The sequence below is a fragment of the Fundulus heteroclitus genome, chromosome 15 (assembly GCF_011125445.2).
Source record: "Fundulus heteroclitus isolate FHET01 chromosome 15, MU-UCD_Fhet_4.1, whole genome shotgun sequence".
NCBI lineage: Eukaryota > Metazoa > Chordata > Actinopteri > Cyprinodontiformes > Fundulidae > Fundulus > Fundulus heteroclitus.
This window is the reverse complement of record NC_046375.1, coordinates 25,154,411-25,223,549: the sequence shown is the minus strand read 5'-3', so window position 1 is coordinate 25,223,549 and position 69,139 is coordinate 25,154,411. Positions and strand designations below refer to the sequence as shown.

The 69,139-nt window shown below is 42.2% G+C and overlaps 7 protein-coding genes and 1 non-coding gene across 10 annotated transcripts in view; 2 read left to right on the top strand and 6 right to left on the bottom strand.

Annotated features, from left to right (window-relative positions):
* Positions 1-17,904: 17,904 nt before the first annotated feature.
* LOC105936996 (alpha-1-antitrypsin homolog) lies at positions 17,905-20,390 on the bottom strand. Of its 2 annotated transcripts, XM_012878095.2 has the most exons (5): positions 20,288-20,390; positions 19,458-20,069; positions 18,886-19,156; positions 18,597-18,744; positions 17,911-18,512 (listed from the first exon to the last, which is right to left on the bottom strand). In XM_012878095.2, exons 2-5 carry the CDS (start codon positions 20,059-20,061, stop codon positions 18,321-18,323), a joined length of 1,215 nt encoding a protein of 404 aa, XP_012733549.1. In that variant the 5' UTR covers positions 20,062-20,069; positions 20,288-20,390; the 3' UTR covers positions 17,911-18,320. The 2 variants fall into 2 exon arrangements, with proteins under 2 accessions (XP_036002967.1, XP_012733549.1); XM_036147074.1 differs by lacking the exon at positions 20,288-20,390 and having other exon boundaries at positions 17,905-18,512.
* A 4,017-nt stretch (positions 20,391-24,407) lies between these two features.
* Positions 24,408-31,466, bottom strand: LOC105936995 (serine protease inhibitor A3N). The gene is made up of 4 exons (XM_012878093.3): positions 30,557-31,466; positions 28,877-29,144; positions 25,748-25,895; positions 24,408-25,636 (listed from the first exon to the last, which is right to left on the bottom strand). The coding sequence occupies exons 1-4, from the start codon at positions 31,317-31,319 to the stop codon at positions 25,448-25,450; spliced, it is 1,368 nt and encodes a 455-aa protein (XP_012733547.2). The 5' UTR covers positions 31,320-31,466; the 3' UTR covers positions 24,408-25,447.
* Positions 31,467-34,327: 2,861 nt separating this feature from the next.
* On the bottom strand, positions 34,328-44,205 carry zgc:100997 (calmin). The gene is made up of 10 exons (XM_012878080.3): positions 42,741-44,205; positions 42,417-42,478; positions 42,229-42,324; positions 41,624-41,707; positions 41,451-41,543; positions 41,118-41,344; positions 40,821-41,014; positions 40,664-40,740; positions 35,648-37,035; positions 34,328-34,975 (listed from the first exon to the last, which is right to left on the bottom strand). Exons 1-10 carry the CDS (start codon positions 42,802-42,804, stop codon positions 34,846-34,848), a joined length of 2,415 nt encoding a protein of 804 aa, XP_012733534.2. The 5' UTR covers positions 42,805-44,205; the 3' UTR covers positions 34,328-34,845.
* A 3,234-nt stretch (positions 44,206-47,439) lies between these two features.
* On the bottom strand, positions 47,440-49,076 carry prkrip1 (PRKR interacting protein 1). The gene is made up of 2 exons (XM_012878107.3): positions 48,338-49,076; positions 47,440-47,782 (listed from the first exon to the last, which is right to left on the bottom strand). The coding sequence occupies exon 1, from the start codon at positions 49,022-49,024 to the stop codon at positions 48,437-48,439; it is 588 nt and encodes a 195-aa protein (XP_012733561.2). The 5' UTR covers positions 49,025-49,076; the 3' UTR covers positions 47,440-47,782; positions 48,338-48,436.
* Positions 47,514-47,789, bottom strand: LOC118566253. The gene has a single exon (XR_004932897.1).
* A 171-nt stretch (positions 49,077-49,247) lies between the features above and the next one.
* On the top strand, positions 49,248-51,844 carry glrx5 (glutaredoxin 5 homolog (S. cerevisiae)). The gene is made up of 2 exons (XM_012878108.3): positions 49,248-49,757; positions 50,729-51,844. Exons 1-2 carry the CDS (start codon positions 49,460-49,462, stop codon positions 50,899-50,901), a joined length of 471 nt encoding a protein of 156 aa, XP_012733562.2. The 5' UTR covers positions 49,248-49,459; the 3' UTR covers positions 50,902-51,844.
* Positions 51,845-53,988: 2,144 nt separating this feature from the next.
* ints9 (integrator complex subunit 9) lies at positions 53,989-68,061 on the bottom strand. Its single transcript, XM_012878112.3, has 17 exons — positions 67,931-68,061; positions 67,404-67,531; positions 67,219-67,279; positions 65,428-65,490; positions 65,077-65,216; positions 64,611-64,697; positions 63,929-64,049; positions 63,238-63,372; positions 62,753-62,864; positions 62,482-62,662; positions 62,321-62,381; positions 60,295-60,466; positions 56,372-56,496; positions 54,801-54,968; positions 54,564-54,662; positions 54,351-54,488; positions 53,989-54,240 (listed from the first exon to the last, which is right to left on the bottom strand). The coding sequence occupies exons 1-17, from the start codon at positions 67,937-67,939 to the stop codon at positions 54,064-54,066; spliced, it is 1,977 nt and encodes a 658-aa protein (XP_012733566.2). The 5' UTR covers positions 67,940-68,061; the 3' UTR covers positions 53,989-54,063.
* Positions 68,062-68,788: 727 nt separating this feature from the next.
* pla2g7 (phospholipase A2, group VII (platelet-activating factor acetylhydrolase, plasma)) overlaps positions 68,789-69,139 on the top strand; it is a 12,904-nt gene continuing 12,553 nt past the window's right edge. The window contains exon 1 of one of the 2 annotated variants that reach the window (XM_036147073.1): positions 68,789-68,972. Coding sequence is in view for 1 of the 2 variants with exons in the window: in XM_036147072.1 (XP_036002965.1) it covers positions 68,944-69,139 (196 nt within the window). In the remaining variant the exon portion in view is untranslated. The other variant, XM_036147072.1, reaches the window with a different exon arrangement.

Here is a 69,139-nt window from a genome sequence, read left to right as displayed (position 1 = left end):
TGACATTCGTTGTGAAAAAACTGAATTGAATTGAATAATTGTGTAATTTTGACTAGAGCTTTGTTGTCTGAGACTATAAAATAACTTACCAAGCAATTGTTTTAATCCAGCTCGTAAACAACCAGTAACCAGACATCTGTGCTCCTCGGCTTTAACTGAACTAGAAATTTAAAAAGAAGCCAAGTATTAACCACAGACATATTTTTCTGTCATTTGAGTCTGCTTAATAAATATTTCATCAGGTAACTATCAATTATAAATTCTATAACATAGTAAAATTTATAGTATGACATGATTTTTTCAATCATTTGTAATACAAACTAAGGGCTAATTAATTGCATCATCACACATAGAGCATCTTTCTATCAATATTCAAATCCATATGGCATGCTAGTTGCTCTGCATAATGAAGGGCAGTTTTACAGCTGGCACTTTACCCCATATCCTGACACAATGTGAGTACTGTTTTTATTAATTATCCTGTTTAGCCTTGAATTAGATGATATGTAATATTTGTGAGGTAATTCCAGAGTATATCCCAGTGAACTGGAAATGTTTGCCACTTTAGATATGAATAAATTTTGTCTTAATATAATGATACATCAGTAAGAAATAAAAAATCCAGCCCTGTCATTACACAGTTTGCTAAGTTTATATGCTGAGTCAGGAAATGTTTTCACTCCAACCTAAACTTTGTTTTGTTGCAAGTTGGAAAACCGAAGTTTATTGATTGTTGTGCTCAGTGGGAAGGCTAACAGCTCTTAGCAACAAACCATATCAAAGTATTTCTCAGCAATTTAGACAAACAAGTTCATTGCCAAAAACTGTTGCGCGCCATTTTTTTTTTGAATTTTGTTATCATTTTATTTTATTGTTTGTTTTGTTATGCTAGAGGCTGTAAGACAGGCAGCACAGGGCCCAAGCTCAGAAATCAAACGTTAGATTGTCACGTCGAAAATTTGCAGCCTCCATTTATGGAGCACCGCCACCACACCATGCAGCACTCCAAGAGCTGCAATTTCCAAAAGAGTTAACAGGATACAAACTATTAAAAGTAGGGGGGGGAAGCATTAATTCAGCCATCACTATAGCATTTTTACAGATTGTTCCAGCTTTGAGCTTAAAAATGTAAAATGTCTAATTGGAAAGACTCCACTGACAGCTACCAGGATAGACAGGCTGCTAATTGTGGCACTGGACGCAAAGCTCTGACTCCGGCTATGATTTGTCAAAGATTAATTAAACAAAATGTGAAATAATATATTTTATTTTTAAATACATAGCAGCCATATTGGATTTTGAAGGCTGGTGAGGAATCTCACAATTTCCAAAATGCAATGCAGAAATCCGGGACCATTTCCCATAGACAGAGAGATGATGTTATAGTTTGAAGGACAAGTAGTCTGACAACTAATCGGCCGCCGATGATTAAACAAAGATGCCAAAAAAACAGCGGGTCAATAGAGGAAGACAAGAAGTCCGAGTAGTAGAGCAATCATGGCTCCGCGCTAAAAGACAGAACAGGCCTCTGAAGGCGTCCTCTTGGCAGAGCTCTATCCAACGGCAGCATTTTCATTCCTGCATGACTTGCTTAAAGATGCACACAGCAACACTCCAGGGAGAAAAAGTTTGTTTGTCGACACCTGCAGAGCTTCTCAAGATGATTCCGCGTGTTGTTACTGATTACCTCAATCAGACAGGCTGTAGGAGGAGGAATACAGATATAAATACAGGCGGTGTGTGTGTGTTGTCTGTTGTGTGTGTGTGTTGTGTGTGTGTGTGCACATGTCTGTGTCAGGCCAGCAGCAATTTCATCATGCATTAAATGTGATGGATGAGCCGCACAGTGCCGCACACCTCTGAGCTGATGGTGTTAAGGAAAATACAGTAAACACTTGTTTGAAGGCTCGGCAGGTCTGATGCGTTGTGACGGAGAGGCACTAATGAAATGCAGCTGTTGTCTTCTCACTGACCTGAATTGATACAGTACAAAGTGAGACATTCAGTCAGTCGATCCCAAAAGCACGGCGGCTTTTTCTGCTCCGGCTCGCAGCGTCTAATCTCATTTGTCAGCAGCGACGACGGACTCAGATTTTAGGGTCACGGCGTCGAGCGGCGCGTTGAAACGCTTCTCCGAGGCAGCCGCCGCCGCCTCTCGGCGTGGCTCGGCGAGCATAAACAGGGTGATTCAGTCAGTGAGTGATGTGCTTTAGACTGTCAGCGTAATGAGGCATCAGAACCGCATAGAAAAGCCGCCGGCTTCTGTGAGTTTGCCCCGTCTCTGCCACGGAGGCCTCCGCATTAAAAGGTGGCGGATCTCTCTGTTCCCGCTCGGCGTCAGGATGTAGGCGCAAGCGATAAACATGATCGGTCTTCTTCTTTTGTCTGTCTTCGATGCGGTCTGACACCTCTTCCTGGCTGGCTTTGATTCCTGCTTAATAAGGTGAAGCCCGTTCGTTGGGCGTGTTAAGTGGAATGCCGCTCCGCTGTTTGCTGAGTGGATTTCATCATTGACTCCCCGCGTGTTGTTGGCGCCACTGGGCTCCGCGTTTGCTCGCCAGTGTAATCCAGGCTAATTACGATGCAAAACCATATGTCTGGTAGCATTTTTGCTCTTTGTTCCTGCCGTGAATCTTATTGAGATTAACACCTTTCAAAGCAGGATTTAATCTCCCCTGTTATAAGAGATTGTCACGTTTTTTTTTTTTTTTTGTGAAACATGACATTAGCTCGCCATTTGTCCGGCACTGCTGTGGTTTGTACTGCCCTGGGGGTGGGGGGAATGAAACCTTCTTTTTGGGGGGTAGATACTCACCCCCCCCCCCCCCCCCTCTTTCTTTCAATGTGTTTTCCCTGGCAGAGAGTGGCGCGCAGATAGCACACACAGATGAGAACAGATGATAGCAAAGCGAGCCTTGCCATGACCTTCCGAGCATTCAGCTCGTTTGACTTTGATGTGTAAAGTAGACCACTGAATGGAGGAGCAGCTTTGCTTTAATTTTGGTCTGAATTACAAACTCGGATGAGAGCAGCATTGAGTGAACAATGGCAAGGTGGCGAGGGATGGAAACATGCGCTCTTCCTGTGACGCAACAGTGCCCCCTACTGGTTTTCCGCTATTAAAGCAGAGTCCTTTAACTGTTGCCTCAGTTTGTGCACAGAGCCCTTTACCCTCAGAATGGGTAATAAGCCTTGAAAGAAAATCTATCTCACTATCAAAATGTCAGGAAATGCCCCATTTAATTTGACTGTGCTTATTCAATGAAAAGGGGAGTTCATAATAAGAAAATAAAATATATTTTAAGAAAGTCCCCAGTGAAAGTCCCCCAGTCCCATCATTATTATAGGGCCACCCCAGAAATTGTTATAATATCATGAAGCGTTATTTGTATCTATACTTAGCTTTTATGAGTTGATCTGAGCATATAAGAAGTTTATGTTAGTCTTTCATTACCCTTTGTTTCTTAGTGATATACAGCGTAAAGTCCTTGGTAAAAATGTTTTCCACTTTATGACGTTTCAACTACATCGTAATTTTTCCTGTGTTTTGGAATTATATTACAATATAAGAATATGAAAGTTGTTCACGTTACAAATTTGCACTATTTTGTGTTGGTCATTCTGAATAAAACACACTGAAGTTTGTAGGTACAGCATGACAAAATGGGAAAAAAGGTTTATGGGATTACATAAACACACACACACACACACACACACACACACACACACACCTTTACATTTGTTGCTTTTTATTCACGGATGCCAAAAGCACAAACCTCTCCTCTCTGCCTCTTAACAGGCTGATGTTGTTTCGGGCATTATGATGAGGATGGCTCCCCCTCTATTCAACCCACTGCCCTCTTGTTTTTCATCTTGTTTTTCATCAAAATGATGCACCAAAATCGTGCGATATGCAACATTTCATCACAGCCTAAAAGGCAAGATCAAGCCAACTAACCAAAAAAAATTATTTCACGTCAGGAAATATCGTCGTCTCCTGGTACCACGGCTAATTTGGAAAGTAATTTAAAAAGAGATGCTGTCCTCTCATTGATTCTCCGCACTGGCCTTAAAATCTCCACATCTATGTAAATGTTAATTTTATGATCATTCTTTCTCCCTGAAGTCACACAACAGATGTTAAGCTACGATGTTTTCTATTTGCTTTTCCGTTCCTTGGTGAACTAAAATGTTACATCATTAATTCAAATAAACAGTGCTGTGAAAAGGGGTTTGCACTCTTGCAGATTTTTTTCTGTTTTTTTCTTTTATTTTTTTGTCTCTCCTAAACATTTCGTACCATCAAATAAATGTATAATATCAGAAACAGGTGATCTGAGGAAATGTCCAAATGCAGATTTAAAATGGTGATTTAGAGGTTAAAGTTAGGGTTGTTTTAGTTGTTTAAGGTCAAGGTAAAGCATCTCAGTTTGACTGAAGTCTGGACCTTTGCTAAATGACTCCAAAAACCTTTCCTCTGATCTGTGGGAGACATTCAGAAAGAAATAACCAAAGTGAACTTAAACTGAGGGTCATGGTTATCTAAGATTTTTGCTGGCAATATTCATGGTTTTCCTCAGTTACACGAATTCGTTCAGGAACCTGAAGAAGCAAAGTAGCCTCAAACTGTGTGATTTATTTCTGGAATGCCGTTAGTTTTACACTAGATCCAGCAGGTTGTTTACATTCCCATAAGTTCTAGTTCAAGTTCTTTTTTTTCTCCTCAGCCCACAGAAAATTTTTTTCCCCAAAATGGTGTTGGGGCTCAAAGACCCAAAGGTAGCGCTCCAACTACAGCTCGCTCAACTGCGAGCCGCCAGATGTGACAAAGACTCCTGGATAGATGCTGAAACGTTATCAGAAAAAACTGAGCCAAAGTCCGCTTGCCTCCGATTTAAACCTGTTTGTGGTTGCCGTGACACGGATAGCTGAAAATATGCACAGGCAGGATCATTATTGTGTTTAAAGGTACATGGGAGATGGACCTTGGTGTTTTATTTTTCACCTTGAAACTTTCTCGTGGATGTGATTTATTGCCTAGTCTCTCTCTTATTATTGATTAATGTCCAATGCCTTTAAGGCCCGAACATAAGAGTTTTAGAAGTTGCTCCCTGTCCTTGTGTGACCTGATGGATGAATAGCTGACAGGAGGCTGACCACTCCTTGGAATGTTTGCCACTGTTCAATGTTTTCTCCATTTGTGGATAAGGACCCTCACTATGGTTTGCTGGAATCCCAAAGGCTCAGTAATAACTTTTTAAGCCTTATCTGTCTCATATCCTGGCAGTCCTGGACCCCTCATTCTCCCCTTTCTTTCTTTCATTCTTTCTTTCTTTCTTTCTTTCTTAAAACTTTCCTTTTTGACAAAGTTTATAGTTAGAGTGGCTCATGTTACCCTGAGCTACCTCTATAGTTATGCTGCTATAGGCTTAGGCTGCTGGAGGACATCAGGGTCTATTTCTCTCACTCTGCTGATTTCTACTGTTCTCCAATTTGCAATGTTTGTTGTTTTTTTAAACTTTTAACTTTTTGTTCTGTAATTTTATTTCCTCATAGTTGGTACACCTGGAGGCTGCACAGTGGTGGAGTGGTTAGCGCTGGGTTCTGGGTCCTGGGTTCAAGTCCTGCCCTTGCCCTGGGTCTGTCTGCATGGTCTCCCTGTGCGTGTTTGGGTTCTCTCCAGGTACACCACAGTCCAAAAAACATGACTGTTAGGTGTGACTGTGGGTGTGTGCCCATTGACAGCTGGAGATAGACACCACCACCCCTCGCAACCCCACAAGGGATAGACGTGTTAGAAAATGGATGGATGGAGGTAGCTGTGACATCATCCGCTATTACCATATAACATAGAAAGGATTGTTGGATCAATGCATGCTTCTGTGTCTCTGCTCTGTCTTCTCTAACTCCCAGTTGGTCGAGTCAGATGACCGTTCATACTGAGCCTGATTGTGCTGGAGGAACTGTCGCTGCAAAACCCAGATTGTATGAGAGATTGCTGCAAAACCCATTGACAATGCAGACGACTCTCCCTGTGGCTCTACACTCTTTCAGGAGGAGTAAATGCTGCTTCTCAAGACTTGATGCAATCTGTATGATTTGATTGCTCCCTCCAGCAGTTCCACCTGTGTTCTTGTCTATATATATATATATATATATATATATAGATAGATATATATATATATATATATAGATAGATAGATAGATAGATAGATAGATAGATAGATAGATAGATAGATAGATAGATAATAAACTAGTCCAACGACTCCAAAGTACTTTACACTCAATTATTCACCCAGTCACACCATGATGGTAGTGGGCTGTTAGTAGCATACATCAGCACCACCAGGCCCTCAGACCACCAACAGGCCATGTGGGTGAAGTGTCTTACCCAAGACAGAACGACTAAGACGGTCAGAGTGGGGGACCGAACCTGCAACCCACCAAATGCAGGACGAACTCTGTAACTCCTGCACCACTGTTGCCATATACCTTCCTCCCTCAGCCAGTCTCTGCCAGATTGTTGCAAGCCACCATGTGAATAAGATCCAGCAGTCAGCTCTACCTGCCTGCCAGGTTTTTGACCTGGAGATCTTTCTGGATTTGCCTGTTCTCGTCTTGACCTTGTCAGGTTCTTCAGTTGGCTTTTGATTATTCTGGACATTTGACCTGGACTCATCTTGACCACGAACCTTGCCAACATGTCTGCTACAGCGTCACGCATCCTGCCCAGCTGCCACCACCAAGTGCCTGCCCAGAGCTGTGGAGAACTTCTCACTTGATTCACCTGTGATCGTGTGCTCACTGTGGTCACCACCTTGCCAGCTATAGGGCTTGCTTTTTCTTTAAATAAACCTTTTATACTCAATTTCTGTGTCTGTCTCAAACATTGGGTTCTCTACATAGCACCACATTACAAAAGGTTACGAAAAAAAGTCTGACAGAAAGAATTACAGCCATTTACTCACAGCTGTTGCGACACCTTAGCTTTTAGGTGTTCAAACCGCTATTAGGCGTCTCTCTGCCTATAACTCATTCATACTGCGTTGCAGCAATTCACATTTTACCGTTCTTTGTCCTCTAAAGTGGGTTGTGAAATACCAAGTAAGAATAAATTACTCCAAATCTCACCAAAGAGAGGGTTCTGAGTTAATCTATTATTAGAAGTATAAGAAGAAGTGAAGCTCTTTAAGTATCAATAGATATGTGGGGGGGGGGGGGGGGGGGGCAGTCTGTGGCAGTGACATTCAGCTCGGTTCTGTGAAAACAAATACTTTTTCTTCATCTCCCAGTGTTGATAAGAATCAGTGTCCAAACAGGCACAACGTAGTTCCTCCACTAATCCAGGTGACAATGTCCTGATAATTCCTGCTAACAGCTGATTAAATCACCAACATTTACTGCTTCTTCCTCTGTGTGACTGTGTAATGATGGAAAATCAGCACGACGGTTTGTGGGGCTGGCAGAAGGGAAATGAGCAGTTATTTAGCCGAGGGTTTTTTGAATGCACGGCGGTGGAAATTTAGCAGGAGAGTTTATTGATGTCTCAGTAAATTCAGCCCAAGCTCCACTACACGGAGAAGCTTACGGGGAATCATTAAAACCCTCCAAGTCAAACTGTTAAACAACAGGCTCAGGTTAACATTCTCAAGACGGACGTTGCTGATCCTCAAAGAGCTTATTAAAAATAAAGTCAACTGAATAGCCTGGGCATGGAAATATTAGTTATATTTCATTTAGTTAATCATCTCCACTTCTCCATCTTCTGTCCCGAATTATGTGACGGGTTCAGAAACTTTGGATATCTTAGTTTTGCTCTCGTGCTTTTTTTTTTAGCATACAGCATTCTGTAAATGGGATTTATTTTATTTTTTTGGCTTTCTGTGCCCTCCACAGATTTTCCCACCTGAGACATGGATCTTTGCAGCTCCTCCAGAGGCAGCATGGGCCTCCTTTCACCGCTTGTCAGTTTAAGTGGCCGGTGGTTCTGCCGTAGTGTTTTCCATTCTTTGATGGTGGATTGAAACGAATTCTGCGAGTTGCTCAGATCTTCGGATATTCTTTCATTAGCTATTCCTTTCTAAGCTTCATAATGTGATTTATAATGTCTGCTACTGTGTTGGTCTATAACAAAAAAATCCCAATCAAAACAGTTGAAGTTTCTGGCTGTAACGAGGAAAAAGAGGAGCGTGAATACTTTCCCATGATGTTTTAATTAAAATTATATGGAACACCTGACGCTGGGTTAAACTGAAGGCTTTATGCACTCATAACAATAGTATAAACCACTGTAATCATTGTGTAATATGTAACAATCAGCCTTATTGTTTAGCATCACCTCATGCTAACCTGCAATTGCTCAGATGGACATTATGCTTTTGTGTGGCTGTAATTAGACCACTGTTTGAATGCCTATAATGGCAACCAGTGTTGTTAAAAGAAACAGTCCATTAGCATGACTTTGTTTAATAGAACCGCTCTTGATTAAACCAATGCAGATGGAAATTACGCGGGACTGCTTAATTGCCACTGAAGAAATACTGGCTATAGCAACTCTTACATACAGGCTTGGCAGACCATAGAGATGTGCCGCTCTGACTCAGTTTTTTCTGACCCGCATGCAAAGAAGACTCAGAGAGCAGATCATTTTAGAAGGTTCATTGCAGCAGAAACTGGGAGGCTCTGTCTTTGTAGGCGAAAGCTGATTGAGGTGAGAAAGGTTCTGTCCAGGCTGGAGATGATGTGCTTGGCGTCCTTTAGAGGATGAGGGCTCCAGGAAGTACTGGTGGTCAGTTGGAGAGGGGCCTGTACTGGAGTTGAGCAGGGCGACCAAGAGGGCTGATGGAGGGTCCAGAGGAGCTTAAACAGAGTGAGGGTCTTGCTTGAAAGAGGAAACTGGTAACTGGAGTAGCTGGTAAGGCAATCCCTCAAGGAAGTTTGGTCAGGTAAGTGTTTGCCCTGATCAGTATTGGTTGACCATCAGGCACGAAGAGTTGTCAGAGAGTTCCTTAAAGGTAGAGTCAGCGATTTTTCTGACCCCCTCCCCTCCGACAGAGAAGAGGCCATTAGATACATAGAAACCCCTCATCTTAAAGGCATACTATGCAACATTTTTCAGTTAATTAATGTGTTCCATACCGTTTTGGACGATTAAATTGAGTCATTTCAGGTCGAACAAAGGTTTTCTTGGATGCCCTGGTGGTCTGTAGGGGAAATACCGTACTTGCAATTGCAGGAGCCCTCGGCCCGCACCCACAGGCTCAGAAGTCTGGTGCATCACGAGAGTCGGTCTTGCTTTACGGCGAGAACTGCTACACGCCCCCAGTGAAAGGCATGCTCGTTGCTAGCGCCGTGGTGATATTTGTGCAGTTATCATGGCGGAACCAGCGAGAAAACAGCAAACGCCCATGTCGGAGCAGGCAAGAAAGAGGAAAAGGGCTCTGGACAGAGAGAGGAGTCGTACACAGGTGAACATCGGGCAAGCTTTTTCTGAATGGCGAGAGCTTAAAGCGTTTCTGCTGATGCGATTGTAAGTAACATTGGAATGGTTTCTCTCTCTCTGTGTGCATGTTCATACTTTCACTGTGTTAGTCATTGTTTGTACTGCCGTTTTTTCAACTTTTCGTTGCGTTCGCCTGTCTGCTAAGCTCAAAACAACCGCGCCTGGTTTGACGGAGAAACCAGAACAGCTGAGCATCTTTATGACAGTGCACTTTTACTTTCGCCCTCTGGGGGGAGCCTCGCTGGAAAATCAACACCGGTTGCATAGTATACCTTTAAGGCAGGGGTCACCAACATGGGGCCCGCGGGCACCAAGTAGCCCTCGAGGACCACATGTGGTGCCCACCAGCCTGTTCTAAAAAACAACACAATCTACCACAAAAACGTTATTTTATTCCGTTAGTCTCCTTGTTTAATCACACATGCATTTATATAGATTTAAAAATGACAGTATATATATATATATATATATATATATATATATATATATATATATATATATATATATATATATAAAACAAAGCATGTGTTTATTTTACATAAAGTTAAAGTGAACTTTGACTCTTCTAGTTCAAACGTCAGTATTGCTAGCCCTTCGCATGACACAACACCAAGGAAGTAGCTCTCCGTTTTAAAAAGGTCGATGACCCCTGCTTTAAGGTTTTATTCTACCACATCCCCACCCCCCACCAGCCCCAACTCCCAGTTTGGCACTACTTTGTGTTGGTCTATCTAAATTAATCTCAGTGAAATAAATCATTTTGGCTGTGCTGTTCTCTGCTCCCTTAGAACTAGCTGCCTGGGTGAACTTTATCAGAGAAGTAAAACAAACTGACACAAGATTGCATAACATAAAAGGCACTAAATGCAGCTCTCCGGGGAGGGAGAGTTGTGTCTGTGTCACAAGTCGTTTTCCAAAGTTTGGACACGTCTCTGGAACTTTGCTGATGTGAGCTAACAGAATTGATGAAGTTGTATTCTACCCCCTTAGATCACAGCTGTCGGCATCTGTTCTGACAGTCACACATGCGCTGAACACCAGAATACACAATGGGTGATGGCAAGAACCTGGCTTATCCCATCACTGCGTACTTTTGTGCTCTTTTTTCACTTTATTTCAGTCTTTTGTTGCTTCTCTTTTAACTTTCTTCAAACATAGTGACAATACGTTTAAAATGCAATGACATTCATGGGCTCCAAGCTTCCGCTGCTGTGTTTGAGCTCATTTTAATTACATGTAAGATTTAGATGAGGTGAGAATTATTTATTTGGCCATTTTCAGTAAAGTAGTGGAGAGAAATCATGGAATCTGATCCTCAGAATGACTGCAGCAACCTTCTTCCATCCAATTCCTTCTTCCATCTGCAGATGATTATAGTTTGTTGCAGAGTAGAAAAAAAGGATATATATTTAACACATGGGAAAAACATACAGTATGTGTGATGGTAGCATATGGTGTGGGATCAAACAGAATGTATTTTTTTTTCATTCCTCTTTCTTTAGATCACAGCGGCATCTGTCACGAGTGTTGGATGCTGGAATGCTTAATGTACGATGACAAAAAGCGGAGTTACCTCATAGGTTTATGCTTTTGTTGTCTTTTTTCGTGGCCCCATCTGTCAGTCAGTCTCACTGCAGCGAGGTGCTCACCCACCCACCGTCGCTTCCCACTGTCACTTACCGCAGGACGAGCAGCCGTGCGAGAGCAGCGGGTGGAAATAACAGGCGTTAAGGGCTCCCGCGTCCCAAAAACAACGGGGAATGCATTATAGATGCCCACTTCACCACGTGTCACACCCTGTCTTCATTTGCACGCCTTCCACGCATTTGATCTTCCACGTGCATTAATAACAACCAAAGCTCAGAAGATCTGAGAGATATTCAGCGACACAAGGAGGAGAGCCGCAGCGCTCGGAGTTAATGAAGGTGTTTTTCCTCAGAAAGAATGTTGAGTTTGTGAAGTTTAATACACGCTGGAAGGAATGAACTTTGCCTGTACATATGAACTGAGAGCATCGCTTTGCCATTACAAAGTTCCCCCTACAGATTGCATGTTAAAAAATGGGCACAAGAAGGGCATCTATAACACTATTTGACTGTGGCTGACAAAACATTGGGCACTTTGTCACATTTGGTCACATTACAACCCCAGACTGTGTGTATTTTACAAGTTAGATTAACACAAACAAGGGCATTAATGTGAAGTAGAAGTAAAGTAATGGAGTTTAACCATTACCATTATTTAATAAAGAAAAAAATTAAAATCGATAAGCTCGTATTTGGCCCCCTTGATTCTAATACCCCCTAAATAGAATCCTGGGTAACTTGTTGTTTTTTCAATGCACTTCATTAGTAAATAGAATCCATCTGCATAGGGCTGAACAACATTAGGGCAACTGCAACACTTTTGCTGAACATTGCAAAGACAATATTGATCACAATCAGCCCACATTTTCTTACCTCCTTTATCACAATGTCCCACTTTACCCACTTTCCCACTCTTTGTCAACAGCTAAACGTATGTGGATGTGTGGATGTCCAGGGCAGGGAAAGTCTAAAATGAAACGGCAAAAATATTATAGTCATGCAAAATAGTCATGCCTGGCACTTGGAATACTTCACAAAATCATAAGATGTCTTGGATAGGTACCAAAAAAATGGATGCAAGCAGTTGCAGTTACAATATGTCAAAGATGATGCTGGTCTCATCATTCACTCCACACACCTGCCCAGCTCCACCCCTTCTGCAATCAGCTCTCATCAGATCCACTTGTTCCCACCACTATATATTCAGTCTTTAGACCAGTCATCAGTGCCAGATTATCTCCAACACTTGAGGTTAGTGATCTTCCTTCTCTGCTCATTGTAGCACTAGCGTTTCTAAGATCACTAACCTGCTGTCTCTGTCTCCAGGGGTTCCTGTCCTAAGCGCAGACGATAGCCCTGTGAGTCGCTGTGTTCATGTTTCTTAATAAACAGCTTTCAAACGTCACTGACCTGTCTTGGTTGGATTCTTGGTCCAGCCTCTGTTCATTACAGAAATTCACCAAAATAGAAAATTTATATTTTCAGGCCAGTCTTCGCAATCAATTTGACATAGTAGAATTGGGTAAATGATCCGTCTTTAAATGTGCAGAACAGGCAGAAACATACCTGTAAATACTTACATCTGCAATTGCGATTAAAGGTTGTCCCACAAAGTATTCACTGTGCTGTGGTCTAACACATAAAACCCCAATAAGTTTGTGACTGTAACTGGCCAAAATGTGGAGAAGTTCGAGGGCCTGAATACTTTTACAAGACACTGTATAAATTACTCTACAAAACAGCAATACAGCAAGCTGATGTGCTTTGAAGCATTTCAAAGCTTAAAGAGTAGCTAACCCCAAATCAACAGGTTTTTTTTTTTTTTTTTACAAATAAACTTCATAAATTGAGCCTCAGGGGTACAATCTTTTTGATACTCTGCAAAGTTTGGCATTTTTGTGTAAGCTTGTTTCATTCTGCAATATTTGGCCCAAAGTCATCAATGGTGCATTCACACCGAACGCGAATGACACAACCGGAGTTGTTCTTTTGCGTTATCCCTATGTAGAGGTCGGTTCAACAGCGAAGGACACCTGATGTGAACTGGATGATTGGGGCGAATACAGTAAAGCGAGAGCAAAGGGAAACCCATGATGAATTTTGCAGGAGTTCAAACATCTGAACCTTTTTGTCAATTTGCGTAGCAGCAACCAATCAGGGACTGATTGTTGTTGTGACATACAGTAAGGGAGGACAGCGGAGAAAAACCTCTGGAGGATCCGGTGGGCCCAGCGAGTGGAGCCTTACCCCTGCTGATCACACAAATTTCTGGCTAAATGTCGAACAAGGGGCAGTACATGAACCAGGCGACGATTTCACTGGAATCGTGGGAATGCACCATTAGTGCTGACATCTTTGGGTTGGATAGTGGCCACTGCAGTTCATTCTTCCTGTTGGTTAAAAATGGCACAGCTTGATCGATGTCTACGTCACAGTCCTGGTTTCGGGTATGAAACCATCTCTCTCAGACACAACTGTGATAAGTCAGGAGTTGGAATAGTGAGCATTGCAAGCATTGATCAACAGCATTTTTCAGGTTAGCATTTTGTTTTGCTTAATTTGTTACTGTTTTAAACCTTAACCCATGTTAGCAATGATGCTGCAAACATCACTTTACCGCTCAAAAACTGGAGGACCCATCTTGTCCTCCACTGCCTCAGCAGCACCAGCTTTAGGCATTGCTGAATCAGAGGTTTGAGCCAAGAGCTCAAACTGATAATGCTCAGCCCTGCTGGGCTCTACAAAGCCTCTCTTAACCTCCAGTGATAACGGGATGAAAAATTCCTCCACCCCAAAAGACCAATGCATAACATAACTACCTGCACTACTCTGCTCACTCCCCCCCCCCCCCCCCCCCCCCCCACCACCACCCCCCCTTGACCCCCATCACCACTTAGGATCTTTTGCACCATCCACTTTGATTGAAAACATTTGTCTGGGGTGGCATTATGCTTCTTATACTGGGGTTAGTTTCAGGGATCTGAATGTAAATATATTAAATTTCATATACTTTCGTTTATATGAATGATGTGAATTCCAGAAAACAGGAAGATTTCCAAATTCATAAAGCAAAAAAAAAAACAAAAAAAACAAATGCAAGCCACCCTTCAGAAAGAATTGGTCTGTTTGTACAATGGAGATTGCTTCACCTACAACAGCTTTCTCTTTGGCTGAAAACTTAAAAATAGTTCAATGATCAAGGTGCGGTTAGTGAAAGAAAACTCCTGTGGAATAAAGTAAAGCAGTTCGGCGTACTGGCTTTTTGCTACAGTCGCGTCAGCAGGTTTTATTACAAATCCTACACTTGGCTGTTTCACAATCCTAAAGCATTTTGTATATGGGTCATACCATGATTGGATGCTTACTGAATTCCAAATTTCACGTTTTCCCTATTGAAAAAATCTAAATCTAAAATATAATGAAATTCAAAATGACAAAAAAAATCACTCTGATTCAGATACATCTTACTCATGGTTTTTGCAGAAGTCAGTTAGTGTGTGCACCCTAACAAGGAAATCAAAGTGTATGTGTAAAGAGCCTGCAGTAGCCCCTCTATTGACAGGTCAAAGGGCGAAGAGTCAGTTGAGGCTGATGGCCATCAGGTTACGCACACTGTCTCTGCTATAACTCCAGTGAAAATCGCTTACTCAACCAGTAAAGTAAAGTGATTGGTCATTTCTTTGAAAAATGGAAAGATTTAAAATGGAAAAATACTGAACGTATCCTGGGAAAGGGCCAAATCCATTCTTTTACTTAGGAGCAAACTGAAAAAGTTTATCTAAATATAGTTAAAGGCTTGGGTGGATATTATTAAAGGGGACATATGCAAAATCCACAGTTTTTAGCCAGTAAATAATTGTTTTGAGTACCTCTCCAGGTGATACGTAGATATCATCTTGATATATTCTTTTGGGGTTATATTTTTCAAGAAGTTCATATTTCTCTGCTCTCTATTCCGTTTTTTGAACAATTACGTCACAGTATTTGCTGCGGAGCTGCTAAAGAAGGTCATGGACTTTTAGATTACCAGTCTTGCAAATCTGGCATTTTTATTTCTTAAAGCAATTTTGTTGTCCAAGTTGAAGGATGCTGAAGCTAAAAGTCGTCGGCTGTTCATTACACAGTCCCCCTGCAAACTTAAAAAACGGCCAAACAAGTTGAAGTTGAATGCTCTGCAGCCTGGACCCCCTCCAGGTCGCTGGTCGCGGAGGGTGAAGTGCCTTCTTTAAAATTAAAGAGACAGCACCAAAACGAGTTGCTCTCAGACGAACCTCAGCACAGGGGTAAAAAGGGGGAATATGGGGGTAAATTAACAAGGAATTCAGACCAAAGCATTGCAGCTCCACTTTATATAGACCACAACTGAATGATTTAAATGTAAAAAAAAAAGAAGAACTGGAAAGCATAATATATCCCCTTCAAATCATTAATTATATACATAATGACATCTTTCACAAAGTGTAATAAAAACCCAGTAATTATGCATGTATATATTTTGTTCTCTTTCCACAAAAGGAACCATCGTCAACTCAAACGGTTCTTCAAGAAATGTATCTTTCAATGGGTTTTCCTCAAACAGACATCAACTTCAGTGTCAGTGGCAGGAGTGAAGAACTATTAGTTGTAATTGTAATTAAAAGGCTAATTCCTTGTCTACGATTCTAGAAATGGCTGTTAATTATGCCTTGACTTAGGATGCTTCCACTGGGTTTCACCATAATAGCAAACTAAGCAGGGCCCATTAAGCCTTTTCAGTTCTGATTACCTATAATCTGGGTTTCAAACTAGAGTTCTACCTCAGTTTTCCACTTCATCTTTGGTTATATTTAGTTGATCCAAATGGTTAAAAGCCGACGTCCATCATAGAGAGCTTGGTGTCACATCTTATTTGTAATGGATGATTGTTCCAGTCACATTATGAGGAGGCAGTTTTGCTGGAAGTAGGATGCAAAGAGATTCCCACAAAATGTTAAATATAAATATATATATATTCTCGCCCATTGACAGCTGGAGATATATAGATAGATAGATAGATAGATAGATAGATAGATAGATAGATAGATAGATAGATAGATAGATAGATAGATAGATAGATAGATAGATAGATAGATAGATAGATAGATAGATAGATATTATGTCACCTGTGCCACAATTGGTGACATTCCTATTTATTCCTGTAAAGCAAGCGTAACTGAAGCACTTTTCAAAAATGTTATTTGTCCTGATGGAATACCAGCCATTTTTGGGTGGATGGCTTGAAAAATTGCAGCGTACAACATTTAATTCATTTAATGATTCTGGGTTTCTTTTTTTATCAAATCTACATCTTTTTCAATGATTTGACTGTGAAAAAGAGACTACGCTGTCTGTTGCAGCGTTTCCACCTGCCCCAGGTGAACAACACAGGGAGCAGCTGAAACTTTAGATACTAATCTTCATGGCGTTCAAAGCAAAGCACTGACTTCATGTAGCTTGTTTTGTTGGGTTTGTTTGCATACGATTAACTCGAAATATGTTATGAGTCAAACTTGCAAGTCATGTCCAAACATACATGTTAGTCTGATATTATCCCAGCCCTAAATCAAACTACTTCATTGTCTGCAGAAACAAGACAGCAGTTTTTTTTTATTGTATGTCCCAAGTCAGACTGATGTTCAGGAACAAATAGTAAAACTATGCCTGATGCATTGTCAGAACAGTACAGAGGCATATCAAAGCTGACTCGGACAAAGCATGGTTGGGAGAAAATGCCTCACAGTCAATAAGCTCTAATAAGAAAGACTGCAGTGTCATGAAAGTAAATGATGAGTTAAGTGCTACACAGTCACAATACTAATTGGCAAAATCTATATTCTTAAATGACTTGGATTGCTATCAGGGAAAAAATACTGATCAGAACATCCCTAATTTACACGTTACTTTCTTAAATTGATGAGTGTCGAGGATCATTTAATTAGTAATACACCACTTCCCGTTTCCTTGAGGTAAAAAAATATTACATTAGTCAGAGGCCAATTTCTCATAGCCACTCATGAAAATGGGAAAAACCAGAGAGCATGCCATTCAAGACGTGTGTTGATCTTCTTAGGCCCAAAAATGCTACAACAACATGGCAATGTCTAATATACATGTTAAAGAAATCTGCAATTTAAGGAATAATTGACTAGCAAGGACCGCACCACAAAGATGTGAGATTAAAGATATTAATGAAGGAAGGGATCAAGGAGATAAATGGATGGGAGGAGAGGATTGGATCATATGGGGAGACTGGCCTGAAGACTTGGGAGGATAAGACTTAGTGTGGAGGTGCAGTCTAAAGGAAATGGCTAATTCCGGATTTTTTTATTTTTTTGTTTCAGTTTGAGATTTGCCCATTGTAATAAAAACCTCATTTGATTTATCGTATTTACACATAAGATAGGCGAAGTCTGCCTATCAGACCGTTTTTAAAAACACGCAAACAGTTTGTGAGCACACCAGCTTGTCTATGGAAGGGAAAAGTCATTAGAAAGCAATGCCACGTGGGCAATCAATGTCCACACATTTTTCAGCCACGTTTGTTTATCGGACAACATCAGCACTCTGGTTGATGGAGTGGTGGATAAAGAGGAAGTCAATAAATCTTTCTCCACACTCAGATCCTTTGCATTAAAAAAAAAAAAAAAAAAAGTTCGGACCCTGGCCACAGTGGAACTTAGTCTCTGCTCTGTTTTGTTCCCTAGGACAAATCCTGTTTCCTTCCATTCCCATTTATTTTTGAAATACTTTCAATTTAAATCGCACAATGCTTAAGTAATAAGGCTGAAAAACATAAAATTCAGGTTGTTTAAAACGTCTCTTTATTTTCACTTCACAGTCTTGTTGAAACAGCAATAGGGCAATGACAAGTTGCTTTAATGTGTTAGTGGATGCTGCAGATGTTGTATTGACAGATGGTTCAGTCATTAATTCATCACTTGAAACAGTCAATGGGAGAATAATCTATCCTGATGGGTAAAGATATTAATCAACCAAGACAGATGACAAATGGTACCAAACATTTTACGGTGACAAGCGGATTAATGGAACCACGTTTCTGTTACTTGTAGATCGTCTCATTCACATCCCATCTAATTGCCATTTATTCAAATCCACACAGTATCGCCGTCATCACTGTTACGGATGATGGATAAATGTCCTGAAACCGCTGGAATTCACTGAGCCTGTGACAGGTCTACACATCACACGCGTCCTTAAGCAGCTGTTGGGTTGCTGATTTTGCCCGCGAAGATGATGCTCTTCGTCGAGTGCTCAGTGATGAAGACCAGGAACGGCCGGTTGAGCATCACGTCGACGGGCAAGCTCATGGGCATGATTTCCATGGTGGTGGCAGCGGCTGCTTCCGTGCCCGTTTCGTCTACGCTCAACACTGCCTGGTGCGAGACCTGCAGCCGAAAAAAGGAAAATGGTCAGATTTACAGATTTATTTATTTATTTTTATTGTTAATCCTGTATGGTGGGTGACCTACCTTTGAGACTTTAAGCTTAATCTCATCGGACATGCCCGAGAAATCAGCCAGATCACTGTAAGCCTCTGTTACTCCCATTTCCTTCAGAGTCTCATCCAGCGGGGTGGCAACCGAGATGGCGAATTTTGGCATGAAAAGGTTCAGGTTGCTGTGGAACAAAACACCGTGAATTAAGCAACGTCAGCTGTTTGATACGTCCGCTGTAAAAGGGGCAAACTCTGCGTTGACTTTCCTCGCCGCCGCGGTTCCTGTTTCTAAGAAAAACAGAAGATACGGATTTTGCTCTTACTTCTTGTAGAGCTTGTCGTGCCAGTTCCTCAAGTAGTCCTTGTTAATGAAACCCTCAACCACCTCCATCTTGTTTTCATCAGGTAAGACGATCATCATGGAGGTGTTGCCCTTGTAGGGCAGGCAGACGATGGTGGAGTGGTTGTCATTGTCCTGGTAGTAATCAAAGCGTCCCATCTTCTTCATCATGTCCACCTCAACTTTTGTGTTTCCATCCACATGGAAATCTGCCTTTGCTGTTAGGTTTTTGTCAAAGGGCCTCTCCCACTGTCCTGTGTGACGCAACAAAGGAAAGGGAGAGCAACGTAAAAAATAAATACGTAAAACACTCTTATGTGTTTGTACTTCTAATTGCTCTCAGGTATATGTGTGTGCATCGTAGTTCGCCCTGTGTATCTTTCTGTGAGGAACTGGCAACCTGTCCAGGGTGTACCCTGCCTCCTGCCCAATGGCTGGTGGTGAGAGGCACCAGCCCCGATGTGACCCTTCAAAGATTAACGGGTGTATTGAATGGCTGGTTGGATCGTCTCTTATGTCATACTTGACATAAGAGACTCTGTTCTGGAGACTTACCTCTAAAGTAGACAAAGTTGATCAGCACCATAGCAAGTGCAGGATCCAAGTCCTTCACCATGTCCTTGATCTTGTCCTGGGTTTTTGCAGCAATGTGTCTGTTGATCTGAGCCACCGCCTCGGAAGGGTTGGAGAAGTCAACGTTGAAGACCTCACCATTGTAGTACTTCTGAAGGTCACCCAGGTACGTCGGCAGAGGACTGAAGCCAGTGCGCACAGCAACAGAGCTCCCAAGGTCCAGCTTCTGTTCCTGCTGGCTCTGGCCGAGCATTTGGAAAAGATGGCCATAGGCTTCGTTGACCCGAGCCTGGTCCATTTCGCTGTATCCCAGGGTGGAGAACAGCTGGCTGTGGGTCTTGCCGCGGGCCCCCGTGGACAGCATGGACAGAGCGGCGGAGACGCCCAGAGGTGACATGAAGATGTTCTTTCCAGGACCGGTTCTGCGATTCACGTTTTTGTAGAGGGCAAAGGCAAAGTCGGCATTGAGAGGGGAAAGAACGTGGCAGCTCATGTTGCCCTCATGGTTGTGGTGCATGTGGTGATCGGCTTGGGCCACAGCCAGCAGCAGGGCTGCCAGAGCACAACTAGCAAAGATACTACGCATCTCGGAGCCTGGCAGAGAAAAAGCAAATTAACTATGTTAAACAGAGAAAGGCGAAGCATTAAGCACTAATCCGATAAGCACGGTAGTCATTTACCAATAACAAGTCTGTCTTTCCACAGCAAACACAAGCATGCAAAGTTATTTTTCATACATAAACATGCTTTTAAGGTTGGTCTAGTTGTCCTGCTGATGGATAAAGTTAATTTCTGTAAAGTGATTTTCTTACCGTTACTGTCCTCTTTGCTGCAGAAGGTTTGGGAAAGATTTCCAGTTTTTATAGAGGAGCTCAGAGAACCAGCTGACAGTTTGGTCAAAAATTAACCAGGAATCAGTCTCCCCAGTCTCTGTCCTTTGATATCTGACTGATCTCTCTGCACTGATGCAACACACCATAGATAAGGGGCAGCGCTCACAATTTTCCACACACACACACACACACACACACACACATATATATATATATATATATATATATATATATATATATATATATATATATATATATATATACACAAACAAACAGATTCCCTGATGGCTAATGTGATAAAGCATACTTTTCTTCTACAACATAATATATCAGTTTACCTGCATTTTGTTTCCAACTTCAACAATATTGCTGGTTTCATGGAGGAGTAAAATGTTGTTATTGGTGCTCAAAATGGAAAAATCAAACTAGTCCTGCTTTTTTTCGTTTTTCGTTATATTAGACTGAAGCAACAAATATTTAAATTAACTGTGTAACGACATGGCTCACACAACATGACAAGATTTAAGAATAATAAAAAACTAAAGTCACGGAACAGTGCGGGATACAGTGGCAGTTCTTGTGTAAATGGCACCCTGGAGGAACTGCTCCTTCTGCTGCTCCCTAAACCACAATGTAAGAAATTATCTGAGATTCTGAAGTGGGATAACATGTGTTGAAATCCTGCAAAACACACATAACCTGACCTCCCTATCTTCAGCAGCAAGAAGGGGACAGGCACATGCATAAAAGCAATACAAACCCTGTTTACGGAACAGCTAACTGATGATGTGTTTTATTCATTATCTGGTGTGCACCTTTGGACACTGGCCATCCAGCTTATTTCAAAAACCACCACCACCACAGGTTTGGATCAGTAAGATCAATGTTTCAGAACATGGCAAAGTGGCAGAATATTGTTGGTCTTAGGGGGTGCCTTTTGTAAAGCTACACAGTCAAATATTAACAGCAATATTTTGGGTTATTTAGCTTGTCATGAGACAAAAAAATTCCTTTTTCCAAGTCATATTTGCACCACGTCATTCACACATTTAAATGTCACACTACATATTTACCTGGGAAGCTAAATATTTAGTTTAGAAACTTAAGATTTAGCATGAAAATTAAATATTTTGTTTTTTAAAGACATGGTGACAAGTAAATTAAATATTTTGTTAGTTTTTTTTAATGACATGGTGAAAGTATGACTTGGAAAAATTAACCAACACCCATTTTTTTTCTCTGACAGCCTAAATAACCCAAAATAGTGCTGTTCATTTTTTACTGTAACTTTACAGTCTGCACCCCATGTAGGCTGGTGTTGTTTAATGCAGAGACCTGTGATGACCCCTCCAGTCCATTTTTGGAAAACCTTGTCTGTTTCCCATCATTGTTGCAGCCTTTCGAATAGGGTTGAGAAAAGCAACACAGGACTGGGTCCCAGACGGGACAAATGGATGAGGGAGTTCAGGGAGACTTCGGTCAGGTCCTGGAAGGACTGATCCCAGGCTAACAATGGCGCCTAGTTTCAGGAGATAACCTGGCCAGCCAAGAGATAATGTGTAGCACTCTCCGTTCTCCGCATTATCAATCTGGTCTTGCTCACATGGAATCCATTTGGGGAAAGGAGGGACATTCAGCAGAAGTCTCTAAGCTGATTGGGTGAAGCAACACCTAGTGGCAGCAGGCGTTATGAGAAACCACAACAAGGTAAGCTAGTCAAGGCACTTCTTCTTGTTCTTCTTTCAAAAAGGAAATCGGGGATTGAGATAAACCAGATGTGATAGTAGCAGCTGCGCGTGCGTATTCCTGCGCTGCCATGGTTATTTTGGTTCAGCTGTGGGCTCAGCAGCTCTTGCTTTCGGCACAGCTGTATATCCCGCCTTAAGCCACAGTGCTGCAATGGGATTGGCTGAACTGTTTTGGGTCGGTCTCAAATGGTTGAGGCGTAAGTGGGACAAGATGGACTCTAGTGTGTTTGTGAACGTTAGAGTATCACAATAATTCAGCTTGCAGGTGAGGTTAATCAGGAGCAGCAAAAATAGACTGCCTTCACAGCAATTAACATAAAAAATAAAATACCAAACACTATCTGCCTTCTACAGGCAACCACTGTTAGGAATGGTATTTATTGTACTTTACAATGGAAATAACTCTGTTGATAGGATTAGGAACGAAGTTGACTTGCTTACAGTGGTGATGGCATACTGCTTGCAATAATTAAAGGAGATATAAGTAATACTGACAGCTTGTGGCTCAAATCAGTACAACAGCTTGCCAATCACAATAATCTAATATGCCGTTTTTAAGCGCCGTGAAACCCCACTGAATTTTAACTTACACAGGACAGGTCTATGATGTTGTAGTCTGCTTCTCTTACTGGCTTCCATGTTAGCAGGCTGCTAATGCTGCGCTCTGTTTAGGGAGCCCTGGGAAATTTCATATGATTGACTCAGGAACCAGGAAGTAAATACGGGCTACACTACACCAAAGTAGTTCCGGGCCGTAACTCTAGGTTTAAAAGGAGAAAAACGTGACTAATGGATTATTGATGGAGAGGACCGATTGTTTATAAGGAATGTTACTTCCATCCTGGGTGACAAGTGAGAAGGATTTAGGTTGATTTTAAAGTAAATATCTTACTTATAGCTCCTTTAAATACAAATTGCCAACAAGGTTACAACAGCAATATAATACTTATTATTATAGGCAATTTTGCCAAAACATGTTCTTGCACAGAAACAAAAACTTGAGGCCAAAGAGAAGTTCTATTCCATTATTTCAGCTAGCTACAAGTGTTTGTTTTATTTGCAGTTGAAATATATTTTACAGAGAATTCAAAGAAATTAAATGTGAAGACTAGAATAACATCTGGGTACAGGTCTTACATACTTCTCAAAACCCTGAAAATAGCCAGAACTGAAGCTTCTGTAAATGTTTTTTATTCATTTTAAGTGTATTTTGTCTGTATTTAAAAATAACATTTCCTTTTCTGTTGTCTTTGTCCCACGAGCATTTGGGATGCCAAGGGGCATGAATCTTCATCCGTATAGACACTAGGAAACTAGGACGCCAGTGCATATTTGGCCATATGGACAGAACCATTTTTTTTAATATAAATAGATAACAAACATTAAAAACTTTTAGATTGTTCTGTGAAGTGTAATTTAAGATGACTGGTGAGGAATGATTCGGACACCCACATATTTATTCCCACTTAAGTAAGGTCATATCGCACAGAGGCATTTCACAACAACACCACCATGGTGAAGTTCAATGAGCAGTCTGAAGCGCAAAGAGATCACCTTGTCTCTATAAAACAATAGAGCCTAACAGAAGTTTGCCAGAGAAAACATAGGTGAAGGCCTGGACTTCGGGAATAACGTTCTTTGCACAGATCAGTCTAAACCTTAAATATCTGGTGACAGAAAAGTGGAAATGTGTGGCATAAAAGCACATCGTACAGGCTGTGAAGCATGGAGGTAAACTTGTCATGGTTCGGGGATGTCTTGCTGGCCCCGACCATATTAGTCTGATGTAATGCACCATGAACATGTATCAGAGGGCTCCTTTTTGGAAAATGTGAGACTATCTATAAAAAAAAAAATAAAAAAAACTTAAAGCTGAAGCAAAACTGGACCTTGCAATTTAGCAATTTACCAAAACATACCAGTAAATCGACCCAGGACTGGTGGAGAATTAAGGAATTGAAACCCCAGTGCTGAGTCAAAGCCCATAAATTGATCTAATAAGATCCTGTGAGGCAAACATTGTTCAGACTGATGTCCTAGACTGGTAGGAAGCTACAAGAAGCATATTACTTCAATCATTTGAACCAAAGGGAGTAGCACTGGCTTTCAGTGGCAGGGTGTTATAAACATTTTTCATTATATTGTTTGTTTTATGAGTGAAACAAGGTTTTGTTTGTTGTTTAACTCCAATACTTTATCCAGATGATTTAAAAATGACATTAGACACCATTACGTGAAAGTTTCCTATTAAAGAGCTGAATAGTTCATTGGGTTTCTTTTGTTTTCACATGACAACACATATAATTCATAGCAGTGGCGCTTGTAGGTGGGATGTCTCTAAACTGTGGTGATTCAGTTCAATAAAACTTTATTTGTCCCCGAGGGGAAATTTAAAGGCACAGCGAAGCAGCGCAGACAAACACGATCACCAAAAACACAAGACTTAACATGCATAGAAAAACGCATAAAAAGCAAAAACACAGACAAGGATCAGCCCGTAATCAGGCAGTAGTTAAATTAAAACGGATTGAGACAGGGGGAAATGGTCTAAAGCTTTAAAGGGTCTGTTTTATTAGAGGATTCAACTTCAGACTCATTTAATGTGTTCAGAGGAACACTTTGCAGGCCCCGCTTGAAAAGGCTTGAGAAAAAGGATCACATAAGTAATGAAGTTAACTTGAAATTTTCACATGTAGGCCATCCCTGGATCCGGAGCAGGTTCCTTCTGGCTCTTGATCTTGGGTTTCTCAATGAATCGGTGAAAGCCTTGCTGATTAATAGGCTGACATTTCTGTTAGTTATGATGGATCTACCGTCCTTTTCATCAAGCTATCCTCTATTCATCATCTCCTTGGGGAGGTAAATATCAATGTGGTTTTGCCACATGGCTGCCTGACTTAGGCAAAAAGTTGCAGGAAGCCACTAAAATGTGACACTATTTCAGCAGCCTTGGCTGTTTTGTGTCAGCGAATGAGCCTAGATACTCTTGCAAAGCAATTTCCCAATAATTGCTTAAGAAGATAAAGAGACGTTAAGGGAGGAAATGGGTTTCGTGGCGGAAAAAGACAACAGAGAAAATGCTTTTGTAATGGAAGAAAAAATGTTTTATGTTTTTACCAGATAGCAGTGATTCAGTCACAGGGATAAATAGCAGCAATTTGAACGTCTTTTCATCAGTTTCCGAAAATGGAGAAATAAACCATAAATCATCTCCTAATGTTTGAAAATCAATATGCACTCACTTCTATGAACTCCCTGGAAATGTTGCTTTCTCCTCTCTTTTGAAATGCAACACTGCTGGGGGAAAAAAAAGTCTAACCCAAGCTATCCTGTCTCGTAGGTAAACACAGGAAATGAACAAAGACAGAAGGGAGAAAGCACTTTGTGGTATCTAGGCGTTCGAGGGATCGGCGATCCTGCCTATGAGCAGCACCATCCCAGTCAGATGATCGTAGACGATGAAGATAAACGGTCTGTCGAAGGTGATTCTCTGGGGGACAGAGAAGTCCAGCGGAACGTCCGTTCTCCCCGTCTCTCCTGATCCGGACTCCTCCACCTCCAGCATCACCTCGTGAGGGGCCTGGAGGTAAAGACACTGCTTGAAGTGTGTGTGTGTGTGTGTGTGTTGCATGGGCTAAGCTCTTCAGAGAATATTTCACGATCAACCACTCCGTAATGAATTCTTCTGAACCTCATGGAGTTGCAGCTTCCTCCTCCCCTGTCCCCCGGAGAAGTTGGCTCCAGGCAAGAAAAGCGACGATATCCCAGAATTTCTGAGGATACTCTCCAAACTGTAGGATTTTCTCAGGCGAAACTTCGGGAGACGGATTTCCGCCCTCCTGTGAAAACAACAATCAGTGTGTCAATGGATCCGCTGGTAGAGGTCTTGTTACAAGCCATGCAAGAGGTACTGATGGCTTTAACAGGCGTATGTAGGGAGAAGAGTTATTAATGCTCATTTAGAAGCTCCTCAGCTGCATTCATCATGCCTTGACTGCCGGAAACTAAAAAAAAGGAAGAAATTTTGCCCCTTACTTAAAGGGTTGAGATCAGTGGGATGCATTTGTTATTACAGCTTGTAAAGTAGCTTTACCAGTAGCACTAGAAATGGTGGCTGACAGATATAGCAACTTAACTCGCCAAACGCTTTACACATACTAACAAAGCTACTGTCACACTGTTTCTTGTCTTGCATGGATGCCGAAGTGCCTAAAATCCCGTCCTACATGTCTGAGAATGAGTAAATAAAGAGGACTTTGTAGAACATCACCTCCTGTCAAGTCTTTGTATCAATATTCATGTGCTCCCTTCCCTAATTTTGCATGTATAATTGCATCAAGGCCGTGGAATTCAAAGCGTCCTGCTGGGTCAGGATCTGTTGTTATTGTCTCATGTTATCTATTTATCTATTTCTTCATATCCGAGGATCAACTGGCCATTTGGTAATGGAATCTTAACGCCCTATAAAACTCCCCAAGTGGCCAAGATAATTTGTTAGCTGAATTAATCAGCTAACAAATTATTATGCCCTCAGTTTCTCACTTGCTGTTTCAGGCTTCCAGCGTGCAAAGTTAAGTGAATCATCCGCACATTCAACACTAACAATGTTAGTGTTGAATGTGTTTACACTAACACAATGTTAGTGTTGAAAGTTTAATCCTAAATTTTATTAGGATTAAAAAACAAAAAATAATCGGATTGTACCGTTTCTAAGGGCACACAATCAATTAATCCGATCATAATGAGCCTGCATATGCACCTGGCTTTATTCAAAATATCAAATTTCCCTGAAAAAAATAAGTATTTCTGTCTTTGCTAAACAACAAAAAATAGCAAGCAAAACATTATTGTACGAGTTAATTTGCCTTCCAAGTACCCAGGCTGGACTCGCGACAGGATCTGTTACTGAAAAAATAATAATTTTGACCTCTTTTAATGTTTTTAATATAGAGGTTGTATCGGGAGGCCAGATAGTTTTGCTCCCGGACATATTCCCACAACTCGAAGCAGAAATACGTTACGTTGACGTTGGGCGCACTCGGGTCAGTTTGCCACATTCAGAATAACTTGATCCTGATAAATGTTTACATGCATGATGATCGGATTATCAATCGGCATAAACCTCCCCTCTCATTCGGAATACAATTTCATCCTGATTGAGCTTAATCTGGCCACAATATTCCAATTGGCTTGTTTACTGATGATGCATTTTTATTCCGATCGGCCCTTTATTCCGATTACTTTTGTCCATGTAAACGTAGCTAATGAATAGCATTAAGTAATGCTGTTATATTGCCACTAAATTTGAGTCACAGTTGCCTTGGTCCTTCAGCTGTGCACAACACACGTTTACCAGACATGCATGTTCAGCCTGATGATGGAGCAGTATGTTCCTATGGAATTGTGTCTTTCAACAGCATTTAAATAAAATGCAGATGGCCAATTATTTGACAGGAGTATAAGGGAGTGAGATTCTATATTTTCACGAGTATAGATGCCAAAGAAAATGTGACTTCCAAATGAGGTACTTTAATATAGCATATCGATTTATTTCTCTTGGAAGTAAGTATTTTTGATTTGATATGAAGATGCTGAAAATATTTTGATATCACATACAATCGAAATGAATTGTATGTTTTGCCAAAGACCGTATTTCCCACCCTGTTTCCAATCATTGTGGTTTTAATTCCCATATGGGTAAATTGGCAGTTCTGAAACATAACAGATTATGTATGACCCGATAGCTAAAATAACTCTTTGCAACCTCTTGCAGGTGGATATTATTTATTTGAGTAGCATAATCACATTTTGTTACATTGGAGTTTTAATACACTATGGAAAACTAATTTAAATCATTGGTTTTCAAAAAGGGTGCAATACATCTTAAGGCAGGTACTTAGTGACCCAGGGATGGCTCAGCACATCCCTGGGTCATATCCAAAAATGTTGAGTTTAAAAATACCATTATTTTTGGAATAGCATTATAACTAGCACCTAGACCTGATCTTCATCTGTTCCTGTTTACTAGCAAATGAGTGTACTGTAGCACAGCTAACCACCACAGGAAGTTAGAAAAAATATCACATTTTAAAAATAACTAAAGTTTTTTCCTTGTGGCAAGCAAGCAACCAACATTCAAACAGCCTAATTATTGTAAAGCGCATATTTTTTTTTTTGATGTTGCTAAGGGATAACATTAGTGGTTGGCATTATATTTATTCCCTTCTCAATGTACGAGGCTCAGCCAGTGCGACTGGGAGACCAGATCTGCGAAAAGCTGTTTATGGTTTCCTTAAAGTAGAAGTAGTCATGTCATTTTATTGTCAAACTACGGATTTGTAGTGTTCCTGAAGCTGCCAGACATGGTTTAAGTTACATTCCAGAGCTGTATCCTTAAACCATCCAATGGCTTTATCCCTAAGACCTTTCTGATGAACAATACATAGGAAATAGATGAGCTCAGATTCCGAGTACAGAGGTGTGAAAAAGATCTTTACCTGAAAAAATGTCAGTGTATTTCATTTTATGTCAAATCCTAACACAAATTAGGGCACAATTGTAAAGTGAAAGGAAATTGATAAATGGTCTCGCATTTGTTCCTTCTTCTTCTTCTTCTTTTACACAAATAAAAGTCTAGAAAAGAGCTGCCTTTCTATGCCACCCTCTTCACACTAATACCCCTAAATTAAAACAGTGTTACATATGGCAAAAAGGGGCTCCAAAAGGTATTGGCACCAAATGTTGAAAGCCAAGCACCATTTTCCTTTCACCTCAGAATGAGAATTCTCCTTCCTGGTGACCCTCGGCACGCCCCACCTACCCAGGCTTCAGGTTGCTGATCCAGAACCTCATGCGGCTGTCAGAGAGGCAGGCCTCCAGCGGCTGAATCTCTCCTTTGGGCAGCAGGAAGAGCGACGCCAGCCGGCCCGTGAAGGCCAGCCGCACCACGGTGACGGAGCAGTTGGTGTCGTACAGCATCATCACCTCGGACGAGTCGTCCAGGAACATCGTGTCAACCTCCACGGAGGTCGTGGCATTGAGCTGGAAGCTGCGCAGCACGGTGTGGCGCCGTTCAAAAGGCTGCAGACCTGATTTATGGTTCATTAATGGGAAGAGCACGTTATAGATGAAATATGACAGTAAAATGGCAAAGGCAGAAGTTGCACACCTATAAAAACATCCTGTTGTGTAGATTTATGACCGCTAACTGTTATAGGAGGACATAAAAACAGGAACTAATGAGAAAGCAGATGCTCCGTTGTTCTTTGTTCTTGCACAGATGCAAGAAAGATATATTACCAGACTTACTAAATATTATGTAATCTGGGTCAAAATCGTTTCCTTGAAGTTCCCACAATTTGTCTTTAAAATGGGTTTTCCTTTCTGTTCATAGCGTTTGAATTGCACATGCAGCTTTATAAGTTATTCATTTTACTAATTCAATTCAGAATGTGAAACTCATATAGATTAGTTAGATACAGAGGGGTCTGATTTAAGCACTTGTTTCTGTCGATTCTGATGTTTCTGGCTTACAGCTAGTGAAAAGATATTCTGAATATTCTCTGAAAATTTGAGAGATTCTTGGCTCTGGTGTCTTTGCTCTTCTTCCGGACAATGCTCCATAGATTCTCCGTTGGGTTACAGGTTAGACTAGTTTGCTGGCCAGTCAAGCACAACAATGGTCGTTAAAGCGTGCTAGCAGGAGGAAAGCATGTGTAGGTCCTCATAATAGATGGCCGTGCAGACTTTGGACTTGGTAAAACACAGCGGACCAACAACAGCAGATGATAAGGCACCCTGAATCATCTCTGACTAAGGAAACCTCAAACTTCCTCCTCCAGACTCTGGGACCTTGACTTACAAATAAGATGCAAAGTTTGCCTATTTAAAAAAAAAAAAAAAAAACACTTTGGACCACTGAGGAAAAATGGCATCCTATTTCTCCTTGGGCTTGGTAAGTTTCTTCAGACTGAGGCGCTAAACACAAGCAATGTGACAGCTGTAGCTAATGTCCTGGGTTCCAGTTGCCGTCCACATCTTGTAAATATCCCTTCTTGAATTACCTTTACTGCTCTGTCCTTTCAACGTTACTTATAAGCTTTTTTTTTTACAACCGCACATTTTCCGTCCACTAAACTTTCCATCAATATATTTGGACACAGATCTCTGCGTACAGCTAGCTTCTTGTGCGACAACCTCTTGTGGCTGGACCTCCTCGTAAAGGGTGTCAGTGAGTGTCTGCTGGACCTGTCAGTTCAGCAGTCTTCCCCATAATGATGCAGACCCACATAGCTTAACATTTAAAATATTAAAAACACCTTCTTTATTGGTAGTATTTGAATTTCATTAGCTGTAAGCCACGATCAGATAAGCACTTTGAATGTACCACTCTGTGTGTAATACATCTAAATAATCTAAATATCCAGGTCTATTGAGTTGCACCTGAATGACCACACATTAACACAACCCCAAATAGTATCTCTGCAGAACAGTTAGCTACCTTGAAAATACACAAAACTGTTGAGTATAAGTTTGTCTGAGTCTTGCAGATCTTTCATCTGTGTCTCAAAGCTGATGTTCATGCCAGGTTGTCCTGGATGCTGCAGCTGGGATAAGAAACCTTCAAAGTCCGCTGAGGGTGTTCCATCAACGTGAAGCTGGCTCCATATTCGTAGCCGACTGCGAGGGTGGGAGTGACTCTCAGCTCCCCTGCTCCCCCCTGCTCCATCGTTTACGTCAGAAGCGTTCGCTGCATCGGCCCCTACCGTGTCACCGCCAATCGCCACCGCAGCCTCGGACTGTCCCTTCTGGACGCCACCTTCCGCCCCTCCCTCCCTGAGAGTGAGGTTGTGTTGCAGGTCTGCAAGAGCAGATATGGTGGCCTCCACGCTTTCCGGTGACGCGTCGGCCGCGACGCCCAGGGCCTGCAACGCCTGCCTCCGACTCTCCGGTCCAGAGATCCGGCACAGCGTGGCGAGAGCCGATGCCAGCCCCAACGGCGAGAACAAGACATTGTTCTGCTGCTCCACAGCACTTCTAGTGGTCAGGTCTTGGTAAGGTTCAAAGGCCAAGGCTGTGTTCAGGGCTGTTGTTTTCAGCTGATTCAGCGGAATGGCCATCACATCCCGTCGCACAGGCCTGCGGAGGAGCTTCTCGGTGTTTGGCAGAGCCGATCTGTGTCCCGAGGAGCCACTCAGCAATGCTAGCATTGTAATACATGCTAAACTATACATGACAGACATCTTAACGTCTCCTCTTACCATCCTGGCCCCGATTGGGCAGAAGACAGGCCACACTCCTGCTTCAGGGAAGTGGTGTGGGCTCGGAGCAGGAGCGGCTGTTGTGTTGAAAGCGTATCGATCTCTGGAGCTGAGCTTTTAACCTTTGGGTTGAGCCCTGAGCAAACACTGGCAGCCTGTTTTTTTTTTTTTTGTTGTTTTTTAGTTTCTTAGAATTTCACCGGTAAATAATGTGCATTTGTTGGACTCTGAGGACAGAGCATACTCATTCCCCCTTGGTGCTACGCAGCCCGGTCAACATGGATTTTGAACACTTATGCAACCGATGCATACGTTTATTTTCAGGAACTTTCCCAGCGCGCATGCAGCTGCACTCAAACAGAAGCGCTAAACCAGGTCAATACATTCCTCTGGTTAAATAGAAAATCTTTTTCTGGACTTGATTTCAACAGAGACGTTTGTTGTCACTCCTGGTAAGGGATGCTCAAGCTAGTAGGGTTAGCGGCTATCGACCATTGGGCGAGGGACGGGTACTCTGTGGAGAGGTCGCCGGTCCAGCACAGGGCAGCACAGAGACACACAGCGCAAACAACCATGTACACACACACCCACACACACACACACACACACACACATAAACACTTTTAAGGGTCATTTATGTAACGCAATCAACCTAAAACTTGTATTTTTTGGAGTGACGAAGAAAGCTGGAGTACCCAGAGAGTGTCTGTGCAGGCGGAGGGAAAACATGCAAATCCATGTAGACAGACCCCGGCGCCAGGATCCGAATGTAGGACTTTCTTGCTGCTAGGCAACAGTGCTAAGAACTGCTCTGTCTAGATCCTTAAAATAAATTCCCCTTCGTTAAGAGAATCAATATAAAAGCCCAGCTTTGAATTTCAGTACACTTGTTCAGTAGGGGATTTGCTTAAGTATAAAACCGCCAGTGGCACAATCTCTGGTTCCTGACAACTTCTTTTCCATTTACTTGTAGAGTCTACCAGATTTTTCTTTGAGTAACCTGATTTTGTAAAAAGAGTTCATGATGCCATGCACTCTGACAAGGTTCCCATGGGCTATGAACAGGAAACAGGCTCACAGCATAACACATCCTCTATGGTACCTAACTGTAGGTGTCACACCAAGAGTCTTTGTTGCTCAATCTTAGTCCAGTCCAACCAAAGGACACAGCTCTAGTTAACGTTCCAGCAGAGTTTAGAAAACTTCACAAGTTGACATTGTGAAAGTAAGACAGAAATATTTTTTATCTGGTACACCTCCCTAACGAACCGTTTATATATGGATGGCATAATAGGGCTGCACAATATATTGTAAATGTATTGTTATCACAATAACAGGCATTGCAGTGTGCATATCGTAAAGCACTGCCTGGAGTCCAATATGTGTTAGCTAGTTATTTAGGCACCCTGCATTCAGGCTCTCTGTGCCTCTAACATGTTTGGTGACATTTGGTGTTTAACGCAACACAAAATGTTTGAGAAGATAAAGACTGTAGTAAAGTTGAGAAGAAACTAGAGGTAACCTTTTCATTAAAACCTTGTATTTGAGATGGAAATGATTGTTTTTAATTAGCTAGATGGACTACCTGTTATCCAGGGGCTAATCCGAGGGTCTATAAGGGGTCTTCCTGCCTCGTGCTGAAGCAGAAAACTTTCATTTTTTCCGTGTTTATAGCAATCTATATCGTTATCACTTTTGCAACTTTTACCAATATTGTGCAGCCATAGCATCTGGGTTCTTCAGGTTAAACTTAGAAAATTGCTAAAATTCCAAACTATGCACAAATGTCAGAAAGCACAACGTGAAACTTAAAAACAGCTTGATTTAATTCAGGGTGAAATAACTAACTGCTTCATTATTTTCTGACATAATGTTGCGGTAATGATAAGAAGGCTGTATTTTAGTTTGTCGACTGAAAATGTGTAAGACTTTAGAGGATAGTGGTAAATTTGTCACATATTCGGACGGCGCTAGAGGACACATTTTCATACAGCCTCCCTGCCTTCAAAGTTATCGCACCACGTTTCCATCAACAAAAGAGGCAAGGGTTCATTTAGTGTTGTTTAAAACTCATTAGCCACAATAAAAGCTGGTAGACAGGAAAAGTCCAGGATAAGTAAGATTTGTTCCACATGGTGACAAATATGACGGAGGCTCATCTAGTAAAGAACCCGCCTCAGTAACTGAGAGGTCCAGAGCTGAGTTGGGCCTCGGTGGATTCTCCTGTTTTCCTCAGGCTTGTCACACAGGTAGGGGTGCCATCACGGATTTTGGGCCCAAAGACCAAAAAAAATCAAAATCATCCCAAAAGCTCAATTATATGTATAACATTTTCTTATTTGGGCCCTTATACCCCCTTATACGGCAGCCCTGCACACGGGTAAAAACAGGTTTGTAGTCCAACTGTTTTTAATATTTGGTTTTAGTTTCCATTTTCCAATGTTTTTTTTTTTGTTATTTTTTTTTTCTACATTTTATTCCAACTTGCTTTCATTCTGTTTATATTTTCCTATATTTTTAATCATGTAAAGCACTTTGCGTTGTCTTTGCACTGAAATGTGCTACACATATAAATTTGCCTGGCCTTTGCCTTGACATCTATGAGCCATTTAGACATCGTTCATCAAACAAATGTTCACTGCGTATATGCAATCCACACGTTTACCCTACTAAAACCCTTCCAGCGAAAAGAACTGACGTCCTGCAGGTAAACGCCTCTAAAAGGGTTCTTCTAAAACCTCTGAATGCGGACAGGAGTTACAAACTAAATATAATTTTTGAAAAACTATCCAGATTAGTTTTGTCATGAGAGGCACCAACGACTCTGCTAACAGTGTTTTTATTCAGAACAATTATTTCATACCACTTGTTCCCCACAGTATAAATCTTGGATGATACTACTGGCATAAAAGATTAATTTACTGCCGTGGTATTTATCCCCATTTGTACAAAGTGTAAATGAGGACCTCTATAAGTAGATCATGTTTTTAAAAGGGGGGGAGCCACAAAACAAGCTTTAACTTACACATTGTATCTGAGATGAACAATATACATTACATGTTGGAAGCCACAAGTGGCTCTCTGAGAAGCTGCCAAATTTCTCCTTGCTCATTAAATATTATCAGTTTAATCTCAGGCCTGCAGCTAAACAGCAGATCGCGTCAGATTCTCAGTGGGCAACCAAAGGCTGGGAAGAAAGTCTCTGGTGTGGAGCAGCTGCAGATGCTGCTGGTGTGATGCTGCGACGCCACCACGTGGTGGATCGTGTCAACAACAACTGAAAGGGTTCATCCTTCCCAGGAAACTCCCTCACATGATCAGTGCAGCAACAATCAAGCCTGGAAATCAAGATAATTAAGACGGTTGCAAAATTGGGAGATTATCTTGTGAATCACTGGCAGAGTTAAAACCGTGCTAAATCTGCTGGCATGAAGGTGCAAAATAATAAATATTGCTCTGAAGGAAACTCGTTGGACTAGAGGAAACGACCAGAGGGCCCCAGCGGTGGGAGGATGCGCGTCGAGCTGACTCAGAGGTACGTCGGAGACAGAATCAGGTAGCAGTAGAGCAGGATCCACAGGAGCAGCAGCATTTCCTGTTCTAACGGGGTTATGCTGCAGCTGGCTGCCATAGGTTGAGCAGCGAATGCGCCGTCGTTCCTGGAATGCAGAGAAACACAGGAAGGTTCCAGTTAGGCCTTCTATGCGTTTGAAATAGTACATTCAAGTATTAGAACAAAGAAAAAGCCCAAACAGGTGCCTAGTTTTACAGAAGTGAAGCCCCCGATTTGCCAGCTGCCATTTCATACCCACATTTTGTCTCAATGCATCTCATCCTACTTTCATTTCAAACCAGTAAATTAAACTATTTCATCAGCATGGACTTTAACCACTGTGTATCGCTGTATTTCTCTTTGTCATTTTTGTTGAATCGTGGCACTAAATAGTAAAAAGGGAATGCTCTAATCTCATGTCAAATTTCATTTTGTGGTATATTCTTTGATTAAGTCTTCTCATTCTGATTGAGGTGCTTTCGGAGCAGATTCCTTTGTTGTTTCCTGTCATCTGGTCCTCGCTGCGGTTCTACTGTGCAGAAACAAGCCTTTGGAAACGCCTCGACTCCTGCTTCCTCCTGACTGTGTGCTCTCTGATCGGGGTTCTGTAATGTTAAACACCGGGCACCCTGTCAGTAGGAGCCCGTGTATGGTCAAACCAATAATTTGTCTGTGTTTAGCTCTGTGGAGGGTTGGGATTCAGACTCTTGATCAGGCGCTAGGGAGATTAGGACTTCTCAAGAGGTCAAGTAGTGTGTGTGAGATGATGAATCGGTACCTTGGTAAGTGAGAAGATGGCCCGCAGGCCGCAGTCCGGCCGTTATCTCCGTCGTGGATGTCCCCAGGGAGCCTTTTGGGGGTAGTTTTGTGATTTGCTATCAGATCCTCGTGTCTCCTGACCATAGCTTTGCATTTCTTCCAGTCTCGTGTTTGAACAGGCCCATAATCAGATGATGTCATCAGATGGCACGCTTCCTCCGCTTTCACTCCTGCTTTACAGCCCGTGTTGTTAACTGTGACCCCATTTCTATTCTGGGTTATAAAACCAGCTTCATCTGGGAAAATTCTTTCCTCGGTTTTATTACTGAAACTTTGTGAGTTCCCACATATCTGACTGCCTGTCTCTCTCTTCTTGGCACTAGCTTCCTCTGTCTCGTTCTGCTCCTTCAGATCTCGCCCTTCCTCTAATCTTCCCGAATCTCCCCCCGCTGTTCTCTCACTCACACGTCCCAATTTTTCAGAGAGCTCCTCTCCTTCTTCCTCAACATATTTCCAATTAGCCACGCCAAAAACCCTTGCTTTTACCCCACAATCTAGCGTGTTGTCAAACCCATCCTTCCCCTCTCTGTCGTTTTCCATCTTCTCCTTGCTCTCTTCTCCTGAACAAGCGTCACTGTTTGTTCCTCTGTTGAACCTCGGGTCTCCTCTGCTTCCTCTCTCAGCCTCGGGCTCCAAGACAAACACAGCTCTGTTGTTTGTTGTCTCTCTGAGGCCACTTTTGCTCTTGTCCAAGTCAAACTTCCTGTGAGCCGCAGACTGAGCCCCTATAGCTGATTCTGGATTAAAATCCGTATCCTCACTGAGCGGTCCTCCCTGCTGTTTACGTCTGCCTCCGTTAAACATCCCGAGTGCTTCCAGATGTTTTGACTCTTCCTCCATCTCCTCGGCTGTTTCCTCCTCTACTTTTGGTACTTGTCTTTTTGGCGGGTTGTTTGGTTGGAAGACATCTTTATTCAGATCCAGGATGTAGGTGTAAGCATCCTCTTCATCTGAGTCCAGCACTGACAAGCTGTAGGTTCCTTCTTCAGAGCTCTGGGAAACGTGACTCCCATGCACTCTTTTCTTACCATACTCCTTATCCATCCATGATCTGATCTCTTGGTTAGTTACACCCGCTTCCAGCGGACTGGGCGGCTCCAGCACTCTCTGACTGGAGGGGAAGGAGGTTTCAGGGCTCCCGCTCTTGTTGGAGTTACAGTCGAGGGCTTTGGACGTCTCTGAAAACCTCCTGGACCACTGCCTCCACAGCCGCTGCTCATTGCTCTTCTCAAAGTTTGTTAGCAGAGCTTTGGCTTCTGGGTCATCAGCAGGGGTTCCTCCGAACCTGACGGCTTCGAGAGATCCGAAGCTGGGAATCTCAGGAAAATCAAAATGTGTCAAGTGGTCCTGTAAAATGAAGCATAGTCAGACTTTAGAATAAAAGAGTGTTTTTCTTTTTTCATTGAAATGCTTGGAAATACTATGGAAGCCCATTTCCGGCACTTTGAAGGTAAAGGGCTTGAACTTGTATGGCGCTTTATCAAGTCCTACGACCCCAAAGCTCTTCACACTACAGTCATTCTCACATTCACACCCTGATGGTGGTGAGCCTTGTTAGTAGCCACAGCTGCCCTGATAATTCTCAGAATTATGAGATAACTAAGTCATAATATTGAGATAATATCTCATAAAGTGACTATCTCAGCCATCCAACATTTCTGGTGCATCCACCCGTAGCCATGCTGTCATATCTTTTGCAGTTGTTGCTCAACTACACTTCTGGCTTTTTTTTTTCTCCACCAAAGTTGCTTTATTGCTGTCTTCTCTCTAATGTCCAGAGGCTTAATTTAACATTTTTGGATTATTCCAACATCCAAGATTTGTAAAGCCACATGCTCAATGACGTTAGCAACATCTATTTCTGTCTATCAAGCCAAACTTGTCTCACCCATCTCCCTAGAATGCCTGGAGCTGATTAAAGCTGTATCATAATTATGAGATAGGTAAGTCATAATTATATGACACAAGTTTTTTTTTTCATGAGAGCGTCAGAAATGGGCTTCCGTGGAAATTTGTGATGTGAACACAAATTTTGAGTCACGCGCATCCCCAAACTTTGAGGTACTATTTTATCTTATTTGTTTTTATGTTTTTCATAATTTTTTATAGACTTACCTTACATAACCATCTTACAGAAGACAGACAAAGCTAACAACAACTTACTCTTTTTGGCTTGAGCTAAAACGTAGTTAAGTTTAGAAATTTAAACTAGGTGGTATGGTTTAGAAAAGATCACGGTTTGGCTTAAAAGGCACTCCTCTACAGTGATCCACCTGGAATTTATTCAGAAATCATCCAACTTTCCTGCACCATTTACCAGGCTAATTACCATTAGCAATACAAGATGATAACAACGTATTGCTCTGTATTTTATTTATTTTTAACGCTCATAGATGGTATGAAGTTTGATGTATACCACCAATCTTAGTAAGATACAATCTGCTGGAAATTCAAATAACTAATTCCCAATATTTTGTACATGCTGCAGCCATATTGGATTTTTAAAATCAAGCTGTATGACAAACATCTAATAGAAAAAACAGAACAAACCAGTATGTCTGATACTGTTTTAATGGGGCACGCTTAATATCACCATGTCAACACACACACACACACTATTTATGGGGGCAGGAAACTTTGGATAAAAGGAAAGCACCAAAATAAAACTCCTAAGGTACTATAAGGCAGCAGTTCCCAAACTTTACAGCTTGTGACCCCCAAAAACACAGTGGCAGAGACTGGCAACCCCCCAAATTAGGAGAATAAAGTAGTAGTTTTATCAGAACCCTTACAAAACAATGCTGTCTTTCCTCTGTGTTAAAATGAGGAACGCATCTTGGAAAGGTATACTTTGGTATCAGTTTCACAGATAAGAAAATGTTGTTAGTACATCAGCATCAAATTATCTTTAGTATCAGGACTTTGAAATGATTGTGCAAATGATTGTGTGACTTTATTTCATAATAATATGACTTTGTCTGGTAAAGCTATGGCTTTATTTTTGTAATTAATAAATAAAAATAGTATCAGGGCTATTGCACATTAAAGAAAATAAATTGTTGGCCACAGAGGAGTACATTTCTACAAAGACACTCAGAAATTGTGTGATTAATTTCCCATATTACCAAAACAATTGGATGTTCTCTGATGTTAAGAAGTCATAAATATTTGGGAATGTAATTTTCCATGATTAAAGGAATTGATTTGTTACATTAAAACTAGGATATTCTCTGACATTGCCAAGTCAGAAATCTGCAAGAAAATGAGCCCAGATATTTATTAACAATGTGAATAAAGTTTGATGTATTACACTTCCTGTTACACAAAAAGAACTATCGTAATGTTGAATGTAGCTGTGTAAACCTGAACTGCTCAGATTTTCAAGATATTGCTTAATTGCAAAAGTGTTACAACACTTTCAGAGTTGTCATCTCAAGACCCCTACATTTTGTCTCGCGTCACATGGGGGGGGGGGGGGGGGGGGGGGTTGGCTGCATTCCTCTGTTGCTCTACATTCACCTAATTCCCTCAATACAATCAGTCCTGTCCTGAAAATCCAATATGGCCACCTCACAACTGAACATGGGTGCAATGAAGAACAATTTATAGGTGCTGCTGGTATTATTGGTCTGATTGGATTACTTGCACACATAGTATTGTAAAACCATCAGTGTTTATACACTTATAATTGCACAGAAATACATTTTTATCAGCTGTTTTTATTAAGAATAGTTAGCCTGATCAATGAGTGCAATAGTTAGCAAATACAGTGTAGTGTAGTATTCATAGCCCTGGAATTGTGCCACAGTTTGTGACATTAGCAAACATCAGCCATCACATTTTTTTTTTATATTTTCTGGTGATAAATCCAGACAAATGAAAGGGGGAATAGTTAAGTGGAAGGGAAAAAAAGGAAGTGGCATTATTTTCAAACAAATATCTAAAAATAACTTTGGCAAGCCTTCAAATGAATTCCCTGAGGTATTGAGGTTTGCACGTGATCAACATTTTTGCTAATTCTTCATTGTAAAACAGGACAAGCTCAGTCAGGCTGCATGGGGAGGGTCTGTGAAAAGCCCAGACCCATTCCTAAACGCAGGTTGGTCTGGACTGTGATATAAACCTTTTTTGTTGCTGTCTATGATTGTTGTTTTGCTGGAAGGTGAGCTTCTGCCTCAAGTCTTTTGCAGCGTCTAGCAGGTTTTCTTCCAACAGAGACCTGCATTCAGCTTCCATCAACTCTGACCAGCTTTCCTGTCCCTGTGTGTTCAGGGTGAGTTTGACCGTCAGTTTTTTACCACAGATAACTTTGCATGTGGACTAAAAAGTTCAACCTCGGTCACATCTAAAGCGCATTTATCCACATGTTTACTGTGTCCCACACATGGCTCGAGGCAAACTGCAAACAGATTTCCCTGCGACTTTCTTTCAACAACGGTTTTCTCATTGCCAGTCTTCCAAAAAGACAGGAAGACAATATTTGTGATTCAACAGATTCTTCTACCTGAGCTGTGGGTCTCTGCAGCTCCTGTAGAGCCACCACGGCCCTCTAGGCTGCTTCCCTGATTAATACTTTTCTGTCCTGTCAGAATAGGTGAACAGCTCCCACGCTTTTCCATGTTCACGTGATAGATTCAACAGAGCTCTGTCCAAAGCTAGGGATATTGTTTTAAAACCTAACCCTGCTTTAAACTTCTCCAACACCTTTTCCCTGACCTAGTCTGCTGGGTTCCTCGGTCTTCTGGATTCAGTTTTTTCACTGAGGTTCCTATAACAAAGCCACGAGGTCTTCACAGAACAGCTGGATTTATAATGAGATTGAATTACTTTTAATTTTTTTTTTTCCACAAATATCTCCAGGGATTACTTTTGGGTTGCTCCGTACGTGACGTGTATGAGTGGGATCAGTTTTTTCATGACATTTGCACAGAATACTAAAGCAAGCGCGTTTGTCCAAGTGTCAAACTGCACTAACCTCATCTACGACTGAATGACGTCCCAGGAACATCGACACGTATGTTATGATGGACTGCTCGTCCGGTGAGGTGCAATCTGGGAGGAGAAAAATGAACAGTTCTTGGTGCTGCTGTTGTAACTGTTGTGAGTTATTATGTCGTCATTCTGGCTTTTACCTTCCGGCTCCAGCAGAGGGGGTATATCCAAAAACTGATGGGCCACCATGAAAGCCTGCTGGATATTCTCTCTTGGTTCTTTGGATAAGTTCTCCCTCAGGTCGACCAGGTCTGGGTTTATGGACTTTATCAAAGCGAGGAACGCCAGTCCACTCCTCCAACTCGCCCCAAAGTCATCCACATCCACACCGTACCTGAAAATTCATGACTATCTATCAAGGATTCATGCATCATGTAACTTCGGTGTGGAAAAACGACACTGCCTTCCACTCATCGAGGTTTGTAACGCAGACTCACTTTGATGTGCATCTTTGGACCCAGTGCAGGAGACTCTTGATGGTTTTACTGTGGTACTTCTGCTCCCTTGTCGCCTTTTTACCTTTCCTCGGCAGGGTGTTGGAGGAGTAGCTGACACTGTCGCTGGTCTGTGGTGAGAGGTCACTGGAGGATGGGTAAGCACTCAGCGAAATGGAAGACAGGCTAGTGGACAAATGTCGCTGCAGGCCTCCCGTCGCCTCCTTTACCTGTTTGTTGTTTATTATAACGGAGATTTCCCCCAATGAGATCAGTTAAAAAGACTATTACTGGTCAAAAGTGCATAAAGATATCAGAAGGTACCCAGTTTCCCACCTGGAAGTGGAGAATAATGTTCCAGACAAGGCTGAGAACAACGGAAGGGTTGCCATCAGCAATCGCGGATGCATCAATGCCAAGGAGCTTCACCTGGGGGACAGCAGAGTTGTAAGTGGATTACAGCCGACTCAGCTGTGTTGAACTGGATGCACTGAGGAGCGGACACTCACATGTCTGTCATCCAGGAAGGCTAGGGCCTTGGAAATGTTGTTGAGTCTGAAAATGCGATGGGATGACGACCTAAACCTGTAAAGCTACCGTGACAGTGTGAAGAATCACAAGATTACATCAGGTGTTGGACAGCATTAGAGGCGGAGAGCAGATCACAAGAGGCAAATATAGTGACTGCAAAGAAATCAAACCGCTGGAACTCAGTTTCAATTCGTCTCATTACTACTATACCCTATAAAGTATTTTATTAGGATTTTACATCCCAAAAAAAAAAAATATTATATATATATGTTTTTATTATTTTTTTTAGAAAAAAAAATTATATATATATATATATCTATATATATATATATATTTATATATATATATATATATATATATATATTTTTTTTTTTTTTTTTTTTTTTTTTTTTTTTTAAAAATGACTTCACTGTTTCCACATCAGTGATACTCAATCACATGCAATTCCAGGAAATTTCAAAAAGGTTTTATGATTGCAACATGACAAAAATGAAATGGTTCAAAAGGTTATGAATAATTTTGCCAGCCAGCGCATATTATGGGTCTTGAACTGAATCGCTTCCCTGTGTGACGGTGTTCTTACTAGTCTGCAGCCAGACAGCTCCTCCAGCAGAGCCATGAGCATTCTGCCATCCTGAATGTCAGTGAACAGGTCGCACACTTTGAGTGGAGGAACGCGCTGGGAACAAACAGAAACATAAGCTTTGACATTGATGGTATTCCTGAAAAAAATTAAAAAGTGAAGTGAAAGTGTAGCGGTCCACGTCTTACTCTCTGCAGGAACACATTCATCCATCTGGTGAACGTTCTCTCTTGAACAGCTTTCCTCCCATCTGGGAAAAGGGGAAGTGGGATGTGTCGTGATCAAATAAAAATTTTTGCCATAACACAATTCTGGAAGAAAAACTCAAACGCATGAAAACATGGAGGGTTGTTGAGCAATCAGGTGGCACGAAGCCTGACATGGATGAAATCTACTGAAAGCAGTCAGGAAGATAGGAGCAAAGAACTTTTTCTCTGCTTTTTTTTTTTTTTTAAGGCAGGGCATTAAGCTAGTGTTCTGGATCACTAAAACACATCAGTATGTTACCATACCTTGTCCATTGTGGTCACGGATCGTCTTTGTTGGTCCAGTCTGTGAATCCAGTAAGTCCTGCATTCTCAGTCACTCTGCTCAAAATCCATTGTAGGGTTAAAAAAAAGTTGCCGAGATGGTCCAGATCAGCAATCAGAACGGCTCGGAGACTTCCTCACAAAAAGAAGGACTGAGGTGAGGCAAAGTCAGACGGCTCAGCTTGCCCCGGCATGCTGAAACCTCCCTGGGAGCAAAACACCCCCTAGGATAACATTGTCTCCCTCCTATTGGCAGGCAGCGGTCCACTGAATCATATTTGTAGAGGTATTTTGCGGATGTGGAGGGATCTTTCCACGGTGCAATGAAATAATCCGCAGGTATTGATACAGTTTTACCTCAGATTTCTGACCTCAAATCAACATATTTTGTCCAGGCGTGTTCAAAACAGATCTAAAGAAGCAGGGACAGACGTTTTAAAACCCCTTAAAACCAAATGCTGTTGTATTAGGGATATTAACCAGCCAACTGGTCTGGGTATTTGTAAGACAGCAACATCCCAATTTAGGAGTAAATGATGGAGTCATTTTGAGGGACTGGTTCCTAAAGTTGCTTACTTACTTAACAAAGGGGTACCCCAAGGCTGTGCTTTCAGATCTTTATTATTTCATATACACAAATGACTGCAGGCTTCCTTCTAACAAAAAAAAAAAAAAAAAAAGTCAAAATCAAAATTTGAGGATGACGCCTCAGGGGTGGGATTGATCAACAGAGGAGACGAGTCACCATACAGGGAGGATGTGTGGAGGCTGTCGCATTGATGTGGACCTGACAATTACAAAAGTCACAGATTTTATGAAGAAAAAATGAACTATCCTCCCCCAGACGTAGCAAGAGTGCAGAAAGTTTCAACCTTTAGATTGGTGGACACCCCTGTCCAAAAGAAAACTCTCCCATGAACACGCAATACAAACCAGTGAAGGTGATAACAGAGTGATAGAATTATTTTTACTATTTACTATTTTTACTATTTTCTATCTTAATATTTTACTATTATCTACTAAATTCATTGCATTTATTACGTATATACTCTTAACTACTAAGAAGTTTTAAGGTTTTATTAAAGTGTATTTTATATGTCCGATCTCTCATTACTTTAGTTTATTGTTCATTAGGTTTATTGTGTTAATCATATATTTGCTGGAATATATAGACCAGTGGTTACTATTTCATATTACTATGTATGTGTATCGATTTACTCTCTCTCTTATCGTTGCAGAAAGCAGAGAAATATGTTGTGACGATAATAAGTGTTTTTTCTAAATATGTCTGAAACTGTGATGAACCGTATTCAGCCATCTGGAGTGCTTATGTATAAATGTACTGTGGGGACTGCTTAGTATTATCTCTGTGTTCCTAAGGCACAGGTGTCAAACTCAAGGCCCGTGGGCCAAATCCGGCCCGTCAAGGTAAATTATCCGGCCCTCGAGAGCCAGAAAAAAAGGCATATATATAGTTTTAAAGTGTATAAAGTGACTAAAACTGTGCCTCCTGTAAACGTAACTCACCCCAATATCAACTTTTTTTGCAGATAAACTGTATAAACTGGGCCTAAGGGTGCTACTTTTATGTTACTATGCATTTTGTATAGTACTATGTAAACTGGAATGAAATTATGACATGAAAAGTATCGTCTCTACACTTGCAACCGGCCCCTTTAATGACTTTATGATGCCAAAGTGGCCCCATATAGAAATTAGTTTGACACCCCTGTCCTAAGGTCACAGAGTGTTTTGCTTATCCCTACCCCTTAGCTTGACAAATGTAACCAGGGTTTCCCTAATTAAAGCAAGGAGGGGACAGAGTGTCTTCAGAGCGAGTTTGGAGATCTGTATTAAGCATCTCAGCTCCTCTCCTTGCAAGATTTATGAAAACTAACCTCGTTGTTGTCTCTCCTTCTTGTGTTGTTAATGAATGTTTTAGGTGTTTGAACCTGACACAGAGGTGGTCTCCCTCCTGATTGTGTCCCGACACGTGAAATCTTTGTGTGGTTTGCAACAACCTGGCAAGCCGTTCTGCACATTATGTGTCTGTGAACGCACAAATGCTGTGAGAATTCATCTTGCAGAGAGGCAGGAAACCAACACACGTCTCGCATCGTCTTCACCTCCCGATGAAAGCATCGCTTTGAAGGACTCGTCTCATTCTGACGACTTGATTTGTTTCGATATTTGTTTTTTTTTCGTGTGCACATAAGTGGAATATAGATGAGCGAAAGCAATGCATGAATGTTATTCATTAGGCTGTGTTGTTACTTTTGACATAGAGCACTTAAGTTCAGTTTTATACGATAATAAAGAAACTTGAAACTACTGGGAAGCACCTCACTGCAGGAAGAGAAGTTGAGCAGATACCCAGAAATCCCCTTCAATTTCATTTTATCGCAAACAAAAAAATATTTTAATTAAGCCATTTTAACTTCCAGTATAAATCACCTAAAAACCCATTTTGGCTTTGTGCTAACTCGGGTTTGCTGTGGCTGCCTGCCTTTAATCACAGACCCATGAGACACGGTCCAGACTGGCGGTTTGTTTACGCTCTTACAACACAGTAACCACGCCAATCCGAGCTTAACACACTGGGTGCACTTCTGCTTTATATAAAATAAGTCATAACACCACGAAACACACCCAGCTCTGGGTTATGAACCCACGACACATCACTGACGGGAGTTCTGCTTAATATCAAATGTTTTTTTTTTCTGCCTGGAAAATGATGTGGTCTGGGGCTCAGAGAAAGATGAACATCTGATGACTATTTACCAAAAAGGTAGTGATTAGGTCAATTTCTCCTCATTCAGTACTATGAACATTTCTTGGCTAATTTTTCTTCATGTCTTTGTGAGCCTCCAGCTGTTTTTCAAATAGCCACAGATTATTGGAAAAACCGTGACATGCTTTGTGTTCAGCGTTCCTATTTGAATACTTCCGTAGATGGCCCTTTTGGAGTATGTCTGCTTGCTTTGCATTTAGACTGAAGATTTTGCTCATTTCTTTTCAAAATAGCTCAGATTTAATTACATTAACATCAAGATAACAACCTGACATCGTCTCCACAACTCTCTCCCTGACCCGTCTGCTGTGTTCCTTGTTCCTGATGCTGCTTCTTCTCTAATAAACCTCTCAGGCCCTCAGAGAACAGCTGGATTTATACTCAGATTAAATTACACACCGACTACAGATTTATTTACTCAATTCACAAAGCCAAACACTTGAGGCTTGATGTCTACAAGCCTTAATTTCTGTTTAATGGAAGTATTATCTGGCTGCACACAATGAAAACAATATTAAGATTATTTAAGACCAATAAAGTGTTTTTAAAAGAGAAATAGGGACGTTTTTAATACCCACTTAAAGGTCATGTTCAACAGGTAGTTTTTTTGGGGTTTTTTGGGGTTTTTCGCGGCTCTAGTGGCTTGCTTTTTCTGAAAGTAGGCTGACAGGAAGGGGGGTGGAAGAGGGGGATGGACACGTGGCAAAGGACCGCAGGTCGACTGTGCCGAGGACCAAGGCCTCTGCACATGGGGTGCGCCAGAAGCGCGCCCCAATTCAACAGCTAGTTTTAATCTGACATACGAGTCTCATTGGGACAAAATCTAATTTATTGAACATGATTGTATCCCAAGGTAGCAGACTCCCAGGGATGTCATGTTTCTTTCTTTTTTCTTCTGCTCTATTTTTGTCACCTTTACTCCCTTTTAATGCTTTGCCTCATCTTTCTCCCTTCCTTTCCGTTTCTGTGTCCATTCATTAAACTTGAAATAAAAATAATCCCAAAATAATCTGTTTTTTGCATATATATATATATATATATAGATATAGATAGATATAGATATAGACATATATAGATCTTAAGTGGAGCACTATGGCAAAAGCAGCAACACTCCACAAATGAAAGTAAATCTTTAGAGCTCTTTGGCATTAAGAAAGCAATTTTAGTGCTACAATGCAAGGCAGAATATGTTTACACATACACATATAAATATATATATATATATATATAGATAGATAGATAGAATGTTCTCAGACCCTATAGATATAGATAGAACGTTCTCAGACCCTACACCACCAGCATTATTTTGGCATGAAAACAGACCTAGAGGCTTCAATATAAAAACAGATTCCTACACGATCCCCTTCCTTTGTTTAAAATCTTGCAGCAGCCTCCATCTCTATGCTGGATGCAGCAAACACGCCTTTAAATATTCTGGAGTCTAAAAAGCTTTTGAAACACAATTTGACTAATCTGATTATGGTACCGTTTGCATACAAACAAAGGTGAAAATGAGCTGCGAACAATTGTTTAAGACTAATAAAACAGTCTCTAGTCTGGAAACCCCATTTCATGTTTTTTTTTTTTTATATTTTTTAAAGCAGAGAATGTGGATATGTAGACCGCAAATGATTTGTTTCTTAAATTATCTAACACTTCTACAGTAATTTATTTTTATCTTGTCTTGTTTTACAAGGTAATCTTTTAAGTGTTCAACTTCATACTAGAATCTTAAATTATTTTCAGGTGAAATTGTCTTGAAGCGTGAACACAAGTTGTTTTGAGCACCTTTTCCCGCAGATTTAGCACTTTCATCTCGATTTTAGTCACCGTGTAGCATCTTTAAATGATCACCGTGTAGCAAAAGGGAAAAACACAGAATAACCAGACTTCAGGCCTAGGATGGGCTGTTTTATTGACAGGAAGAAAAAAAAAAAAAGGCAAACAATCAGGTAATCAACCATTACTGTGGCAGCGGACAGTGCCTGGCAGGAAAAGCTTCCCCTGGTCCAAACAATATCTGGCTGCCTGGTTTTTGCTCTACCTGCCTCAAGAAAGGTGACGGCCACCGACACGGGCCGCCACCACCGTGGGAAGCAGGACTCTGTCCAAGGAACATCGCACGTGGCACTCCCAAGCCTGCGGGAGCCACGCCTTTTCATTCTTTGACTTGCTTTCTGCAGCCTTGTGGTGCCCGCAGGTGATGGAGGTCACCGAGGGCTGATCGACAAGGCTGCAACGACAGAATGACCTTCAGTTAAAAACACCGCTCTCACACATCTACATTACCTGTCATCATGTCGATGGCTTTAAGCAGAACTGCAGCCACCTAACTTATTAGTTTAAATGCCTGTCAGTATTACACCTTTCTGCTGTTCTGCTTTTTATAGCGTAAAAGGCTGACAGACTGGAAACCCACTGACCAGCAGTGTGCAGCAGAGTCCTGAGCAACTGTTTAAAATAATCTGAGCCTCCATTGCAAAAAAAAAAAAAAGTTAGCAACAAATTTTGTAGAATTAATGTTTTTTTATTAAAAGAAACAATCTAAAAAACAGACTATATATCTAGAAACAACTATTTAACAATTTTAGGTCAAAACAATTAGATCACATGTGCCAAAACAAATCCGTCTCTAAAGAGAGTCACGTGTTTAGCTGACGTACACCTGGAGGCCACGCCCACCCCAGCTGCTTCGAGCCCATGACAGGAAACAGTAAAAGATTGACGCGATTGTCCAACTGCTGATTACACATCATGTGTTATCTGGGAGTTTTTTTTATGTTGCTACCTTAAACCTTTGTGTGAAGCTGGGATCTCCAAGTTCTTCCGCAAACGTCACTAAAGTTCCCCCATGTCTTCCTCCACTGTGCTTTCATCATATGGTGGTCTATTTTTTCCCCATAATGAAGCTTGGGGTCTCGGCGTCATCCTCTTTTGTCTCTTCGTCTGCATCCTCCTTCTTCCCCGCTTCCTCCCCACTGCTGCTGCTGCTGCTGCTAGAGTCGCTGTCGTCCTCCTTTCTGTCTTTGCCCTCCATCTTGGCCTTCTTTGCTAGAAGCTTCTTCTGCTTCAGCTTTTCCCGCTTCTTCCTTCGCTTCGCCGTTCGCTCCTCGGCCGCCAGTCTGTTCTGCTCCAGTTTCTTCAGGTAGTCCACGTCCTTGTCCTGCTTCTCTGCCATTTTGTCCAGAAAGTCCTGCCTCTGGTACTCTCTGCGGCGGAGGTGGCGGTAGACGTGGAACTCCCCGCTGCCTGCGCCCGCGCTGGAGCCCATCACGTCCCGGACGAACTCCGGCGGGCCTCGCGGGGACCACTCCTTCGGCCGCTCCGGGAGCGGGGCGGGCTTGTCGGGGTTCCGCATGAGCCGCTCCAGCTTCAGACGCTGCTCTTCCGCCGGCGTCTTGGGCAGTATCAGCGGCTGGGCCTCTTTTCCTCCAGATTTCCCTGGCTTGTTGTTTTTCTGCGTGTGCGCCGCCATCTTTCTGATGTTGCCTTTATTCTTCCTTTCTGCGCAGCTTAACCCGGAAGCTCTTAAGTGCCCCACGAGCCACTTTTACGAATATAATTAATTTTGTTTTTGTTTGTTTTTTAACTAAATTTAATAATAAATCACACGATGGTAACTGTCTGTTTGTTGATTTTCTTTGTAATAAAAAGTTCATAAGCTGTCCTTTAAAACAGTTTCTTATGCAACCTACGTTGTTGACGTTAATGCTCTCTGACTGACATTGTTTTGACCAATAGCAGATCAGATTAGTATCTACCCGCCCCCAGTTGTCCAATCAGGATCTAGATCCCGCCCAGCGAGCTAGAAGGATATGTTGTCCTGTGAGTTTCACTCACACAGATCCCAACTTGTCCGGTTGCGAGCAGTTTGCTTCTCAAGAACTTCTAAAACATTGCAAGCAACACCATGAACAGTTTAATCAGATCCACCGCCAGGTGTTTACGGTCCGGGGCGACCGTGTGCTTACTCAGGCCGGCCGACGGACCAGCGCGGGCAGCCTCGGCCCGGTTCTTGTGCGAGGCGGCGGACCTCCAGAAGGACCTTGGTGAGCTCGTGAAGAAGGACAAGGTGGTGGTCTTTATGAAGGGGACCCCGGCACAGCCCATGTGTGGCTTCAGCAACGCCGTGGTCCAGATCCTCCGGATGCACGGGGTGGACCGCTACGCTTCTTATAACGTCCTGGAGGACCAGGAGCTCAGAGAAGGTCAGTAAGCTGGGACAAGTAAGTCTGTCCCGAGCAACAGGTTGGATCTCTATAATAGGCTTTTAGCTAAATGCTTTGCTTCGCGTGAATTCCTACAGCCTGTAAACGCCTCTGTTTAAGTGTGTCCATTAGCTCAGTCATCATCTCCATCAGAGCGGCTCTGCCTCTCGGTTCTTTGCTCCTCCAAACGTTTGCTTTTTATCAGTCTCCTGCAGCAGCACCAGAAGGGTGTGGTCCTTCTCAAACAAACCATTGATGCCATCAAGAGCTTCATTGCCCCTTCCAATCCACGTCAGGGCTGAGAGGAGAGGCGCTGATCCCAGCTTCTCTACATCACACAGTTGAGATCATGAGATCATGATCAGGGCTCCCAAGTTTCTTCCTGTTCTAAATTTAACGATTGTCATTATGGCCAAACAGTTTAATCAGCATGTTCTCCAAAATATTTAAGTCTTTTCTCTGAATTATACACTGTAATCTTACTTTAAAAGTGATGGCTTCTTCCTCTCTGAGTGGCCTTTCAGCTCATGATTCGTTTCACTGTGCTCTCCTAAAAACGTTAGCCCCGCAATCTTCACCGAGTCGTTTGCTGTTCTTCCGGTGTTTACACGCACGGAAAAAATAGATTAAAAAATTATAATTAGGAAAAGTTTTGTCAAACATTGAGGGGAATAAAAGATATTTCTATCTATATGGTGTTTGTAAATGTCTAGTTTCAACTGAAATGATTAGAATGTCTCACTATTGTAAGTGACGAGCAAATGTTTGGGAAAAGATACTGTATTTTGGCTAATATAAGGTTATCTTTGGTTTAATAAAATCTGGTCGGATATTTCAAGTAGGCTGCTACACACAGAGCAATGTGCTCCACTGTGGCTCAGAGCCAGCGTTCCCTTGTCTTCCATTGTTCTCAGTCCTGATATCTTTGTTTTTGTCTTTTTTTTTTTTTTTGCTTTAATCTGTGGCTGCAGGAGTCAAAGTGTTTTCCAACTGGCCCACCATCCCTCAGGTCTATTTCAACGGCGAGTTCGTGGGAGGCTGCGACATCCTGCTCCAGATGCACCAGAACGGAGATCTGGTGGAGGAGCTGAAGAAGCTCAACATCCGCTCAGCTCTGCTGGACGCCGAGAAAGAATCCAAGTAAAAAAAAAAAGTGAGAGCAGAGAAAAAGACCGAAGACACATTCATCAGATCCACATTTCCCTCACCTCATTTTGAACGATCGGAGATAAACCGGCTCTCCACCCTACCCTCCCTGTGGCAGTATACTGATCCAATTATTCTTGCACATATTAAGCAGGTTTTACAGATAGTTAACCGTTAAACACTTTAAAGTGTTTTTTTTTTAATCTGTTACAGTCATATTTATTTACCAAACAGTCCAAAAAATATAATCAATCATATCGGCTTTAATATTCTTGTCTTTTGCCAAATCAGAAACGTTTGGGTGTTATTGAAGGGACAGAGCTCAATATCAACGTCACCACGGCTTCCTCCCACGTTACCCTCAGAAATCTCACCTCCACATTTTGTTCCCCTGAAACTGCGACCGACCGACGGAGCTCTGCTCATTACAAAGCCGCCTGCCGTGGAAATGTTGCAGACACACTTAAACCTTCCAGATGCACTGCCTGTAGCTCCACCACTCGAGCACCAAGAGGAAAATGGAGATTAGGGCAAAAAAACAAAACAAAAACCCTCCTCTTCCTCTTCTTGCTGTGATTTACATACAAAGTCTACCCACTGTGTTTTTTTTAATGCTGATATCCGCTGAGACGCACCAAACACACCTTGCCTCTTCTTCTTCTTCTTCCCTGACTGACTCCCAGTCCTCCTGGACAAAGCCGAGCAGTTAGTTTGCTGCGTCTGTCTTAGTCCGACCGGTCGGTTTCTTTCATCACTGAAGGAATTTTTTTTTTTTTTCTAAATATATTTTGTTTTGGAGCGTTCTTGTTGAATCAGCTACCAACAGTTGTATTATGAAATGAGCATGTAGTACGCTGTAAGATATTGTACATTTAAAGCCTATTGTTAAATGTATTTTAGGAACGTGTTAATCGTGCAACAATTAAATATTTTCAGACGCAGATCTGTGTGCTTAGATTTTCTTTTTTATAAGCGTGATGTAACGTCATTTTTTTAGCTCAATTAATTTTAATGGACAAAGATACCTTGAAAGAAAACTATTTTAAATGATTTATGAATGGGGTAAAAAACTAAAAAGTCTAAATTAATCAGCTAATTCCTCCGGTTAAATCATTAAAGAAACTGGCCAGCTGGGCCAGTGTCTCAGTCTTATTGAATACATGTTGTTCCACAAAGCACCTTTTAAATTTATCCTTTATTCTACAGATAAGAGTAAAACATTCTGTCCTACTGTGTCACATCTAGTGACAGGAAAATCCTGTGCTTTTTTAGAATTTCACTTACGAATGGTTCCCCCCCAGATTACTCACCTGGTCTCTAAGTGTCAGCCATCAGTGTAGAATGATGACAGTTTCTCAGAACTGGACCACGTCCTGATGATGCCTGACATGACATTAATAATCACGCAGACGTAAAAACAAAACAAAAATTGACAGGGATGTCTTTCGCATTAATTCCTTATAAACCGAGACGTGAACATATTTGAACAAGAACGTGGAGCTGAAGAGTCACTTGAAAGCTGATTGGACACAAAGTTCCTGGTTAACGTAGTCATACCCTCGAACTGTTCCATCAATTCTGGCATTAGTCACTAAGTTCAATGCATGTTAATGTGACCAACTGACAAAGTTCACGGCTGTGAAAAGGAAGGAAAATATGACATGGTCTCGATAGTTTTTAGACCGCAGCATAGAATGTGTGTAATCTACTGCCTCTTGAAATCAAGTGTAGCCAGTGGTCTCAAGAAGACCTGTGACTGGTAAAAAAAAAAAAAAAAAAAGTCAAAGTTATTTCCTTCAGTAAGACATCCTGCTAGAGCTTTTTGGTGGAAAACTTCCCTCCCTTAGGAAATCATGCCAAAACTATGAAAGCAGGAGTAATTTTACATATACATAGCTATAAAATGTTTCCTCTGCAATGTTTAGAATCATTAAACCCATTTTAACACCAAAGATGACTTGAGTTAAAACACAATCCTAACCAGCCTGGTGCCATGTGAAAAAGTTATTACTCCCCTGTTAAATCATGGATTTACTGTGATTAACAGCATTTTCCTGGCTCAGTTTCACTAGCTTCTTTCAGATCATTTACATAAAACCTGTCCGATAGCATGAAGTAGGCTAACAAATCATGCTAAAGACATCCAGGAAGAAATTAGACAAAGGTTTCTATCAGTTTGGATAGGGTAACAAAGTCATTTGTAAAGCTTTCAGACTCCAGAGAACCACAGTGAGAGCCAATATCCACAAACATGGACCAGTGATGACCAATCTCAGGAGTGACCCGCCAACCAAAATGACTCCCAAGACCGCATCTACGACTCACCCATGAGGTCTAAAGCACTGCAGGACTCAGTGGTCAGAGGTCAGGATTCAACAAAAAGTGAGACTGGGCAACACATATGGCTGATGAGACTAAAGGTCTGCTTCAAGGCCTGGGTGACTTACTGGAATCCACGGAGTCATAAATTCTGCTCTTAATGACTTAAAGATCAACTCTTTAGGCTGGATTAGTGAAAACCTGGATTTAAATCTGATCGATTGCTGTAGTGTGCCCTTAAACAGGACGTTCATGCTCTAAGAGCCTCTAATGACTGATTTAAAAGAACTCTGCGAGGAAGAGCAGAGCCACACAGGGCCAGGTTGGAGATTTTTTTTCCATTATTTACTCTGGTTACATTTGTCATATAGGATTTTTTTCCTGATGAAACCAAAACACAACAAAGCAAAAACTGAAGTCTTTAAAGGTGTAAATACTTTTTCACGGCACTATGAACAGCCAGAAGCCAAATGATGACTAATCAGACTGATGCTGACATTCAGCATGTCAGAGTGAATTGCTGATTTTTAACAACCCTGTAAATTTGACTCCTGACATAAAGGGGAATTATTTGCAGATAAATGCCATGAAAGCGTTTTGTTTTAATCGTTCCTCAGTAAATCATGGGGCAGAATTGGTGAAAAGAAAAATTAATGTGAAAAGGTTGGCACCCCAATAAACTGTAGTGACTGAAGACGCGTAGCACAAGCTGTTCAGGAAATTATTTATTACAAAATAATTAATCTGGATGCGTTTCATAAAAGCAAAACATAAAAAAAAAAAAATACAGTTAAATATGACAAATCTATGTGGTTGTGCTGCGGCTCGTGACCAACGGAGGTCAGAGTTTCTGCAGGAAGCGGAGCACCAGGTCTCTGAGCGTGGTGCGCAGCGGCTCGTTGTTGTCGCAGACGATGTGCGTCCCGTCCTCCTCCAGCTGAATCAGGGTGTCCTCGGCCTGCAGGTGCAGGATGTGTCCTTCTCCCGTCTCCTCCACTTTGACCTCTGTAATCCCGTGCTGCTTATCCACAGAGACAAACATGCGCGTGAAACCCGAGCCCAGCTTTAAATGGGAGAAAACCTGGGAATGTTGAGGAGCAGAACATTCACACGAGAAAACACGCCCACCTTTTGCAGCGTAGCGAGGAAAGCCTCCAGGGGCACCGCTCCGCTCAGCAGGGGTTTGGGGGCCAGCGTCGCCGGGGGCTCCTCTATAACCCGCTTCCTCTTTTTGCTGGGGGCCGCAGGAGGCGGTTTGGGCACCGACTGACGGGGCGGGGAAGAAAATGTCAGCCAACTCCAGGGAGAGCCAAACACTCGCAGCACATCCTGCAGACTCACCTGCAGCGTGTGCTTATTGTCCTTAGAGTGCAGCACTGCCGACACGGTTGCCACGGTGATGCCAGGTTTAACCTCAGAGGGCACCAGCGAGTTGGCGAGCTGGAAGAGGACGAATCAGATTTATAGGGATTAAAACTTTGAAAGGCCCTCTAAATATTCCCATAACTGTATCTGAATATTAAATTGGGACACGAGGCCGTTTGTGACGGGTGAGCGGCTTCCATCCATACGCCTTACCTCAGGCAGGATGTAGACCCGCTCGTAGCGCCGCCTGAAGGGCAGATTGAGTACGGCGCAGCGTCTGTACGGCATGGGAGGGGGCTGCAGCTCCAGCATCAGGTCGGAGCGGTGGGACTGCGTTAAAGGAGGCTGGGTGTACTGCTCTGGACACACCACATGGAGGGGCTGCAGGAGGGACAGGCGCAACGCCGCCGTTCAGTTTACACACTTCATGTTTTCACCACTTTGTCATGTTACAAACACAAACTTGAATGCACTGCTTCTCAAATGTTTTCTGCTGGGACCACCTTTGAAGAAGGAAAACATTTCAGACCCCCCATCCCAACAAAATGGGATGAAAATGTTACTTTTATCATTTTCTCTTTTAATGCATTAAAGCTGTTGTTCTGAAGATTACCCACAATCCTGTTTAAAATGTATAACATATGGGATCATTTATAACATAAAGCAATGGTTTCTAACAACTAGAATGTTTCAACATTCATTGCCACTCCTTTTCAACTACTATATATTATTAATAACAATATAAATGGCTTTAGCCCAACCTGCAGTCAACTTTTAAGTAATTGCGAACCTCAGTATGAGGGATTGCTGCAAAGCCATGGACAATGCAGACGACTCTCCCTGTAGCTCTACGCTTCTCCAGGAGTGAATGCTGCTTGTCGGGACTTTGAAGCAATCAACTGGCTCCCTTATATAGGAAATGTTTGACTAATCTGTATAATCTGATTGAATTTCACTTTGTAAAGTGGCTCGAGATGAGATGTTTCATGAATTGGCGCTATATAAATAAAATTTTATTGAATTGAATATGGCAAAAATTATATTAAGCCATTAAGTTTGGTACATTTGGTACATTTTAGGAGTTTATTAATAGGATTAATCATCTACTACTGACCCCGTGTACAGACCAAACAGCAGGGGGGGCTGTTGTCACATTTAGAAGGTCTGTATCTTCTGGACAGGATAAAGGCAAGGCTTTTCTTGTGCCCCCCTGCAGTAGCTTCACTATTTAAGAAGCGCTGCTATGATGTATTTAATCGGGATTTTACATGATGGATCAAAACAAAGCAGCACATATTTGTGAAGTTGAAGGACAATGAACATAAATATCAGAAATCTTTAAAAGTTGCCAAATCTGCTTTCCAGTCCAAATTATGGATTATTTAAAACAATGAGCAAAATCACAAGAAATAAAGGGTTGAAATATTTCAGGTTGCAATGAATATCTTTAATATATGAGTTTCCCGGAAAATGAGTGAAAAAAATATAAATTTTTATTCTACCCTTTTGAGATGTACCTATATTTGTAGGAGAGTTCTTATACTGTAGCTATAGAAGACTCTATATCCATCTGTTGTGGTGTAGCCCAAGGGTGGATGTTAGGTACCATTTTTGTTTTTTATTTTGAATTCCCGTTTTGTTTTTCAAGCCAAACCATTATCTGCTACTATTGATGTTCCCCAGGTCTAGTGTTCAAGTGTAGGTTTCTCCTACAGTCTCCCACATCTGAATTTAGCAGACAGCACACTAATCTTGTAAGTGGGACTATGATGTGAGTTGTTTACCTGCACTTCCTTCAGGAACTTAGAAACTTGATGGAAGTTGAGCCTCGTGTCAATAGGGCAGTAAACACATTTCATGGCTAGGGGCTGGTAAGGAGCCAGGGCATCCAGGTAGGAGAAATCTGGCTCTAAAGGAAAAAGTAAAAGCAAAGGTTTGAGGTTTTTCTCCAGTTTTGGGTTAAAGTTGGATCGGTTGACATGATCCCTAAAGTTTTTTCTTTTTTACCACAGTAAGGTGTTTTACTAAGAGAACTGCCTCCAGGTGTCCAACTGTAATAGCTCCATGGACATAATGTCTACCAGCTACAAACATAGTAATGTTCAGGACTTCAGGCCACCACCTACCATCTAGCCTGGCCAGCCAGACTGATTTACGCCGTATTCACTGCATATCAGTCTGGTAAGGAGCTGGTAGAGCTTAAAGGTGGGACTGACAGGGTCAGCGTCAACAGGTTGGTACCAAGCGGATAACTAGCAATGTGACGCCAAAAAACTCCAATCGATGCGCTGTTTTTTTTTTTCAATTTGTAGTCGGTGAAATAAGTCATGCAATCAAACAAAATTTTGTCTAAAAAAGATTAAGATACATGGTGTACTCACATGTACTGTCTTAATCTTCCAAGGCACCAAGCAACAAAAAACTCCATATGTATCTTGACTATTATGGTAGCAGAAAAGCACTGCTGCATTATGGGTGACTCTGCACCTGAGGGTGACGCATCGTAAAGTCCCGCCTCCCGCGCTGTGACTGGTCTGGTCTGGTCTGGTCTGTTTTGTGCTGGAGGAAATGGAGCCTTAGACTGACTTACGCTTCATGTAATTCAGTCTGGCTGGTCCGGCTACATACCATCATGACCAACCTATCCATTTTTGCAACATCTCACTCCGTTATCGAAGAACCAGAGGTTGCAGTTATTAACACAACATGGTTTTACCAACTTTGCTTGGTGATTGACTCCAGAACATAACATAATATGATCAGTCAGGCCATTACATCTTCCATCCAGCCAGTAAAGCAGAGGCAGATGCAGTACTACCATTTCATCAGTGAGCCTAGCTTCTGTAATCAGGCAGGGCAATGCATAGAAATCACTCCCCCTCTTAGCTGTGGTCGAAGCTAAGGATAGGGCAGTCTTAAATGAAAGGAATTTAATTCATGTGCTTACAGTTTCAAAGTGAAAATGTCTAACTCAAGACAGAAGTCCTACATGGCACCAGCAGCAAAGAAAACAATAACATATGGCGCCACGTCAAATTGAAATGGCTCACCAAGGAATGTGGCATCCCAGGTTTGTCATCCAACCCCATAAGACAAAACTTGTTTAATTAATTTAAAAAGTTGAAGATGTCTTCCTCTTTTCCAATAAGCTGTCCACACTGCTCTAAACGAATAAGTCTCTTTCTTCAATATACAGATATGACGGATAGGCAATGATAATAAGAGTTGGTTAGATATGCTAACGGCTAATGTTTGAGCAGCTGTAGCCTCTCATTTCAGGTTACAGGTAGGACACGATCGGGGAAAAAAAAGGAAAAACATGAGTGCCTCAAAAGAAGAATAGATGGAGGACACAGGGAAGACATCGTTGACAAGAAAAGCCCAAACAGTTAAATCGTGTGGAGGCCTTTGGCTATTTAAAGTCAGACAAAAAACAAAGTAGTGTGCACAGCAAGTTATGTCGAGCACATCTTCTGACAAAGTAGGGGAATACCACCAATCTATTTTACCACCTGAAAACTTTACAGTCCCAGAGACCTTAACAGAGACGATGGGCGCAGTTCCACCAGCTCTTATTGGCCGCGCCCCGCTCACGTTAAGGTGCTTCAGGTGTAGTTATTTTTCAGGGCCAGCCCGGGTTCCTCCGGCTCTGCTGAACAGCAGGGTCAAACCGTGCTGACTTGAGGAGTTTTGAGTAATGCCCATCTTTTCAGTATAGACCCCTTGCATCTGACGTCACAGTCACGTGAACGGGGGTGCGCGCCTCCATCTTGGTGGGCAGGCTAGCCTGACAGCCCGTCTACTACATGACAAAACGGGTGATTTAGAGCGTACTTTTAGTTAGTTTATTTTTGGAATCTAAGCAATGCCTACGACTTGTTGTGCTCCCGGTTGCACAGAGAGGCATTCCAAATCGTTGGATGTACGTTTCTGTCGTTTACCGAAGGATGAGGAAAGAAGAAAGAATTGGATATTTTCAATGAAAAGAGCGCAGGCAGACCCTCCCAACGGACTGGGGGGGCATCATTCTACCCGTGTAGCGATAGCTACCTCCCCTCCGGCGCTGTCTGTAGCAGCAACAGCGGCTTCTCCGGCCCGTGTAGCTGTTGCTGCTTCAGACAGCGGCGGCTCTCCGGCGGCGGCGGAGGCAGCAGCCGCGGCGGCTCTCCGGCCCGTGTAGCGACGATCGCTACACGGGCCGGAGAGCCGCCGCTGTCTGATGTCTCCGCCGCCGTCTGGAGCAGCACCCGCTTCCTGCTGCTCCAGACAGCGGCGGCTCTCCGGCCAGTGTAACGATCGCCCGTGGCGCTAGTACTTCTGTGTTTACGCTGCAATGTCGCCGACACCCCCACCCATTTTAACAAGACAAAAAGACCAAAATAATCCGTAGTGAGTGATGTTTTTTTAACCTACCGGGCGGGTCTTCCTCTCTGCTTTGTGCTGTTGCACAAACATGTCTGAACATCCATCCATCCATTTTCTGACCCTCTTAATCCCTCATGGCGTCGCGGGCGTTGCTGGAGCCTTTTTCCTGATATAAAATAATTGCAGCCGTCCAGTGGTTTCATGGCTTTCGTGCTCTCATGTCCGTACTGGCCTGCGTGTTTATAAAGCAGCTGTGTCGCCGTACGAAACCCTTGGCAGCATTTCACAGACTCGCTCCGTCCCTTCAGGCTTTTGCTGTGTGGATCTGGCAATCTGATACCATCAACCATCAACTTACTCTTAAAACGATCTTGTGATACGTTATCTAAAGAAGAAAAATACCTGGAGAACTCGTCATTTCGTCAAATGGCGTGCCAACCAATATGGCCGCCACGCAAGGGATTCTGGGTAACGGAGTCACGTGGTTGCAAGGGGTCTATTGGCCGAGGGGCGTTGAGAAATTAGAAAGTTTTATCAGAAGAAGTCCAGAAAAACTGAAGAGCGATGATATTAATATTACAGACCACTATGAATAGAGTGGGTCAAACCGAAATATTATTTTATTGTTTTACAAACCATGAATCACAAACTGAAGGGAAAAAAGGACACTTCAGCTTTCTACACCCTGACGCGCTGTATAAGATCTCTGGATTTATCGAGGCTTTCTCTCATTTCACACTGAAAGCTGTTAAATATTTCCTCTAAAGTGTCCGTCCCAAGGCCTGCAAGCTGAACGGCTCGTCTCCACTTTTCTCTCCACTGTTCTCTCTTACTCTCGAACAGTTTCAAAGCAGACAGCAGAGAGGCGCTGCCTTATTTTATAATTATTTATATGCATGATCCAGAGATTTATACTGGTGGACTACTCCTTAAAAATAGGCAAAGATAATAGATTGTACAGTTATGGAAACATTATTTGTATTTTTTCTTTTATAGATGTTTCATTTATAACTATGTTTTTTTTCCTCATTTACCATTTCTCGCAGATGTCTTTAAAGTGTCAATGATGCAAACAGGGCGTGGGCCAGGGGGACGGGGGCTAAACACCCAGGAGGTGTTTACCTCTTTCGGGCTTTTCTAGGCCAGTCGAATCACAAAACGGGCGTAGACAATCCGAGCGGGTTGGAGGCGATTTAGACGTGTGAAAATTAGTAGGGCAGGTGGAACTGCGCCTGATGTCGTTGGAGAGTCCACAGTTTGTCACGCTGAGAAGTGGCACATCACCAAAGGTTGAAAGAAGAGTATATTTCTCTCTCCTCCCTCAGCCTGATGTGACCATTACCTGTAAAGATGACGGTATTGAGGCCGGATTTGCCCCACAGCTCCATGAAATGGACCACGTCTCCGAAGCGCAGCGAGGGGTGACCGGTGAAAACCACGCAGGGCTGACGGAACTCGCTGCTGAAGTCTCCGTGGATGCTGGGGTAGTGCTTCAGCTTGTTGGTCTGGATCAGCTGAAACATCAGCGGAGAAATCAGAAAGTGAAGTCAAATCCATAACAGCGACAGTTCAACTGGTTCCTCTTTATAGCAGTTATTATATTAAATGGTTTTAAATAACTGCTTTAGGACAAAACGTGTCGACTTCAAAAGGTGTTCCCTAATCAAACAGTTCTCCACATAATTTGATTATGAACTTTACGCTCTAGGTAATTAATCTAAGGGCCATTGTAAAAACTATTCAAATCTGCCTGTCTGTTTCTGTGGCCCCTGGCTTATATGCGAAGTTGTCAGAAGAGCAACGCCCATCTACACATTTAGATTAGGGCTGGGCGATATGGATTAAAAAATAAATCTCCGATTTTATCATACCAAATCCGATTAATCGATTTTTTTCCTCCTTTTTATTTCATAAAAAGAAATTAAAGAAATTATTTTAAAACCTTGCTTTTATGTCAAGCATTTCGTCAGGGAGTTGACCTGAATTCAAAGTGCAACTAAAAACAAGCTGTGAAACATGCAAAACAAGATGGCAGCCGTGCCATTATTAACAAAGAAAATATAACAAAACATTTGCTGCTAGTGGTATTACACATTGAGCTAAGAACAGGCTTCACTGCACTTGTGAACTTCAAACTAAGTTAAAAAAAAGTAAATAAGTAAATGAAGTACCTCGTAATATGATAAAAAAAAGTTTCTACTTAATATTTTGACAATACATTTGCCTAAACATATATTCAGCATCACATGCTGTTCTCTTCATGGAAACCCAATGAGTGTATTGGCAAAATAAAATCCAGATTTTCCAAAAATGAAGTCTTAAAGAATTGTAAATTCGAATTAATCGATTAAATCGATTTATCGCCCAGCCCTAATTTAGATGCACTCATATTAGCCTGCTGTGAATGTCAAAGGTGACACATTATGAAATATCGATTTTTGGCGCACTTTTGCGCTCCCGTTCGGGTCTTCGCTGCTTCTAGAAACGGCCCAAGCGCTAAAACCCATCCAGCCATTTTTGGCAACAGCAAAATGCTTTGTTTGTGACGCAGGGTCGTTCATGTAATGGCTAATTTTCAGACACCATCCTAGCTGGTTCCTTGCTGGTTGGGCAGGTAGCTCCAGGTCTGCTTCTGGGTCTGACTCGGGGTCAAAGATGTGCGGCTGAACTGTTGTGCATCGTTTTTGTCAATAAAATAAAAAACTGCTCCTTATAAAAGGAGCTCAAATTAGGCAAAACCGGGAAGGTGAAATCTAATTATCTGAGAATGATTTTATGCAAAGAAAAACGTAACGAACATGTTTGGTACAGCCCATAGACCTCTCCTAAATGTTTAAAAGCATCATAGGTCACCTTTTAGAAAGCCCTGCACAGATTTCAACCCAATCGTCTAAAAAGTTCCTGAGTAGAAAACGCTCCTTGATCTTAAATGGACTCTTAAATCTCTCAACCCCTCACCTTAAAACTCTTGATATAAAAAACTCTTGTTCAGTTCTAATGTCCTGGACGCAGTTTCCTGCATTTAAGGCTATAATGATGCTAGGCGATGATGGCTGTGCGCTTTTAGAGGTAAATAATAACCTTAACACGTATGCTCTGCTGTCATAGCAGACTTCATAGCAGTCATTGACATACTGGTTTACAGCTTCAACTGTGCTGATGATGACGCGAAATGAAGGAAGCTAATAATATAGCTCATAAGGCTAGCTGCCATAACTGCAACAATCTGTCACTGTCAAAATCCGGCTTTCATTTGCAACATCCCTATGTTCCTGCTTAGAATATTAATATGGAAGACAAAACCTTTTTTTCATCGATCGTTTTGTCTCATATGCAGCATCACTTGTATATGCTGCAGCAGGCCTTACCTCCGCATGTGGGAACGGAGGCTCAGGAAGATACACCTTTGTTTGCTTATTATGACAAAGCCTACAAGTATAACAGAGAGGATATAAATCAGAAGTGGAATCAGGACGTCCGAAACGTAAAAGCAAATATGAAGAGTTTTTTTTGAGAACAAGCTGCTCACCACTCAGCAAAGATCTGAGAGAACTCCAGCGAACTGTTGGCTACGGGTGAGATGAAGTAGAAGGGGGTGGTCCCCAGGTTGGCGTTGTCGATGAACTGGTACAGGCACTCCAGGAGGTCGTATATCACTCCAGAGGAGTAGCAAGGGACCAGCACGTTGCCTCCCGCCCGGATCGTCATGGCTGCGGGTTTAAATTTAACACTGAGCTTCAGTCGACGACTTAGACTGACAAAGGCAAGGGAGTAGTTTATTTTTGGACGTGCCAACCTACCCAGGTTGCTGCAGAATTCCCCCAGCATGCCGTCTGGGTTGGCCGTGGGCATCTGGGTGAGGCCTGTCAGAATCAGAACATCGCTGTTCTTCAAGGAGCTCTGGTCCATCGGCTGTGAGGAGATACCAAAAAGAACTTATGAACAAACCAAGTTTTATTTTTGCACCCCAGTCTTATTGTTTCTGCACAGAAAGTAAAGCAGAGGTGAAGAAGCAGCTTAGTGGATTCTGTCACTTTTACCTTTTCTGTCAGACCACAGTACAGGTAAGTAGCTGAAATAACAGCACAGACGATGTCTTTGATTTAGGGGATTGGAGATTTTGTCAGCTATGTCCGGCGGCGTCAGGATTTTAGTAAAGAGGAACAGCCAGCAACCTCATGGGGCTTTAAAAGTGACCGACGTGATGAAGGTGGACCACTTAACGTTCAAAATTACAGCTCATCTTGCTTTCTGACAAAAGCAAAAAAATGACAGAAGAATTCACCTGTGGGTGTGTGGTCAGGAGGGATGAACCCGACACGTAGGAGACCTTCTCGTGGTGCGACTGGATGATCCAGTTGGAGCTGCCCAGCGAGTAGCCGGAGCTTAAGGGGGAGACCTGGACCGCTCCAAACAGCTCCTGAGGAACAGAGTTAGGCTCATTAAGCAGATGGAAAAAAAAGAGAAATAAAACTATGGGATATAGTTAGTGCAATTAAAAGCACTATAATGTCTAGATTAATCTATTGGGATGTTTTAGCCCAGAATAAAACCCAATTGTATTTAATTTCTTACATTTCTGCATGTTTTAGAGTCCAACGGTCAGTCTAATTACCGCTGTTCCCCAAATATGTCTAAAGATTAGTATAGCTAAAGGGTGCTGCTTCTGAACAACTATATACTTTTTTGTTAGTATTTAACAAATACATTATTGAAAATCTACAAATAAAAGGTATTTTTAAAGGGTACATTTGGTTGTCTGCCAACATCTGCTACATGATCGCTAACAGTTTGCAAGATACACACACCGACATGTTAGGTGGCGTTTCTGCAAAAAGAATCAGCCAGAACTGCTGAGTCATCTTCTCAACGTGAAACATTGTAACTATTGTCTGCATTTAGAGCGTTGGTTAAATAGCTTAGCTCTGTAGCGTGCTGGGCTTCAGGATCTGGGTGAGAACCCGCGCAGGGCTTACCACTTTCTGGGAATAGCCAACAAGCTGCACTTTGCTGAGGGCTGAGTTGACCTCCTGCATGCTGTAGCACCGTTTCCACGTCCACACGTCCACCGCGTCCTTCAGCGGCCCGGGAAGCATCCTGATGAAGAACAACATCATTTCGCACCATTGGAAATGGGCTAAGAAGGAAAGAACTGGGCCTTGGAACGAGACAACGTCGTCCCCATGGAGAGAGGAACAACACGGTTTGTAAAACTGTTTATGTTAATGGGATACATGGCAGAAAAATCTGGAAAACTGTTAAGTGTTAGATCCGTGCTGTATAGTTTAAAGAACCTGGAATACTTTAACTCATGACTTGTATCGAGACTGCCAGAAAGATGGATCTACAGCACGGGCAAGCTGCAGAAGAGGAGTTTTTTTGTTTGTTTTTTTATTAAAGAACTGATCAGTAATAAACTTGGTTTGCAGTGTGTTTTGAGAACAGCCAAGCTAAAGACTGAAGGCCCTCTGTAATGGCTTTTCAGGCTCGACAAGCAGGTTCTGGGAGAGGATTGCTGCTGGATTATGAGCAACACATGTCACAAACAATCAACAAAAGATAAAAAAAAAAAAAAGAAAAAGAAAAAAAAAAGCAAAGCAACTAGTAATCTGTGTCCTTTAAACTCCTAATCTTCCATTTCTTTTGCAGCTTACTGACCTCTGAATCTCCTTGTTCTTCCAGCAGGTGGCAGACTGAGCTTTAGGAACCCTCTCCATGAAGTTTACCAGCTCCTCCATCAGCAGCCTAGAGGACAGAGGTGTCTGACTTAAATTTATTCATTAACACCTTCATTCACAGATCAATATATTGACTAAATAAGAGAAGAAAGAGAAAGTTCAGATTCTATGGTGAGATCTCAACAAAAAAAAAAAAACAGTAACAAACTCCAAAAAAAAAAAAAACTGTAACAATTTTGTGGATGACATATTAGATCCAGAAGTCTAAAGTAAAAATAAGGCTCAGGGATATTTAAAGGAGACTGTACTTTTCTGAGACCTGCTAAGTAAAATATTTAATGCAGTAAACTTTTAGAATAAGAGTGGATATTAGCACCGGTTCCCCAGCTTAGAGCTGACGCTGGTGAATGGGTGCGCTACCCGTCTTAGCGCCTGGGTGGACTTGCCTTCCAATCTGCAGAGTGGGCTCTGTGGCGTACACCGTCCCTGTGAAGCCAGTGTGTTCAGTGATGTAGGGCAAGGCCATCATGCAGTGGTAGTTGGAGATAAGGATGACATCGATGGTGGACAGGTCCAGCAGTTCTCTCTGTGACCGACGCGGATGGAAGCAAACCAAAGAATTAGAACATGATGAAGAGCAGTTTTTGGATTTCAGTTGTTTCAACTGTTGGCATTGATTGGGAGGACAGGTTTACTAAGCTCTACGGCATACAGATGATGCAGCAGCGCACAGTCCACATTGCTTGGGCCAAACACCCCCTTTTTTCGCTTAATGGCAATCATCTTGGTTAGATTACCTCAGGGAGACAGAACTCTGGCTGGGAGTCCACGAACACTCTGCCAGCGCATTCTTTCAGCTCCTGAAGGGATGGAGAGGACAATAATTAGCCTGCAGGGCTTAGTCTCTGCCACAGAAACTGCATGACAATACACTCCTTATATTTTGCCACATTACAAGAACACTATCAACACAAAGGAGTGCATCATTTTGATGTGGAAGATAAACCAAACATTGTTTAAAAAAAAACACTTGGAATACATGGAAGAAGTGTGGCATGCAGATGTACTCAGTTCTGCTGTGTCAATACTTGGTAGAACCACATTTTTCTGCAATGTTTTGCGATATGTCATGACCAGCTTTGCAGATCTAGAAAGTGAATGTTTCGCTCATACTTTGGAGCTCATACATCTGGAGCTTGGTTAAGTATGAAAAAGGGTTTTGGCGAAAAGATGCTTTTAAGTTTTGATTCTTTTGATTCTTCGTTGGACTCAGGTCTGGATTTTGACAGGGCCGTTTTGGAAAAGCAGTCAGCTTTGACTTAAAACATTCCATGGTAGTTTTACTCATACATGTCTAGGGTAGCTGTTCTCCTGGAAGGTGCACCTCCACCCCAGTCTCAACTGTTCTGCATCCTCTATCAGGTTTGCTTCCAGTGCTGTCCTGTACTTAGCGCCATCCACCTTCTCCTCAACTCTGACCTGGTCCCCTGTCCCTGCTGAAGACAAACACCCACACAGCAGGATGCTGCTGCCACCATCATGTTTTATTATACAGGTATTGAGCTCATAGATATGTGCAATGCTGGTTTTTCACCACAGATGGCCTTTTACATGTAGGTAAAAAGTTCAATTTTGGTCTCGCCTGACCAGAGCACCTCCTTCTACATGTTCACCATGTCCCTTACATGCTAACCTTGACCAGACTGTAAGTTCTGGTGGACAGCTGGTTGTCTCACACTGGTGACATGTTTTTGCTTTAAATTTGGGACATTGTTTTAGGAAATGCCTCCATAGCGTTCTCGCTGACCTGTCTGTCATGTTCCTTGGTCTCCATGATGCTGTTAGTTCTCTAACAAACCTCTGAGGCCAGAAACAGAACAGCTGGAGTTATACTGACATTAAGTTACACACAATGGACACCCTGGAAGGCAACAGGTTGCACTCTATCTTCCTCAAGGATATGAGATGGCTGGATAAAGATGCACGGCACACTTTACAAAAAAAATAAAATAAATAAATAAATAAAAAAAGTGAAAACCAATTCCTCAATTCTTTCCACTTTACAAATAAGCATTACTTAGTGTTGGGCTAACAGCTTAAAACTGTCCATTTTTGATTGTAATGTGACAAAAACTGAAAACATTTAAGTATTTGAGTATTGATCATTTTGCAAGGCAGTGTATATTTACACCCTACATAAAAAAGGAAACAAAATCAAGAAGAAAAAAAATGGCGGTCTTTGTGCCACACTGGCAATAAAAAGCAAAAACTGATGTAGGGTCTTTTGTTGTTTTCAACATAAGATGCTTGGTGCAGTCCTGTGTTGCCTGTCATGGGTGGTTCTGTTAAAAACACTGTTTGGTTTATGATCACAGGTCTTTTCTAGTTCAATGGTTTATGTCCAAGCGAGGTCATGAGGCATTGGTGTAGACTCAACACCAAGTCACATGACTTGAGTCCACAACTCTGGTGTTAGTGTCTGTCTGTCTGTCTCTCCCTTCTGAAACTACACATGGAGTGGGTGGCTGCAAACAAACTGCCATTCGATGTATTAATAACGTTTTCTTAAATCCTTTGACTCTTCTTACCTTTTCCAGGTTTACGGTACCATCCTTTGAGATCCAGCCAGGCAGTTTGGAGAGTCTTGGACTGATGCGGTACAAAGAATAAAACATAACAATATTACCGAGGCTGACCAGAGAATATCCCAGCCATAGATAGATAGATAGATAGATAGATAGATAGATAGATAGATAGATAGATAGATAGATACCTGTGCACCAGAGGAAGAGGCAGGAAATTGAGGACAGATGTGGTGTCCAGTCCACAGTCCAACATGATGGTGGTGGACTTAAATTTGAGGACATTGCAAGGCAGCGTGGGGTGACCAGACAGACAGTACTGCAGAAAGGAGAGAGGATCAGGGAAACATCATCAACAGACGTGACCAGATAACAGGAGCCAGCAGATTATTTCTTTCAAAGTGTCTTCGATCAGAGACGAGCTTTCTTTCTCGTTACAAGCGCACGAATATAAACAAAACTGGATAGAAATGATAGGAGCAATACCAACATTTATATTACATGTTTCCCCGGTATAAAAACAGCATTTAAGGCTCAGAGTGCTCACAGACTGGGGTCTTGTTGATAGCTGCTTTGCTAGTCACAGTAAATTAATCAGTAGCTAAAGTTGCTTTCTAACACTGGTTCTCAGCTCTCTAGACCTCTTCTAACTCTGCTATGGCACCCAGTACCTTCAACATCATGTATGTTTTTTTTTTTACTGACGATATTTACTCACCAGCTTCATTTTAAGAGATGTTATAACTGAAAAAGATGCTCTGTCTTAGCCCTTGTAGCTAACCTGCTGTTATTTTGCATTGCATTGTTCGTCCTCCGCCCCCTGGGTTTTCCTGACTTATGCGCTCTCCCGCCCCCTACAGGACCGGAGCGTAACTCCACCTCTCTGCCAACCAGGCCAACCAGCTCCAGCAGCCTGCTGTCCTCTCACCGCCTCTTTACCTGCATGTTAATGCTGCTGCCACAGTGAGCACCACAGGCCACCGAGAGTAAAATTCTAGAATAAATTCATTAAAGTCATTGTTTATGTAAACACATGTTCATTGAGAGCGCCCTCTCTTCCACATTTTATTAAGAACTGGAAAAGACGTTTAGAAGTGTTGTAAAGTAATACCAGCATGGCCCTGTCTTACTTTTTTATTTGTAGATAGGATCATTATCTGGAAAAATTAATTAACTGATTATTCTTTATTGAATAACAGCTGACAAACGAGGTGGAGTCTTAGACACATAACAGGACCACCTTATACGTAATGTCTATGGGTGGAGCAAGCAACCCGTTAAGAAACCTTGTCGGGTCTGGACCTACTCCTTCGCGATAAGCCGGTGTGTAACCTGGCAGAAAGAACTGGGGGTCGGCTCGGGATATTTCACTCTTAAATGAAAATACCACGCGTTTGCATTCACAACTCCGTCAAAGTGCGTTTCACTGTGACTTTTAAGTAGCTCAAACCGACACGGGTGATGTGGCGTCCCGCAAACAGACGTGAAAGGCAACCGGCGTCCGGCGGAAACGGAGCACCACCCACCCCCGGCCAGTCTCGTCGGGCCGGCGGGTAAATGATGCGGAGCCGTAGAATCCCAGTCTGTTTACCGCGGCCCACTCAGCGGCCAGTTTTTGCTCGCTGCGGCAGGTTGTCAGAGCCGGACCGGTCGAGCCAGCTGCCGGATGACTCGTACAGGTGCGCTGTTTCTAAGGAGTGCGCGTGACAGCGCCGGGATGGCCCGCAGCTGATGTGGCAACGCCCCAGCGGCAACCATATGTCGGTATCTCCCGCGGGCCTTGCTGTTGTTTTCAGTCGTTTGCGAGCCGTGATTTTGGTGTCCGCCGCCGATCGCCGCGGGGGGGGGTCAACTCGTTCTTCGAAACGCCGGAGGTCCATGTATTTGTATGGAGGGGTTGTGCAGATAGCGCTGAAGAGAGTTTACG

What these genes read in the sequence shown, in the direction of transcription:
- LOC105936996 (XM_012878095.2), bottom strand. Translation starts at nt 20,061, where the DNA reads ATGCGTAGTATCTTTGCTAGTTGTGCTCTGGCAGCCCTGCTGCTGGCT. An exon ending in CAACTTTGTCTACTTTAGAG is followed by an intron (nt 19,157 to 19,457) that starts GTAAGTCTCCAG and finishes TGCGTCACACAG; the next exon opens with GACAGTGGGAGAGGCCCTTT. An exon ending in CACGACAAGCTCTACAAGAA is followed by an intron (nt 18,745 to 18,885) that starts GTAAGAGCAAAA and finishes TTTGTTCCACAG; the next exon opens with CAACCTGAACCTTTTCATGC.
- LOC105936995 (XM_012878093.3), bottom strand. Translation starts at nt 31,319, where the DNA reads ATGGTAAGAGGAGACGTTAAGATGTCTGTCATGTATAGTTTAGCATGT. An exon ending in CAGTTTTGTGTATTTTCAAG is followed by an intron (nt 29,145 to 30,556) that starts GTAGCTAACTGT and finishes ACCATAAATCAG; the next exon opens with GTCTGCAGCCTTTTGAACGG. An exon ending in GGAAGCTGCAACTCCATGAG is followed by an intron (nt 25,637 to 25,747) that starts GTTCAGAAGAAT and finishes CTTTACCTCCAG; the next exon opens with GCCCCTCACGAGGTGATGCT.
- zgc:100997 (XM_012878080.3), bottom strand. Translation starts at nt 42,804, where the DNA reads ATGCAGGACTTACTGGATTCACAGACTGGACCAACAAAGACGATCCGT. An exon ending in TGAATGTGTTCCTGCAGAGA is followed by an intron (nt 42,325 to 42,416) that starts GTAAGACGTGGA and finishes GTTTGTTCCCAG; the next exon opens with CGCGTTCCTCCACTCAAAGT. An exon ending in GTCATTCAGTCGTAGATGAG is followed by an intron (nt 37,036 to 40,663) that starts GTTAGTGCAGTT and finishes TTCATTTTACAG; the next exon opens with GACCACTTGACACATTTTGA.
- prkrip1 (XM_012878107.3), bottom strand. Translation starts at nt 49,024, where the DNA reads ATGGCGGCGCACACGCAGAAAAACAACAAGCCAGGGAAATCTGGAGGA.
- glrx5 (XM_012878108.3), top strand. Translation starts at nt 49,460, where the DNA reads ATGAACAGTTTAATCAGATCCACCGCCAGGTGTTTACGGTCCGGGGCG. An exon ending in GGACCAGGAGCTCAGAGAAG is followed by an intron (nt 49,758 to 50,728) that starts GTCAGTAAGCTG and finishes CTGTGGCTGCAG; the next exon opens with GAGTCAAAGTGTTTTCCAAC.
- ints9 (XM_012878112.3), bottom strand. An exon ending in TCTCAGATCTTTGCTGAGTG is followed by an intron (nt 62,382 to 62,481) that starts GTGAGCAGCTTG and finishes TTATACTTGTAG; the next exon opens with GCTTTGTCATAATAAGCAAA. An exon ending in TCCTCGCTACGCTGCAAAAG is followed by an intron (nt 54,241 to 54,350) that starts GTGGGCGTGTTT and finishes GTGGATAAGCAG; the next exon opens with CACGGGATTACAGAGGTCAA.